The sequence below is a fragment of the Gastrolobium bilobum genome, unplaced genomic scaffold (assembly GCF_033153095.1).
Source record: "Gastrolobium bilobum isolate Gb01-03AN ecotype WA unplaced genomic scaffold, APGP_CSIRO_Gbil_v1 utg43676, whole genome shotgun sequence".
In the NCBI taxonomy this organism is placed as follows: domain Eukaryota; kingdom Viridiplantae; phylum Streptophyta; class Magnoliopsida; order Fabales; family Fabaceae; genus Gastrolobium; species Gastrolobium bilobum.
This window is the reverse complement of record NW_026899134.1, coordinates 524-72,612: the sequence shown is the minus strand read 5'-3', so window position 1 is coordinate 72,612 and position 72,089 is coordinate 524. Positions and strand designations below refer to the sequence as shown.

General features: G+C 38.7%; 3 protein-coding genes and 1 non-coding gene across 6 annotated transcripts; 3 read left to right on the top strand and 1 right to left on the bottom strand.

The window, feature by feature from the left end:
* Positions 1-30,767: 30,767 nt before the first annotated feature.
* Positions 30,768-35,951, top strand: LOC133287538 (vicianin hydrolase-like). The gene is made up of 13 exons (XM_061485169.1): positions 30,768-30,938; positions 31,066-31,135; positions 31,274-31,332; positions 31,430-31,505; positions 31,649-31,720; positions 31,809-31,896; positions 32,027-32,279; positions 32,408-32,523; positions 33,928-34,142; positions 34,256-34,287; positions 35,176-35,278; positions 35,555-35,663; positions 35,783-35,951. Exons 1-13 carry the CDS (start codon positions 30,768-30,770, stop codon positions 35,949-35,951), a joined length of 1,533 nt encoding a protein of 510 aa, XP_061341153.1.
* Positions 35,952-51,031: 15,080 nt separating this feature from the next.
* LOC133287539 (uncharacterized) lies at positions 51,032-52,909 on the top strand. The gene has a single exon (XM_061485170.1). It carries the CDS (start codon positions 51,495-51,497, stop codon positions 52,722-52,724), a length of 1,230 nt encoding a protein of 409 aa, XP_061341154.1. The 5' UTR covers positions 51,032-51,494; the 3' UTR covers positions 52,725-52,909.
* Positions 52,910-53,660: 751 nt separating this feature from the next.
* Positions 53,661-58,323, bottom strand: LOC133287537 (5-oxoprolinase 1). 3 transcript variants are annotated; one of them, XM_061485166.1, is made up of 2 exons: positions 58,235-58,323; positions 53,661-57,594 (listed from the first exon to the last, which is right to left on the bottom strand). In XM_061485166.1, exon 2 carries the CDS (start codon positions 57,567-57,569, stop codon positions 53,769-53,771), a length of 3,801 nt encoding a protein of 1,266 aa, XP_061341150.1. In that variant the 5' UTR covers positions 57,570-57,594; positions 58,235-58,323; the 3' UTR covers positions 53,661-53,768. The 3 variants fall into 3 exon arrangements, with proteins under 3 accessions (XP_061341150.1, XP_061341151.1, XP_061341152.1); XM_061485167.1 differs by having other exon boundaries at positions 58,240-58,312; XM_061485168.1 differs by lacking the exon at positions 58,235-58,323 and adding an exon at positions 58,054-58,130.
* Positions 58,324-59,557: 1,234 nt separating this feature from the next.
* TRNAH-GUG (transfer RNA histidin (anticodon GUG)) lies at positions 59,558-59,629 on the top strand. Its single transcript has one exon. It is a non-coding gene; the product is annotated as a tRNA-His (tRNA).
* The last annotated feature ends 12,460 nt before the right edge of the window (positions 59,630-72,089 follow it).

Here is a 72,089-nt window from a genome sequence, read left to right as displayed (position 1 = left end):
ATGTATATTGATATTATGATGGCCATTGAACCAGATCTTTGAGTGCATTGGATTCTAATTGTGGTGTGGACCCTTGTGATACCGAGTTCGAGTCGGAGGGGCATACGGGTACAGGTAAGCTTTCGTGTCCTCGGTTTAGCCATGTTGTGGTTCCACCATGTCCCATGGGGAGATGGTATATGCATGTTGTGTTACATGTTTTTGATGTTTTGAAAATGCTGTTGAGCTATTATATGTTAGTGTCTTGTTGATATGCATGGAGGTGTTCCACCTATACGGTAAGCCTGAGTATGTAGAACATACAAGAGGGTGAGGCTGTGGGTGAGGTGCAAGCGGTGTTCCTTGTACTACATGTAGGGAATAGACGTATTCCTACATTTCTCTGGCCAGTAGATAGTGATTACACACATGCCATAGATATCTGTTGCACTACATAGTTTTGGAACTGATAATGATATAAATGCTTTTTGAACTTATATTGCACATGTAAGTGAGCTTGGGGTGGAAGATCCTTGAGGACCCCTTGTCTTACTGAGATTTCTAGTTTAGAGATCTCACCCCACGTTTGGGGAATGCTTATTTCAGGGTCAGGTAATGTTGAGACCTCATGCTGTTTATGCTTGATTGGATGCTTTTGCAGTGTTTATGCTTATAGCTTCAGTTATGTTTATGGAGTTTTACGTTGAGACTGGTTGCTTACTATGTTTATTTGGTGAGCATGGGGATTGTCCATGACACATAGTATTGTTATGTCTTGATTATGTCTTGAGTCTTTTGGAGTTGTAATAATGTATCAGGATATTGTCCGGATTACTTGATGTAATGCCGTGATTTAGATACACACTTTATCTATATATTGAGGTATTTCAGTAGATGTCTTATTGCAATTTACATACAGGCGATATTTTATGAAATTGATTAAGTAATCAAGTTGGTAATTGATAATAACGTCATAATTGAAAAGAAAAAGAATATTCCGCAATTTTTTAATTAAGCACCGCTTAATACGATGTAATGTTAATATTCCGAGTATACACGGGGTGTTACATTTTATGGTATCAGAGCAACGGTTCAAGGGAAAAGTCTGTATGTATTGCAATGATTAGGATGTTTGGTTGTGTCTGTTTTGTGTGTTTGCTCCGTCGAGTATTATTATGATAATGCATATGTGACCACATTGCGTGGGCCTGATCAACTCATAATTTGTGTAACTTGTGCAGAGTCATGGTAAGACCCGGGAGAAACCGCGAGACTTCGGAGGATCGGCCCGATCCTATCCTGGCTGCATTGGCTGAGATGCAGGCGGCCCGACTAGCCGACCAGGAGGCCATGAGAATGGCAAACCAGGCCATGCTGGACGCCGTCAGAGAGGCGAACAGGAAGGCCACTGAGGACGTGTTGGAGGCCAACCGTCTGGCGAACATGACGATGTTTAGAGTCATGTTGGAGGAGATGAGGAATGGCCCTGATGTTGGTCATGCTCCACCACCACCGCCTCCACCGCCGCCACCGCCACCACCTCCACCCAGTCTGCAGGATGACTCTCAGAGTCAGATGGGAGATGGCAGTCATCTTACGGGGGCCATGCAGACCGTCCCTGTTTTTGTTGAGGATCGTGATGAGATCGATCGCCGGCTGAATGCTTTTCGTAAGCATAAGCCACCTGCCTTTGATGGATCCTTTGATCCTGTTGCTGCTGCACGTTGGCTTCAGGCGTTGGACAAGATATTTCGGGTCATGCAGTGCACAGATCCGCAGAAGTTGATGTTCGCTACTTACATGCTGGAGGGCGATGCCCATGAGTGGTGGACAAACCTTTCTCATGTCTATGAGATGCAGGGTCATGTGATGACTTGGCCTATGTTCGAGGATTTCTTCTTGGGTCAGTACTTTCCTTATGACGCTCAGGAGAGGCAGCAGGGAGAGTTTGACAGATTGGTTCAGGGCTCGTTGTCTGTGGACGAGTACCTGGCCAAGTTCAACCAGTTGGTGAAGTTTGCACACTTCAGGATGGCGAGGCCTACTCCTACATTTCTGGCTGCTAAGTTCCGCAGGGGACTTAGTGAGGATATTGCTGGTTACCTAGCTGGTTCTGCTTCTAGAGATTTTGGGACACTGGTTCAGCAGTGTCGTGATATTGAAGATTACTACAGCTCGAGTAAGGCCAAGAGGGCCAAGGTTGCTGAGGCGACGAAGGTTGCAGCTGGTAGTTCCACTTCTTGGCGAGACAGGAAGTTTGGGAACAAGGGCAAAGGTAAACCGTTGGCAGCTCGGCAGGCGCCGAGTCAGTTCAAGAGGACTTCTGCTCAGGGGAGTGCAGCGAGACCTCCTGCTCCCAGGTGTTCGGGATGCGGGAAGACTCATTTTGGGCCGTGTTCTACCGGCCAGTTGATTTGCTTTCAGTGTGGCAAGGAGGGCCACTTCTCCAGAGATTGTCCGTCGGCGACGACGAGGGTTACTGCAGTGCAGGCAGTGCCACTTCAGATGGTTCCCCTTCCACCTGCTTCGGCACCGGCAGTGCCACCATATTCTGGGAGAGTTTATACTCTGGATCGTCAGCAGTCGGATCGAGCTCCGAACCTTGTCAGAGGTACTGTTACGATTGGTTCATCAGCTGTTGATGTGTTGTTTGACTCTGGGGCTACGCATTCTTTTGTTGCTACCCCGATTGCTGTGGGGCTTGAGTTGCCCAGTGATGTGCTTTCTCCACCGATGCGGGTGACTACCGCCACCGGAGAGAGATGTGATGCTACCACTGTTCATCGCGATGTGGCGTTTCAGTGGGATGGCCGTGAGTTCTCGGTGGATCTGATAGGATTGCCGATGGCCAACTTGGAGGTTATTCTGGGCATGGATTGGCTGTCCAGAAATTGTGTGATGATTGACTGTTGTGCCAAGCGTGTAGTGTTGTCTCCGTGTGATTCCACAGCCAGTTCCTCGCCGTACATTTCGTTGCTGCAGGCTAGGAGAGCCTTGAGAGCAGGGGCTTTCGGTTATGTCATGTTGGGAGGTTTGGTGAGTGGTACACAGGAGGACATCACCGGCATTCCTGTGGTGAAGGAATTCCTCGAGGTGTTTCCTGAGGATATTCCTGAGTTTCCGCCACAGAGGGAGATAGAGTTCTCCATAGATCTGTTGCCTGGTGTGGGGCCGATCTCTTTAGCTCCATACCGGATGTCGCCACCGGAGTTGGCAGAGCTGAAGAAGCATATTGAGGATCTTTCAGCGAAAGACTTCATTAGACCGAGTGTGTCTCCTTGGGGAGCACCGGTTATCTTCGTGAAGAAGAAGGACAGAACAATGCGATTGTGCACCGACTACAGGCAGCTGAACAAGGTGACAATCAAGAACAAGTATCCTCTTCCTCGGATTGATGATCTGTTGGATCAGCTCAGGGGTGCTTGTGTGTATTCCAAGATTGATCTCCGGTCCAGATACCATCAGATTCGGGTGAAGCCGGAGGATGTCCCGAAGACCGCATTTCGCTCGAGATATGGTCATTTTGAGTACTTGGTGATTCCGTTCGGTCTCACCAATGCACCTGCTGTGTTCATGGATTACATGAACAGGATTTTCCAGCCGTACCTGGATCAGTTTGTGATCGTCTTCATTGACGATATTTTGATTTACTCCAAGACGGAGGAAGAGCATATGGAGCATTTGAGAACTGTTCTGCAAGTGCTGAAGGAGAAGAAGTTGTATGCAAAGCCTTCAAAGTGTGAGTTTTGGCTCAAGTCTGTGAAGTTTCTTGGGCATGTCATTTCTGCTGAGGGAGTTGCAGTGGATCCGAACAAGATTGAGGCCGTACTGGATTGGGAGAGACCCAAGACAGTTACGGAAGTGAGGAGCTTTCTAGGTTTGGCAGGTTACTATCGGAGGTTCATCAAGGGATTCTCCACCATGGTTTTGCCATTGACTCGCCTTACTCGAAAGGAGACTCCATTTGTGTGGACTCACGAGTGTGAGGTCTGTTTTCAGGAATTGAAGGAGAGACTGACTACTGCTCTTGTGTTGGTCCTTCCTGATCCTGCGCTTGAGATTGAGCTTTACACCGACGCCTCCGGGAAGGGGCTAGGTTGTGTGTTGATGCAGTTGGGCAAAGTGATTGCCTATGCTTCGAGGCAGTTGAAACCTCATGAGGAGAACTACCCTACTCATGACTTGGAGCTGGCTGCTATTGTGTTTGCTTTCAAGATTTGGAGGCATTATCTTTTTGGCTTGAGGTTTGTGGTGTTCAGTGACCACAAGAGTTTGAAGTACCTGTTCGACCAGAAGGAGTTGAACATGAGGCAGAGGAGATGGATGGAGTTCATAAAGGACTACGACTTCGAGCTAAGGTATCATCCTGGCAAGGCCAATGTGGTAGCTGATGCTTTGAGTCGGAAATCCAGTAGTTCATCCAGTTTGTTACTTGGTAACTTTGATGTGGTTGAGAAGTTCCGCAACTTGGCAGTGACCGCTCCGTGTGAGAGCGTACTTCTCGGATTGGAAGCATCTGATGTTGTGAACGAGCTGCTTGAAAAGATTAAAGAGGCACAAGTTCAGAGAGAGTGTCTGGATTATGTGAAGAACCAAGACGGTGTGTCTTGGAATGATGATGGATTGCTTTTGTTTCAGCAGAGGATTGTAGTTCCTCGAGGTCCGTTGACAGAAGAGGTTATGGCAGAAGGCCATAAGGGTCAGTTTTCTATCCACCCTGGTGCTACTAAGATGTATCAAGACTTGAAGAAGAACTTCTGGTGGCCAGGCATGAAGAAAGATGTTGCTATCTTTGTGTCCAAGTGTTTGGTTTGCCAGAAGGTGAAGATTGAGCATCAGAGACCGTCTGGTGAACTTCAACCTCTTGAAGTACCACAGTGGAAGTGGGAAGGTATTTCCATGGATTTCGTGGTGGGATTGCCGAAAACTCAGGCGGGTTGTGACTCTATTTGGGTCGTTGTGGACAGACTGACAAAGTCTGCCCATTTTCTTCCAGTGAAGGTGAGCTTCACTACGGAGCAGTTGGCCAAGCTTTATGTCCGCGAGATTGTGAGGCTTCACGGGGTGCCCGAGAGTATCATTAGTGATAGGGACCCGAAGTTCACATCTCGGTTCTGGGAGGCGCTGCAGGAGGCTTTTGGTACGCAGTTGAGACTGAGTACCGCCTATCACCCTCAGACTGATGGACAGACTGAGAGGACCATCCAGACCTTGGAGGACATGTTGCGAGCTTGCACGTTGGAGCAGGGCTCGGCATGTGATAGGTACCTTCCGTTGGTTGAGTTTTCTTACAACAACAGCTTTCATGCTAGCCTGGGCATGGCGCCCTACGAAGCACTGTATGGTAGGAGGTGTCGGACTCCTACTTGTTGGTCTGAGGTTGGGGACAAGGAGCTTTTTGGCTTGGACTTTGTCCAAGATACCACCTTGCAGATCCAGATGATCCGTGAAAAGTTGAAGCAGGCGCAGAATCGCCAGAAGAGCTACTATGATGCCAAGCATCGTCCGCTGGAGTTCAGTGAGGGTGAGCACGTGTTTGTGAGACTTTCACCTGTCACCGGTGTTGGTCGGGCACTCGGAGTGAGGAAGCTAAGCCCGCGATATATTGGGCCATACCAGATCCTTGGTAGAGTAGGACCTGTTGCCTACCGGCTTGCCTTGCCTCCGAACCTGGCTAACATCCACGACGTGTTTCACGTGTCTCAGCTTCGGAAGTACATAGCAGATCCGTCGCACGTGGTGCAACCGGATGATGTGGAGGTTCGGGAGAACCTAAAGACTCCCGTCGGACCACTCAGAATTCTCGATCGTGGCGAGAAGCAGCTGAGGAGCAAGATCATTCCGATGGTCAAGGTGCAGTGGACCGGAAGGACTCCTGAGGAGTGCACTTGGGAGCGTGAGGACGAGCTTCTCCGGCAGTACCCCAAGTTTCGTCCAGGTATGTTTCTGATTTTGAGGTCAAAATCCTAAAAAGGTGGGGTGAATGTAAGAACCCGCACCGTTAATTAAGATATTTAAATTAATTAATTATGCAAAAATAGGAAATGATTCCATAATTGACCCTAATAATTAATTATGAGGCTTAATAATCATAATAAGTGATTAAGAATGCTGAAAGTCGCTTTTCGGAAGAAAAGTGCAGATACTGGTTCTGCTAGTCGGTATAAATGCGTGCCGAAAAAGTATCCCAGAAAATTAAAGTAAGTGCATGATAATTACTAGAATAATATGTAGGACTTATAAAACGAGTTTCAAGTCCAAATAATGAGAACTGGTGCTAGAAATCGGTACTGGCTCTTAAAAGCGCGTACCGGAAAGTTGCTCAGAAAATTATAAGAAAAATATGATAAATCTCAGAAAATTATGTAGTTTCATAATCCAAAGTTTGGGATTAAAATGCTAAGCGTAGCAATTAAATCTAATACTGTGTGTTTTAACCCTTAAGTGGCCTATAAATACAATAGTTGGGCACAAAACCCTAGGTGTGTTTTTTGAAAGAAACTCAGCGGCTGAGTGTGGCTTCTCTTTAGAGTTTCTTGGAGTCCTAGCCTTCTTCTCTAAAGTTTCCATTTTTTTTTCTTCCCCTCTTCCATTGAAACACCACCCATCCATTAAAGCTTTAGTTGTGTTGAAGGAGAACCCTTTGTTGAAGATTTGGGTGCTTTCCAAACCTCTCAAGCTTTCATTTTTCTGTTCTCAAAAGAATCCTAGGTAAATTTAACTATTCCCTCTGTAAATTATTGTTATGTATTCTGTTGAAATATTATTCGTGAAATATCTGTGCGCGGTTTCCTTACATGGTCGTTGTGTTGTCATTTTTTTATGTTCCGGTTTTTGTACGGGTGATTTCAAAATGAAATCTCTGATCCACGTTGGTCCAAGTTATTACCTTGGTTTCGATATGCGTGATTTCAAAATGAAATCTTTGATTCATGATGTTCCAAATTGATATATATTATATATATAAATAAGAATCAGGAAGTCCTTGTTTGTTTCTACGTGATACATATAAGTTTTGTATCCAGGAGGTCAAACTTTTATATATTATATAATATATTATTAAGCTTCATTTTAGAAAATAATGCACAGGGAGACAAAGTCGTAAAAAGGAAACATGCTTACTTGGTATGGTCTTCGAAAACGGAACGTTATATATTTATATATAATAAATAATTATATTTTGTGGCTATATATATATATATATATATATATATATATATATAAGATAATAATTATCTAAAATTAATTAAGTTAAATGATATATCTTAGAAAAGATCTCCGGTTTGAATTAAAAAAAAAAAAATAATATCCGATTGCCTTGGAATTTTAGAATATGTATATTGATATTATGATGGCCATTGAACCAGATCTTTGAGTGCATTGGATTCTAATTGTGGTGTGGACCCTTGTGATACCGAGTTCGAGTCGGAGGGGCATACGGGTACAGGTAAGCTTTCGTGTCCTCGGTTTAGCCATGTTGTGGTTCCACCATGTCCCATGGGGAGATGGTATATGCATGTTGTGTTACATGTTTTTGATGTTTTGAAAATGCTGTTGAGCTATTATATGTTAGTGTCTTGTTGATATGCATGGAGGTGTTCCACCTATACGGTAAGCCTGAGTATGTAGAACATACAAGAGGGTGAGGCTGTGGGTGAGGTGCAAGCGGTGTTCCTTGTACTACATGTAGGGAATAGACGTATTCCTACATTTCTCTGGCCAGTAGATAGTGATTACACACATGCCATAGATATCTGTTGCACTACATAGTTTTGGAACTGATAATGATATAAATGCTTTTTGAACTTATATTGCACATGTAAGTGAGCTTGGGGTGGAAGATCCTTGAGGACCCCTTGTCTTACTGAGATTTCTAGTTTAGAGATCTCACCCCACGTTTGGGGAATGCTTATTTCAGGGTCAGGTAATGTTGAGACCTCAGGCGGCAGGAGGCCGGAGCTGAGTTAGATTGCTGTTATATTATGCTGCCATGATTGGATGCTGGATTTGCATGCTGTTTATGCTTATAGCTTCAGTTATGTTTATGGAGTTTTACGTTGAGACTGGTTGCTTACTATGTTTATTTGGTGAGCATGGGGATTGTCCATGACACATAGTATTGTTATGTCTTGATTATGTCTTGAGTCTTTTGGAGTTGTAATAATGTATCAGGATATTGTCCGGATTACTTGATGTAATGCCGTGATTTAGATACACACTTTATCTATATATTGAGGTATTTCAGTAGATGTCTTATTGCAACTTACATACAGGCGATATTTTATGAAATTGATTAAGTAATCAAGTTGGTAATTGATAATAACGTCATAATTGAAAAGAAAAAGAATATTCCGCAATTTTTTAATTAAGCACCGCTTAATACGATGTAATGTTAATATTCCGAGTATACACGGGGTGTTACATTTTATGGTATCAGAGCAACGGTTCAAGGGAAAAGTCTGTATGTATTGCAATGATTAGGATGTTTGGTTGTGTCTGTTTTGTGTGTTTGCTCCGTCGAGTATTATTATGATAATGCATATGTGACCACATTGCGTGGGCCTGATCAACTCATAATTTGTGTAACTTGTGCAGAGTCATGGTAAGACCCGGGAGAAACCGCAAGACTTCGGAGGATCGGCCCGATCCTATCCTGGCTGCATTGGCTGAGATGCAGGCGGCCCGACTAGCCGACCAGGAGGCCATGAGAATGGCAAACCAGGCCATGCTGGACGCCGTCAGAGAGGCGAACAGGAAGGCCACTGAGGACGTGTTGGAGGCCAACCGTCTGGCGAACATGACGATGTTTAGAGTCATGTTGGAGGAGATGAGGAATGGCCCTGATGTTGGTCATGCTCCACCACCACCGCCTCCACCGCCGCCACCGCCACCACCTCCACCCAGTCTGCAGGATGACTCTCAGAGTCAGATGGGAGATGGCAGTCATCTTACGGGGGCCATGCAGACCGTCCCTGTTTTTGTTGAGGATCGTGATGAGATCGATCGCCGGCTGAATGCTTTTCGTAAGCATAAGCCACCTGCCTTTGATGGATCCTTTGATCCTGTTGCTGCTGCACGTTGGCTTCAGGCGTTGGACAAGATATTTCGGGTCATGCAGTGCACAGATCCGCAGAAGTTGATGTTCGCTACTTACATGCTGGAGGGCGATGCCCATGAGTGGTGGACAAACCTTTCTCATGTCTATGAGATGCAGGGTCATGTGATGACTTGGCCTATGTTCGAGGATTTCTTCTTGGGTCAGTACTTTCCTTATGACGCTCAGGAGAGGCAGCAGGGAGAGTTTGACAGATTGGTTCAGGGCTCGTTGTCTGTGGACGAGTACCTGGCCAAGTTCAACCAGTTGGTGAAGTTTGCACACTTCAGGATGGCGAGGCCTACTCCTACATTTCTGGCTGCTAAGTTCCGCAGGGGACTTAGTGAGGATATTGCTGGTTACCTAGCTGGTTCTGCTTCTAGAGATTTTGGGACACTGGTTCAGCAGTGTCGTGATATTGAAGATTACTACAGCTCGAGTAAGGCCAAGAGGGCCAAGGTTGCTGAGGCGACGAAGGTTGCAGCTGGTAGTTCCACTTCTTGGCGAGACAGGAAGTTTGGGAACAAGGGCAAAGGTAAACCGTTGGCAGCTCGGCAGGCGCCGAGTCAGTTCAAGAGGACTTCTGCTCAGGGGAGTGCAGCGAGACCTCCTGCTCCCAGGTGTTCGGGATGCGGGAAGACTCATTTTGGGCCGTGTTCTACCGGCCAGTTGATTTGCTTTCAGTGTGGCAAGGAGGGCCACTTCTCCAGAGATTGTCCGTCGGCGACGACGAGGGTTACTGCAGTGCAGGCAGTGCCACTTCAGATGGTTCCCCTTCCACCTGCTTCGGCACCGGCAGTGCCACCATATTCTGGGAGAGTTTATACTCTGGATCGTCAGCAGTCGGATCGAGCTCCGAACCTTGTCAGAGGTACTGTTACGATTGGTTCATCAGCTGTTGATGTGTTGTTTGACTCTGGGGCTACGCATTCTTTTGTTGCTACCCCGATTGCTGTGGGGCTTGAGTTGCCCAGTGATGTGCTTTCTCCACCGATGCGGGTGACTACCGCCACCGGAGAGAGATGTGATGCTACCACTGTTCATCGCGATGTGGCGTTTCAGTGGGATGGCCGTGAGTTCTCGGTGGATCTGATAGGATTGCCGATGGCCAACTTGGAGGTTATTCTGGGCATGGATTGGCTGTCCAGAAATTGTGTGATGATTGACTGTTGTGCCAAGCGTGTAGTGTTGTCTCCGTGTGATTCCACAGCCAGTTCCTCGCCGTACATTTCGTTGCTGCAGGCTAGGAGAGCCTTGAGAGCAGGGGCTTTCGGTTATGTCATGTTGGGAGGTTTGGTGAGTGGTACACAGGAGGACATCACCGGCATTCCTGTGGTGAAGGAATTCCTCGAGGTGTTTCCTGAGGATATTCCTGAGTTTCCGCCACAGAGGGAGATAGAGTTCTCCATAGATCTGTTGCCTGGTGTGGGGCCGATCTCTTTAGCTCCATACCGGATGTCGCCACCGGAGTTGGCAGAGCTGAAGAAGCATATTGAGGATCTTTCAGCGAAAGACTTCATTAGACCGAGTGTGTCTCCTTGGGGAGCACCGGTTATCTTCGTGAAGAAGAAGGACAGAACAATGCGATTGTGCACCGACTACAGGCAGCTGAACAAGGTGACAATCAAGAACAAGTATCCTCTTCCTCGGATTGATGATCTGTTGGATCAGCTCAGGGGTGCTTGTGTGTATTCCAAGATTGATCTCCGGTCCAGATACCATCAGATTCGGGTGAAGCCGGAGGATGTCCCGAAGACCGCATTTCGCTCGAGATATGGTCATTTTGAGTACTTGGTGATTCCGTTCGGTCTCACCAATGCACCTGCTGTGTTCATGGATTACATGAACAGGATTTTCCAGCCGTACCTGGATCAGTTTGTGATCGTCTTCATTGACGATATTTTGATTTACTCCAAGACGGAGGAAGAGCATATGGAGCATTTGAGAACTGTTCTGCAAGTGCTGAAGGAGAAGAAGTTGTATGCAAAGCCTTCAAAGTGTGAGTTTTGGCTCAAGTCTGTGAAGTTTCTTGGGCATGTCATTTCTGCTGAGGGAGTTGCAGTGGATCCGAACAAGATTGAGGCCGTACTGGATTGGGAGAGACCCAAGACAGTTACGGAAGTGAGGAGCTTTCTAGGTTTGGCAGGTTACTATCGGAGGTTCATCAAGGGATTCTCCACCATGGTTTTGCCATTGACTCGCCTTACTCGAAAGGAGACTCCATTTGTGTGGACTCACGAGTGTGAGGTCTGTTTTCAGGAATTGAAGGAGAGACTGACTACTGCTCTTGTGTTGGTCCTTCCTGATCCTGCGCTTGAGATTGAGCTTTACACCGACGCCTCCGGGAAGGGGCTAGGTTGTGTGTTGATGCAGTTGGGCAAAGTGATTGCCTATGCTTCGAGGCAGTTGAAACCTCATGAGGAGAACTACCCTACTCATGACTTGGAGCTGGCTGCTATTGTGTTTGCTTTCAAGATTTGGAGGCATTATCTTTTTGGCTTGAGGTTTGTGGTGTTCAGTGACCACAAGAGTTTGAAGTACCTGTTCGACCAGAAGGAGTTGAACATGAGGCAGAGGAGATGGATGGAGTTCATAAAGGACTACGACTTCGAGCTAAGGTATCATCCTGGCAAGGCCAATGTGGTAGCTGATGCTTTGAGTCGGAAATCCAGTAGTTCATCCAGTTTGTTACTTGGTAACTTTGATGTGGTTGAGAAGTTCCGCAACTTGGCAGTGACCGCTCCGTGTGAGAGCGTACTTCTCGGATTGGAAGCATCTGATGTTGTGAACGAGCTGCTTGAAAAGATTAAAGAGGCACAAGTTCAGAGAGAGTGTCTGGATTATGTGAAGAACCAAGACGGTGTGTCTTGGAATGATGATGGATTGCTTTTGTTTCAGCAGAGGATTGTAGTTCCTCGAGGTCCTTTGACAGAAGAGGTTATGGCAGAAGGCCATAAGGGTCAGTTTTCTATCCACCCTGGTGCTACTAAGATGTATCAAGACTTTAAGAAGAACTTCTGGTGGCCAGGCATGAAGAAAGATGTTGCTATCTTTGTGTCCAAGTGTTTGGTGAAGATTGAGCATCAGAGACCGTCTGGTGAACTTCAACCTCTTGAAGTACCACAGTGGAAGTGGGAAGGTATTTCCATGGATTTCGTGGTGGGATTGCCGAAGACTCAGGCGGGTTGTGACTCTATTTGGGTCGTTGTGGACAGACTGACAAAGTCTGCCCATTTTCTTCCAGTGAAGGTGAGCTTCACTACGGAGCAGTTGGCCAAGCTTTATGTCCGCGAGATTGTGAGGCTTCACGGGGTGCCCGAGAGTATCATTAGTGATAGGGACCCGAAGTTCACATCTCGGTTCTGGGAGGCGCTGCAGGAGGCTTTTGGTACGCAGTTGAGACTGAGTACCGCCTATCACCCTCAGACTGATGGACAGACTGAGAGGACCATCCAGACCTTGGAGGACATGTTGCGAGCTTGCACGTTGGAGCAGGGCTCGGCATGGGATAGGTACCTTCCGTTGGTTGAGTTTTCTTACAACAACAGCTTTCATGCTAGCCTGGGCATGGCGCCCTACGAAGCACTGTATGGTAGGAGGTGTCGGACTCCTACTTGTTGGTCTGAGGTTGGGGACAAGGAGCTTTTTGGCTTGGACTTTGTCCAAGATACCACCTTGCAGATCCAGATGATCCGTGAAAAGTTGAAGCAGGCGCAGAATCGCCAGAAGAGCTACTATGATGCCAAGCATCGTCCGCTGGAGTTCAGTGAGGGTGAGCACGTGTTTGTGAGACTTTCACCTGTCACCGGTGTTGGTCGGGCACTCGGAGTGAGGAAGCTGAGCCCGCGATATATTGGGCCATACCAGATCCTTGGTAGAGTAGGACCTGTTGCCTACCGGCTTGCCTTGCCTCCGAACATGGCTAACATCCACGACGTGTTTCACGTGTCTCAGCTTCGGAAGTACATAGCAGATCCGTCGCACGTGGTGCAACCGGATGATGTGGAGGTTCGGGAGAACCTAAAGACTCCCGTCGGACCACTCAGAATTCTCGATCGTGGCGAGAACTGAGGAGCAAGATCATTCCGATGGTCAAGGTGCAGTGGACCGGAAGGACTCCTGAGGAGTGCACTTGGGAGCGTGAGGACGAGCTTCTCCGGCAGTACCCCAAGTTTCGTCCAGGTATGTTTCTGATTTTGAGGTCAAAATCCTAAAAAGGTGGGGTGAATGTAAGAACCCGCACCGTTAATTAAGATATTTAAATTAATTAATTATGCAAAAATAGGAAATGATTCCATAATTGACCCTAATAATTAATTATGAGGCTTAATAATCATAATAAGTGATTAAGAATGCTGAAAGTCGCTTTTCGGAAGAAAAGTGCAGATACTGGTTCTGCTAGTCGGTATAAATGCGTGCCGAAAAAGTATCCCAGAAAATTAAAGTAAGTGCATGATAATTACTAGAATAATATGTAGGACTTATAAAACGAGTTTCAAGTCCAAATAATGAGAACTGGTGCTAGAAATCGGTACTGGCTCTTAAAAGCGCGTACCGGAAAGTTGCTCAGAAAATTATAAGAAAAATATGATAAATCTCAGAAAATTATGTAGTTTCATAATCCAAAGTTTGGGATTAAAATGCTAAGCGTAGCAATTAAATCTAATACTGTGTGTTTTAACCCTTAAGTGGCCTATAAATACAATAGTTGGGCACAAAACCCTAGGTGTGTTTTTTGAAAGAAACTCAGCGGCTGAGTGTGGCTTCTCTTTAGAGTTTCTTGGAGTCCTAGCCTTCTTCTCTAAAGTTTCCATTTTTTTTTCTTCCCCTCTTCCATTGAAACACCACCCATCCATTAAAGCTTTAGTTGTGTTGAAGGAGAACCCTTTGTTGAAGATTTGGGTGCTTTCCAAACCTCTCAAGCTTTCATTTTTCTGTTCTCAAAAGAATCCTAGGTAAATTTAACTATTCCCTCTGTAAATTATTGTTATGTATTCTGTTGAAATATTATTCGTGAAATATCTGTGCGCGGTTTCCTTACATGGCCGTTGTGTTGTCATTTTTTATGTTCCGGTTTTTGTACGGGTGATTTCAAAATGAAATCTCTGATCCACGTTGGTCCAAGTTATTACCTTGGTTTCGATATGCGTGATTTCAAAATGAAATCTTTGATTCATGATGTTCCAAATTGATATATATTATATATATAAATAAGAATCAGGAAGTCCTTGTTTGTTTCTACGTGATACATATAAGTTTTGTACCCTGGAGGTTATCATTAGAAAGGAAGGCTTAAGGCTTATCTATATAAATTTGTATCCAGGAGGTCAAACTTTTATATATTATATAATATATTATTAAGCTTCATTTTAGAAAATAATGCACAGGGAGACAAAGTCGTAAAAAGGAAACATGCTTACTTGGTATGGTCTTCGAAAACAGAACGTTATATATTTATATATAATAAATAATTATATTTTGTGGCTATATATATATATATATATATTTATAAGATAATAATTATCTAAAATTAATTAAGTTAAGTGATATATCTTAGAAAGGATCTCCGGTTTGAATTAAAAAAAAAAGAAAATAATATCCGATTGCCTTGGAATTTTAGAATATGTATATTGATATTATGATGGCCATTGAACCAGATCTTTGAGTGCATTGGATTCTAATTGTGGTGTGGACCCTTGTGATACCGAGTTCGAGTCGGAGGGGCATACGGGTACAGGTAAGCTTTCGTGTCCTCGGTTTAGCCATGTTGTGGTTCCACCATGTCCCATGGGGAGATGGTATATGCATGTTGTGTTACATGTTTTTGATGTTTTGAAAATGCTGTTGAGCTATTATATGTTAGTGTCTTGTTGATATGCATGGAGGTGTTCCACCTATACGGTAAGCCTGAGTATGTAGAACATACAAGAGGGTGAGGCTGTGGGTGAGGTGCAAGCGGTGTTCCTTGTACTACATGTAGGGAATAGACGTATTCCTACATTTCTCTGGCCAGTAGATAGTGATTACACACATGCCATAGATATCTGTTGCACTACATAGTTTTGGAACTGATAATGATATAAATGCTTTTTGAACTTATATTGCACATGTAAGTGAGCTTGGGGTGGAAGATCCTTGAGGACCCCTTGTCTTACTGAGATTTCTAGTTTAGAGATCTCACCCCACGTTTGGGGAATGCTTATTTCAGGGTCAGGTAATGTTGAGACCTCAGGCGGCAGGAGGCCGGAGCTGAGTTAGATTGCTGTTATATTATGCTGCCATGATTGGATGCTGGATTTGCATGTTGTTTATGCTTATAGCTTCAGTTATGTTTATGGAGTTTTACGTTGAGACTGGTTGCTTACTATGTTTATTTGGTGAGCATGGGGATTGTCCATGACACATAGTATTGTTATGTCTTGATTATGTCTTGAGTCTTTTGAAGTTGTAATAATGTATCAGGATATTGTCCGGATTACTTGATGTAATGCCGTGATTTAGATACACACTTTATCTATATATTGAGGTATTTCAGTAGATGTCTTATTGCAATTTACATACAGGCGATATTTTATGAAATTGATTAAGTAATCAAGTTGGTAATTGATAATGACGTCATAATTGAAAAGAAAAAGAATATTCCGCAATTTTTTTATTAAGCACCGCTTAATACGATGTAATGTTAATATTCCGAGTATACACGGGGTGTTACATCATATATCCACAAAAAAATATCATAGTCATGTTAGGATCAGTCTCAATATACATCCCATGTCAACATGCACTACTAACAGTCAACACATCAAAATAAGAAAAATGAACAAAACATAAAGTCTGAAAATTGATAAGAGGGTCAATCCTCCTCCATATCAGTGGTGGGTGTGTCCTCATCCCCTGCATCCTCCTGGTCGTCTCTAACTGTGGCCTCAGCAGCAGTAGCATGATCAATGTGTACTGTATCGACTTCAGCAACAGCCATCTCGGTGTCAGCAGCAGTAGCATCATCAGCAACATGTGTAGATGTCGTGCCGGTAGCCTCCTCATCAGATCCAGAATATGCTGGGTACTCGAAGGGTAGTGCCTGTATCTCCTGCTATCGGCATAACTCTACCATCTGTGCACTCATGTAGTCCTAGAATGCTATCTTCCTGCTCTAAGAGTATCTAGCTCTCCTCCGCATATATCCCTGCTGGCGTTGCAGTGATTTCACTGCTTCCCATATAGCAGGGAGATCTGGCTGTCGTGCCCGTCGGGCTGGTGCTGCTGGTGGTACTGGAGGTGCTGGAGATGATGGGGGAGTAGATGGGACACCCATGTTTGTTCGAATGAGAGCAGCATCAATAGGGGGCACACTTCCACTAGCTTGGGCTCAGTGGGTATCTTTACTCTGGCCCGATGACACAGGGTCTGGATAAGAGAGCTATGTGCAATGGCGGCTTTTGCAGATGTCTGGTGTGCAAAGTCGTAGATACCATCTGCTAAGATCCCTAGAAGATCAACTGTGACCCCAGTCATGATGGTGTGTATAAGTGCTGCTCTCTTTACCTGCACCTCAGATGTGTGGGTGGTAGGCAAGATGTTATTAATGATGAACTGGAACCATACTTTAGCCATTGGCTTGAGCTGGTTGAGATGCAATAATTTGGGACGAATGTTGTTTTTCATCATCTCCCAGTTTTCTCCTGGAAGGGCAATGGTTTCCAGTATAGGTTCAGCTTCCTCCATAGGGTCCCAAGTGTCAAACTCTGGGTCACTCCTAGCATGTCCATACTCAACCTCCTTGAGTAGCTTTTTGTAATCACATCTTGTTCCAGGTTTGTGGTGGCCTGTCTTTAAAAGATCCTGTAGGTTGTCAGCATCATAGGCTATCTCCTTGCCTCTAACATAGTTGAGGTATACTCTGTTGGCTCCCTGCTTAAAGTTGTAGGCATTTGCATAAAATTCTCTGCAAATTGTACCTGAGCTGTCAGTAAGTAAGTTGGAATAAGATTTCCATCTTCTTCGGACCTTGTTGTTGTAAATGTCTGGATATTCTCCCTGCTGCAGTAGCATCTTCCTCTCCCTAATTATAGGCTTGGCAGCCACTTTCTTGTTATACCTCTCCTCATGCTCAGTTGATCTAAACCTATGTGAATCAAAGGCTGGAGGGGTGGAGGAACTAAATGCACCGCCATGGGCGTTGGTCTTTCGGCCTCTTTTTCCCAAAGTTTTATCCTTTGGTGCCATGCCTGAAAATCAGAAAAACTTCTCAAGTGAGTGAACAATCCACAAAACAATTCTCAGATTTCATTCAGATTATATTCTGAAAATAATAAGCAGCATGGGATCAAGTAATAATATCAGTAGTCAGTAGGGTAGTTCCAATCAATCATAATTAACAGATTAAGACATAAAACAATGAACTTCCTTCATGCTGTGAAAACTAGAATTCCCATATTTGCATTGGGAAAAATTCTGTTTTATTCTCTAATCAAGCTATAAATTCAGAATTCATAGTCATGAGGTCATACATATATGGTTAATTGCAATTGCAATGCAGAATCTATAATCAGAAATTTATGGCATGTTCAATGTAAGAATATGGATATTCAGGACAATGGCATTCCTGGAGTAAGATTCCCAAATTTATTTGCAGGAGTTATGCACTAATTGACACTCCATGTAATTCCAACTTAACCATTACAATAAGGAATTTCAGCTTATGAATTGTGGAGTCCTAAGTGTACATCAGAATGTGAATTCATTACGATTCATGCATGCTACCTTAGTCGTTGATTTTTCAATTACACCAGTTACTTCTCATCATAATTCGAACATTTGAAATGAAGCATTCATATATCAGTTTAGGGATGTGAATTAGGTAAGTGTTCTACCCTTGATACATGGTAATCAAAATTCATCATGCTGAATTGATCCTTACACATTTGGTCACACAACCATGTTAACTTGAATTTGTTCATGTAAATAGCTGAGGTATGGTGTACATAAAAGTTGTAAGCTACTCATTTCAATGCATGATATTAGCATTATGTGCTCCCATTCGGTATGTGTATTATAAGTTACTTGCACTCTTTATGATCATCATGATATACCAAACAAACTTCCATATCTCAGTGTGTGCATGTGATGGAGGTGCTTGTACTTGGCTCAAATGATTCCCTTTCATTACAATATGCAACTCTCCAATGGATATAATCGTGTAACAATGGCAACAATGTCACAACAATTAATAGGGAACTCAATGTACCATATCAAGATGTCAAGACAATTTCCATGTATTCAATTTCCTAACTGGATTTTTCCTCTTATATGTACTCATACCCTATCTAAATTGTCTTATGGATATCTTGTCTTTCCATTATGTAGTAAACTTCGTTCTCTTTTCCATTTGGTTATTTTGTCAAACACCTAGCATGCCTGTTCTTTAGGCACTTCTCATGGTTTTATTAGTACTCTGAATTGTACCCAATTTAAAAGAATTCAGCAATCTATTTAACAGGTGCAAGATTCAAATAAATTTTTTTTCCAAGATCCTCTAAAATCAAAAACCAAAAATACTCAAACCCGCAACAATTATATTATAATGAGACTCAAACCAAAAATTTGTATCCACATGCAAGAACCTTATGTTCGGTTAAAAGAATTCATCAAGAAATAAAATTCCCAATTCACGAACCCTAACTCACTGAATTGATGTCTTATGCTTTTCATCAAATTCGATTAATGCATTCTCCATAGCATACAGCCATAAAATCAATGAAGAAGAGGTGGGTACTTACCGTTGAAGGAGAAGGAACGTGTGGGTCGGATTGGAAGAATTTAAATGCTTCTTATGAGTAACCTGAATGGTTGTCAGAGTATGAGTAAGGTGGTTTTTATGAGTGTGAGTGTAGAGGCTTTAGGGCGTGAGGAACTGGGTTCTGAGAGAGGAGAGTTTAGAGATTGAGAGAGTTTGTAAGTGTGAGGGGAAAAAGGGGGAAAAGAAATGGGCTTTTTTAAAAATTGGGCTGATGGGGGCGCGCTTACGCGCGGTTATGGGCGCTTAAGCACCTTCCTCGAGTTGGCCCTTCATTATTTGGATCGCGCTAAAGCTTCCTGACTCGCGCTTAAGCGCGGAGAGGCAGAGGCAAATGGCTGATTTTCTTAATTGAGCGCACTTTCAAAGTTTAAGAACTTGACAGCCCACAAAGCCTTGTGTTCCATCTCCACTGGAAAATGACAAGCTTTTCCGAACAACATTTGAAATGGTGACATACCAATTGGTGTCTTGAATGCAGTCCGGTATGCCCATAAATCATCATCTAGCTTGCGGGCCCAATCTTTCCGGGAGCTTCCCACTGTTTTCTCAAAGCTACGTTTCAGTTCCCGGTTTGATATTTCCACTTGCCCACTGGTTTGTGGATGATATGGTGTGGCAATGCGGTGTCTAACGCTGTATTTTGCGAGCACATATTCAACTTGTCTGTTGCAGAAATGTGTGCCTCCGTCACTGATCATTGCTCTTGGTACTCCATACCTCACGAAGATATTTTTCTTGATGAAGTTGATCACGACTCTAGAATCATTGGTAGGCAAAGCAACTGCTTCCACCCATTTAGAGACGTAATCTACTGCCACCGATATATATTTATTTTCGTATGAAGTGGGGAAAGGCCCCATGAAATCAATGCCCCAAATGTTGAAGATTTCAACTTCCATGATGTTGTTCAGTGGCATTTCATGTCTCTTTGATATGTTCCCCGTTCTTTGGCAACGATCACAAGATTCCACGAATTTTCTGGCATCTTTATACAAAGTAGGCCAATAGAACCCATTCATAAGAACTTTTGCAGCCGTCCTTTCTCCCGTGAAGTGGCCTCCGTAGTCTGAACCGTGACAGTGCCATAGAACATCTTTCATCTCTTCTTCAGGGATGCATCTTCTAATTACTCCATCAGAACATGTGTAGAATAAGAATTGTTCATCCCACAAGTATCTTTTCACATCACGCAGAAACTTTTTCCGTTGTTGCCATGAAAAATCTATAGGAATCGTCCCAGCCGCTTTGAAATTTGCAAAATCTGCAAACCATGGTGGAGTGTCCACTGCAAGAACTTGCTCGTTTAAAAACCATGGCAGTGTGCTGACTGAGAGGACTTGCTCATCTGGAAACTCATCTCTGATTATCAACTCTGAACTGTCTTGGAGTTCTTTCTCTTGAAGTCTAGAGAGATGATCAGCTACCCGGTTCTTTACTCCCTTTTTGTCTCTGATTTCTATCTCATATTATTGGAGTAGAAGCATCCACCTAAGTAATCTCGGTTTAGCATCCTATTTAGTCAATAAGTATTTCAAGGCAACATGATCAGTATACACAATAACTTTAGATCCTAGCAAATAGGTTCTAAATTTATCAAAAGCATATATAACAGCTAGCAATTCTTTCTCAGTAGTAGTGTAATTCATCTGGGCTTCATTCAGAACTTTACTAGCATAATATATAACATGCAAAAGTTTATCTTTTCTTTGACCTAAGACTGCACCTATAGCATAATCACTAGCATCACACATCAATTCAAAAGGCAATTCAAAATTAGGTGAAGTGATAATAGGTGCTGTAATTAATTTTTCTTTCAAAAGATTAAAAGAAATCAAACAGTCATTATCGAAGTTGAACTCTTCTTCTTTGGCCAATAGCTTGCAGAGAAGTTTGGCAATCTTTGAGAAACCTTTTATGAAGTGTCGATAGAAACCTGCATGTCCAAGGAAACTACGCACATTAGAGGGAGGGGGAAGTTTTTCTATAAGTAATATCTTTGCTCTATGTACTTCAATTCCCTTCTCATAAATCTTATGGCCTAAGACAATTCCATCTCTTACCATAAAGTGGCATTTCTCCCAGTTGAGTACTAAATTACTCTCTTGGCATCTCTGCAAAACACAAGCTAAGTTAGTCAAGCAATTATCAAAAGATGAACTAAAGACAGAAAAATCATCCATAAATATTTCAATAAAGTTTTCAATCATATCAGAAAATATGGACAGCATACACCTTTGAAAAGTGGCAGGTGCATTGCACAACCCAAAGGGCATACGTCTGTAAGCAAACACACCATAAGGACAGGTGAAAGCTTTCTTCTCTTGATCTTCCGGAGCAACTGCTATCTGATTATATCCGGAATAGCCGTCAAGGAAACAATAAAATGAATGCCCCGCCAACCTCTCCAACATTTGATCTAAGAATGGTAGAGGAAAATGATCTTTTCTTGTAGCGGTATTAAGTCTCCTGTAGTCGACGCACATTCTCCAACCGGTAATAGTCCTTGTAGGAATCAATTCATTGTTTTCATTACGTACCACTGTAATCCCTCCTTTCTTTGGAACTGTTTGTACCGGACTCACCCATGCACTGTCAGAAATTGGATAGATCATACCAGCATCCAAGAGCTTCACGACTTCTTTTCTCACAACGTCTTTCATAGTTGGATTCAATCTTCTCTGTGGTTGTTTGACTGGCTTCACATCATTCTCCATTAATATTTTATGAGTGCAAAAAGATGGGTTTATTCCTTTCAAGCCTGTAATAGACCATCCTATAGCTGTTTTGTGCTCTCTTAACACTTTCAACAATTTTTCTTCTTCAGTGATTGACAAATTTATATTAATGATCACCGGGTATATTTTGCTTTCTCCAAGAAATGCATATTTCAAAGTAGGAGGAAGCTCTTTCAATTCAACCTTTGGTGCTCCTTTAGTAACATCATCAACCTTCTTTTCTAGCTTTTCAATCTCTTGTTCTCCTTCTGTTGCTTTAGTTGCATTTTACAGTAGATCTTCTTCTAATGACTCCAATTCCATCAGTGGTTGGAGTATTTCACTGACTGTATCTAACACTGCATCATTGATTATATCAACCTTGAAGCAATCTCCTCCGTCGGAAAGATGTTTCATATATTCAAGAACATCAATCGTTATGGTCTCATCATTAACCCGTAACATCAACTTGCCTTGCTCTACATCAATCATAGCCCTTGCAGTGGCTAAGAAGGGTCTTCCCAAAAGTAAGGGAATTTCAGCATCCTCTTCCATGTCTAAGATGACGAAATCCGCAGGGAAAATAAATTTATCAATCTTTACCAATACATCTTCAATGACTCCATCTGGCCTCCTGGTAGATCTGTCAGCTAACTGTAGTGAAACTTTAGTCGGCTTCAATTCATGAATTTCCAGAGCCTTGTAGATGGATAGTGGCATAAGACTAAGTGCCTGTTTGGATCCTCTTTTTTTTAAGCTACAAGCTACTTATAAGCATAAGCTAGGCCAAACAGGTTTTGGGAAAAGCTCTTATAACGAAAAGCTCTTTTTTTTATAATGAAGAAAAAAGCTGAAAATTAAAAGCTCCTAGGAGGAGCTTTTTTTTAAGCTCTTATCTGTTTTTCTTGAATTGTGTGCTTTTTTTTAAAATAAAGAGTGATAAAGATAGAAAGAGATAATTTTCTTGAAATATGTGCTTTTAAGTAATTTTTAAGCTAAAACTTTTATGTAATTTCCAAACAGCTTTTAGCTTATTTTTTTAAGCTCTTTTTTTTAGCTTTAGCTTATAAGTAGCTTCTAGCTTAAAAATAAGAGCATCCAAACAGGCTCTAATACTAGCTCCCAAGTCACATAGTGCCTTTCCCACATCAGTGTTGCCAATTTCTATGGGAATGCTAAAACTTCCAGATCTTGGAGTTTCAGAGGTAACTTCTTCTGAATTATAGCACTGCACTCTTCTGTCAAAGTCACTGTCTCACATTCTTTCAGTTTACGCTTTCTTGATAAGAGATCTTTCATAAAATTTGCGTAATTTGGCATACTCTCTAAGGCTTCAGCAAATGGAATATTGATTTGCAACTTCTTGAAAATGTCAAGAAACTTGGAATACTGCTGCTTTTTGATTTCCTCTCTAAACCTCTGCGAATATTGAATCTTTGCATATGGTGAGAGTTCCAATGGCTTTTCTTGTCTTTCTTTTGCTAACTTTCTGTTTCTTTTTGCTATTTTCTCTATCTCTGGGTCGAATTGCAAGGAATCAGTGTCAATGGCACCTCGCATAAACCAGAAAATAGATTATAAAATAGAAATAAAAAAACCTGAATTTAAATAAGAAAAATTAAATTGCAGAATATAAGGTCCAATCTAAAGAATTAATAGCTACTCTTAATGTTGAAGTATTAATCCCCGGCAACGGCGCCGAAAACTTGTTGCTACTCATGGCAAGTGCACCGATCGTATAAGTAATATAATGTGTTAAGTAAGAGATCGTTCCCACGAGGATTATACTCAAGCACTAATTCACTATCGCGATTTAAGTTGGACAATCAATGTTGTAGTTGGAAATAAGATTTGAATTTAAAATATTAAATAGCAAAACTAATTAATCGCAATAATTAAAAGAAAACAAGAAAGTAAAAATTTCAATTAACTAACGTAAATAAAAACGTAGCCAGAGTTTCGATTTCCTTCAATCTCTTTATTACATTTGAATTCCTTCTTCACGTTAATCGTCCTTAGTATCAATCTAATCAATTCTTTCGCATGTTATTAGAGCTCAATTCCTTGTTACCCTAAAATTTACAAACTTGAAAGAACCCTAGTTCCCAGGTTATTCCCCAAGCATGCAAGCATTACGTTCAAGAATCTTCACGATTACGCAAACTCTATGTCTATTCCTAGAATCATAACGTTTACGATGAAGTTATCAGATATGGATCACACACCAACATCGCTATTGTCATGCATTTACCTATGATCAATATATAAGATTCAAGCCTATATAAAGCATTAAAAACAGATAACTTCATTCATGATATAAAGGAAACTTAACATAACGAATTGTTCAAAGCATAATAAATTGATTGAATTTCATCTAACCCTAACTACTTAAAGAACTAGCCATACATAACAATATCAAGGGCAAAAGAAACTAGAAAAGCTCCCCCAAACTCCATGGATGATTGGTGAATCTTCAATATCTCCAGTGAAAACTTGACGTTGATCCGTCTCCGCCGCTCACGAACATGAACCGATGAATCTTCCGCGTTCCCTCTGCCTCCAAGCACCAAGAATTGTTTTGCAATGTAAAGTTATGTATTTCTGGTTCCCAATGGTCCTTTTATTGGCCAAGAGTTCGTATCCCAATAGAACACGTTGAATGGGCCTAAGTTGGATCTGTCGGGGCGCTTAAGCATGTTGTAGCGCGCTTAAGCGCCCTAGGACGGTGATTGCAGATTCACGTTTTCGCGCTTAAGCGCGCTGGAGGGCGCTTAAGCGCGCTCCTCGACTTGAAAATTCCTTCTGGCTGCGCGCTTAAGCCCTGAGTTGGGGGCTTAAGCGCCCAGGGGTAGTGGCAATTGCGTTTTTAGGGAGCTTAAGCTTCTGAATGAGGGCTTAAGCTCCCTCTTCTAACAACTTGATAAGGTCTTGATCTTCTTGTTTCCACCTTGTTCCATCACCTTTGCTGATTTGATTTCTCTTTATCTAGCTCTTGATATTTGAATTTATTTTGTCAACAAATCCCTTAAAATTAGCAAAGTTAATTCTTTTAATTAATAATTCATCAAATTCATGATTGTCTTATTAAAATCTTAGTTTTTGACTTGTTCAACTAGATAACTTATATTATTTTAGTCCATAAAACAAGATAAACTAAAGATTTATCATTAACTCTTACAATATTAAAATCATAATCCATGTTTGAAGTATCTCACGCTTGTATATATTTTAAATTAAATATATAATACTTAATTATATCATGATAAATGTTAATTTAACAAAAGTAATGTAATTATTGGTAGTGCTGGATGGAATGGGACCCGCGTCCCGCCTCGCAACTAACTAAAGTTTAAAAACCAGATGGCCCATGCATAATAAAGGGCGTTGAGTATGTGGTGTTTATTTTATTGTTATCATTTGTACGTCTGCATCAATCCTTTTCAAAATGGATCCTTATTTGATTTCGTTGAACTATATATTACTCACATTCACACGAGAACACCACATCCAATTTTTGTAATAGATATTATTAGATAGATATAATATATTCAGATAGTTTGGAAAGAACAAAAGAAACATCTTGTTCTTTCTTTAACAATTTCTGATCTCTAGTGGATCTCTCATTAAGATTCAACCCCAATGACATTTTAAGTTTTATTATTTATCAGCTTAAGTTTTAGGTGAAATAATTATTTTACATTGTATCAGATAGTGATTAAATAGTCACGAGTTCTCACGCCCTCCCGCCTTGCCCTCCCTCATTTTATTAAAAAAATTAAATATTATGAAGTTTTTAAACATATATAGGCGAGGCTTATGCATTATACACCATTCAAACCAAATGGATTATTGTGTGATGGGGCATGTTAGAGAGATTAATATAAAACCATGGGCTTTTAAATTGAGTTAATTCTTTACACACACACAAACACATATGGCTTTAATGTTTCTACAATGAATGTAGATAAGTTATCTACATTTACTCTCAAAAGATGTCGTTTTAAGTTGAAAAATTATAATGAAAAAGACTATTGCAACCCTGAAATAAATTATAATTACAAAAATACCTTGATTTTCGCCTCAAAACGACGTCGTTTTGGGCTCAATGTGGATAAGTTATCTATATTGATGGTATAAAAAGTGAACCCTATATATATATATATATATATATATATATATATATATGGTAATAATTATTTTACACCAGTGTAAGTTACACTCTCAATCTTGTTGGTTGCTAAGGGATCAAATCTTTAGTAATCTGAGCCATTGGATATAAGTAGATCAATGATCAAGATTGAGTGTAAAACTTCTAACTCTTACACTGGTGTAAAAATATCCTGCTCCATATATATAGGGTTAGGATCATTTTACACCAGTGTAAGTTACACTCTCAATCTTGACCGTTGATCCCACTTATATTTAAGGGTTTAATTTTTTTAGTAATGTGAGCCATTGGATACAAGTGGATCAATGCTCAAGATTGAGTGTAAAACTTCTAACTCTTACACCAGTGTAAGAATATCCTTTCCCATATGTAAGAATATCTTTTTCCATATATATATATATATATTACTTTTGGAGTTCACTACGGCAAACAAAGGATTTAACGTCGGTTATGTTTATGCTTAAAGGCGGTTTAAAACCACGCAACAAGATTCTGAGGCCTTTTGGAAACTGACATTGAATTTGGGGCCACTAAATATTTCCACGTCAGTTTCGATCAACCGACAAAATAACCGTCGTTAAATAATAAATGGCGCTATGCTCTCATAAACGGCCATGAAATAAAGTGAGTAGATTACCAAAAAAAAAAAGTGAGTAGATAAACTTATATCCGCTATTTCTAAACCCCGCAAAATTTTAAATTTCACCTATATATTACAATTTGGATGAAATGTTTGCCTCTGTTTTATATTATATTCATTAATATATACCATTATTTGAAACACATTATTAATTGATAATATTCAAGCCTATCAATATAATATCATCAAATTTATATAAAATTAAATATAATTCTAAAATATACATAAAATAGCAATAATAAATTCAAAATGTCTTGCATTAAAAATTCATAGAATCACATATATGATTAAAAAAATTAAATATGTTTTACAAATTAAACAAAAATAAAATCAGAGTACCAATAAAACAAAAAATATTTAAACCTAAATATCTACTATTGCTGATGACTTGCAATCTTGCACAGTAAGAAGGCTGGTCACAATGATTTAGCAAAAGAAAAAAAGAAATTCGGTGAACAATGGGAGGCTAGCAAAAATTAGGAAATGAATTTAGGGTCGGTTTCTAAAACAGCCACCAAGAGACTGCCTCTATATCTCGGTTTTCTTGTAGTTTCCAATAGGTGCGAATAAAGATAAAAAAATCTTTTCAATAAACTCTGGAGGTTATCCCAAGTGATAATGTAAACTCGAATATGGGATAAATTGCCAAAATAGAAGGGGTTCAAATCCAAGAGATAATTTTTTGGGCCAAAGTTGAATAATTAGGGAAAATGGTTCAAATATTTAAAAAATCTGACTTGCTTCAAAAGAATAATTGAGATAATTAAATTAAAAAAATATTTCTAATAATAATTATTAAAGTTGAACTTTCAACTTTTACAATTTAAATAACCATTTTTAACCATTACGATGACCACCCATTGAGTTAAGTCAATCTTTTAATAGAGTCAGGTCAAATGTTAAAACAATAACTATTAATATGGGCTTTATTTTTCTGCTGCAGAAATCAAAAATCTGCCACAAATACAAAGAACATGGGATCTTCTATTTAAAAAAAAAATAGCACGAAAAACAATATGAGAACAATTGCAGAAAGCTTTTATGCAATTAATTAATATGTGCCACATCTAAGTTTATACTTGGCATTCAAGGAACAGGTGAGAAAGTACACTTTGATCCATTTTCGTCGCGGGGTAGAAGGGTTTATAATAAATTAATAACTAGGACATATCCTCGTGCTAAGCGAGGGTTCATAATAATTGGAGGCAGACGTGGCAAAAGCATGCAGCTTTTGACATATAGTCAAAATTATATAATTTTGACATAAAAGAACGAAAAAAGAAATCATTGCTGTGGTGCCATGCATGTATTAAGTACTACATAACAGGACAGCAGCGAAGTTAGTGTGGTTTGGGAGCAGATAGCAACAATTCCAAAACTATAAGATCTGCTTTCTCGGTCAAATAGCCATACATGGCATATTCAGGAGCCATAATTGAAATACATCATTGCAGCAACTTCAAATTAGATAAGAGATAAGGAAGAAAAAAAAAGTGGTGCAGGTGTCAATTTTTTAGTGGAAGCATCGTGGTAGTCCTGGATCATATTCAAAATTCCACGGGACAGACCATCATAATTCATAGTGGTGTTTTAAAATCCGTCTCCACTGTTGGATCGACCCGGATCAATCCTAATATCCATTTTTTAAGGTTTGGTTAGTAGTTAGACCTTGCATGTATATTGACCTCTCCAACTCCCGAAAATTCACATGAAATGATATTGTTTTGTGAAAAAAGAATCGTTGCTAACCTAAATAACGGACATCTTCACTTTGGTAGTTTCTCCTCTCCTCCTCCGCGGCTCCGCCTCTTTAGTCTTCCCTCTCCATCACGTTGTTGCCTCTCCTCCACTATGATGGTTCTTCTCTTTATTAATCCATTCTTTGTCTTTGTCGATTTATCTGCTCTTAACATGTTTGGTATTATTGTATTATTTAAAACTTTTTCTGACTGTAATGTATTTACTCTCATATGAGAAGACAATAGATAAAAAATAATGCAAATTAAGACCTTTTAACTGTATCGCAACAATAGTGAATTGGAAAATAGACAAGAAGGACCTGAGTTTAATGATATAATTTTTCATTAAATTTATTGAAATATGTGTTTTGTACTTTGATATTTTGATACTTTAATTAACTTGTTATGGATGTAATTTGTTAAATTATGTTAAGTATATCTTGAATATTTGATGATTGACGGTTTGATTTTTTTGAATTTTTGCATATAAAGTAATAAAATTAGGTCAACAAAATGATCTTATGACCTTGCAATTAAACCCATCATCCCTAACCTCGGCCAATGAAATGCTGCATCGTGTTTTTAAATATTAATTCATAGGATACCATGAAGTTTGGGCAGTATCTTTTTAAATCCGATTTCAATCATAACCCATCATAATAAAAAACAATTATTTAATTTCAATGTTAGAATAGAAATAAAAAATTTCATTCTAATCGTTTATCTTCGTGTATATAATTATAATTTGTTAAATTATTAATTTTTAATCAATTATAAATGTCAAATACAAGAAAATTAACAATTAAGACGAAAGCGAGATTTTTTTTTATTTTTATATTAAAATAAAAACTCTTCCCCTAAAAAATAAAAAATTTGTTATTATCTGTGCCTCTTATTCTTCTGAAAATATGAGTCATTACTTGATTTGTTCACGAGAGCACGACACCTAATTATTTTTAAATCTTCTGTACAAAAGGATACTCTTCATTTGACCGCGGCAATAGGGGATCTCGATTTAAGAAATTATTTAGTGTGTAATGGAAGTACCAAGTATTGGATATATTATATCAGGGGAATTGTTTTCTGCATAACATAACAAAAAATAATTTAAGGAAATATTAATCTCATGTCATATGACAATAACTCTCTCTTACACACTCAAAAAGATATGGGTCTGACTTTAATTTTTCCCGTGCAATAAGACGCTCATAAAATTATGAGTACAACATAAGATAAATATCTCCTGTTGCGTAAGAAAATATAATTCCAATAATTTATCTGCACACATAAATAAAGAGATGAGATTCATTTATGTTTTTTCTCTCTCTTATCTTATCTCTTCTCTCCTTTATATGTTTTTGTAGGAAAATTGTTTTATTGTATGTTACACAAATTTTTTTTTCCATTATATTATAGTAAAATGTAATTTATTTATACTATATTATTTTAATATTCTTTTTTTTTTCTATTATCAATAAAGATATAGTACCGAAAATATTGCCTAGACGAAAATGGCGATAGATACGTCCATTGGACAAAAGGTTGTCTAGAGAGTATTTTTGATATCACCGTTGTAGTGACTGTTTAATGTGATAGTCATATTTGTACTATGTATTTTCAAGAATACATAATATAAATATTAAAATTATTTTTTTTCTTTCTCTCACTGTCAGCCGATAATTTCTGAGAAAAAAAAAGTAATTTTAATATTTATACTATATATTTCCGAAAATACATAATGCAAATATGATTATCACACTGAATACTCAGTGCGATGGTAGTATACTAGAAGAGTGGTATGTGACGAGTTCCTCCATTCACTAGCTGGAACTTTGATGAAGATAAAAGGTTGATGAGATGTTGTGAACTGTACCCTCTAATGTTTATATAGAAGGATGAGGAAGGATCCATTTACAAATTTGTTTTACAAATTACATTGTCTTCTCCTGAGAAAAGGTAGTGTAACATAGTGTCTTTTTCTGGAAAAAGATAGTGTAACATAGTGTTAAGATAGTGTAGTTTGTAAATAAAAAAATTTGTAAATATAAATTGCCCCTAAAAAGATAAGGATGAGAATCCGAATAATATCATATTGAATATATAGGAGACAATAGTATCATATTAGGTATGGCAAATACCCCACTGTATAAATGAGTAGCATTTGCCAGAGTTTTGGATAGCCTTTTATCTTTACCACCATATTGGCTGGTGACGTAAAAAGTTTTGTTGCGGCCAAACTAACAATTGCTCGAATATGAATTAAAGTAATTAATACAAATAATAAAGCAATTGCGACAAGTTGTCTACTGCAGGGCCAAATTCCCGTTTCAATGTAGGCAAAGGCGAAACGTGTTATTAGAAAATACCATTGGCAATCCCAGTCTCAACGAAGAAGAGTGGTTTGTTGGCGTGTTCCTCAATCCACGAGCTGATACTTTAATGAAGATAAAAGAGTGGACCCTCTCCTGTTTCTAGAGAAGGCTCAGGATCAAACTAATATCACATTGAATAAGAGACAATGGTTGAATATATGGAAAAAAATAAAGGATATGTTATTATCATATTATGTACGCAAATATCCCACTCTATATAAAAATTGCATTTGCCAGGGTTTTAGAAATCAAAGGCAGAGTCATGAGAGCTAAAAGTCCTTCCCTTCTCTGCCTCTTATCTCTGGCCACCCTATTGGTTGGTGGCACTGAAAGTGCAACGCCAAGTGTGCAGCCAAGTCACATTACCACACCATTCAATAGGAGCCTTTTTCCTTCCGATTTTGTATTTGGAATAGGTTCTTCTGCTTACCAGGTTCTGAAAACCCCATAACAATGCATTTCATTAGTATTTTCCTTTTACTTTTTTTGTTGGTTAGTACATAACACAACAGATTAAGCATGATTCGTCTCTAATTTCTGTTGTTATATTAATTACTCAGGCAGAAGGAGCAGCACATATAGATGGCAAGGGACCAAGTATATGGGACACCTTCACTAAACAGCATCCGGGTTACTCTCTCTTACTCTGACTCTATCCGTTTATATTGGAATAGAGTGTAGATGAATGTAAATGCTATGTTGATTTTGTGTCATTAAGGTCCTACCTTCCTAACAATAGTTCAATTTTATTTTATTTTTAATGTCCAGAAAAGATTTGGGACCATAGCACCGGTGATGTAGCAGTTGATTTTTATCATCGTTATAAGGTACACATACAGACAAATCTCATCAATTTTGTCCATTTAAGGAAACTAAACTATATATATTGAATTAGAGAATTAAACTGCCAATGCAATTTTGCAGAGTGACATAAAGGTGGTGAAAGAGATGGGGCTAGACTCATTCAGATTCTCCATCTCATGGTCCAGAATATTCCCAAGTAAGATACTCCTAACTTGAAACTAGTGTTGACTTTCCCATTGATTTTAAATTCTACATACTCTGTATCCATAGTAAAAAGTCCTAGATATGTTATGTTAATGTGGAAAGTGATTTTGTAAAGTATTAAATAATTTCCTGTAGAGGGCAAAGGAGCGGTCAATGCCTTGGGGGTTAAATTCTACAACAATCTCATTGATGAGATCCTATCAAATGGTAAACATTTTTTAATAGTTTATTTATTCATTGATTCATTCTCCAACTTTGCCTTGGCAACTCATATTTTGGCTTATTTGGGGTTCAGGCTTAACTCCTTATGTGACTCTCTTCCATTGGGACCTCCCTCAAGCTCTTGAAGATGAATATATGGGATTTCTTAGTCCTAAAGTAGTGTAAGTAAAACTCAATTGCCGAAAAAAAAAAAAAAAAACTCAATTGCCAAATTACCCATTAATTTCCTATTAACTTTCTTTCTTAATAAAACAAAAAAGTATATTAATTTTTAATTTGATGGACAAATAGGACGGATCTTCAATACTATGCTGACTTTTGCTTCAAGACCTTTGGCGACCGGGTCAAGCATTGGGTAACTTTGAATGAACCCTTATCCTATAGCCTCAATGGGTACCATGGTGGCACCTTTGCACCAGGTAGATGTTCTAAATACGTTGGAAATTGCACTGCCGGTGACTCATCCACCGAGCCTTACATCGTTGGGCACCACTTATTACTTGCTCACGCGGCGGCTGCAAGATTGTACAAGAAAATATATCAGGTTAGCTTAAAAAAAAGTTGTCGTATCTATACATGGCAAAAAATTAAATGAGGGAGAAAAAAAAAATGTCACTTCTATTTTGCTTTGTGTATTGTATACTATTGACAAATTTTATTATGGTACCATAGGCTCATCAAAAAGGACAAATTGGAATCACCATAGTGACTCACTACTTTGAACCAAAATCAAATAAACCTGCTGATCGCAAAGCTGCTGGTCGAGCTCTGGAATTTTTATTCGGATGGTATGTATTTTCATATCAAAACAAAGTGAAAAAATCTAAGAAAATTGAACTTTAATATATTTGGCCACACAGATCACCATGCTTTATTTATTAAAATAAGACAATATAGTAATCTCAACAAGGTTCATGCATTAAATGTACTCTATCACCTATTAAATGTACCCCATCATCTAAAATGGTGATTCCAATACCAAATATGCGAAAAATCTGATATTCTACGAGTAGGCACCTCCAATGAATAGGAGTGTACCACGTCAAGCTGCAATTGTTTTGGAGAGAGAAAAAAAAAATATCTTTTATACTTTATACTATGTATTACGAGTAATACATAATATAAAATCGATGTTGCACCTAGTTTTTGGTGCTACCGTAATACCCAAGATACACTCCCAAACATGGCATCCCTAGTCTCCTTATACTCTTTATTAAGGAGATTCCCTACACGCGTTATTCAAGCACCCATTATTTAAGACACCTTAAATGCACATCTAAAATGTTGAACACTATTTACCTAAAATCTTTACATGAATGTTAGAGAATAATATAAATAATTAAAAAGACTCTCATACAATACCTTAAGGTTTTGGATTGAAGTGATTCTTTACATGATATCAGAGCTTCAATGATCACAAGATCATAAGTTCGATTCTCACCTCCCCCACTTTCAAATGAAATTAAATAAGTACAAGGTAAATCAAAAATTGGATTTATGCAATATTCACGCTTCAAGTCCGAAAGGCTCTTGCTTGAGGGGGTGTGTTAGGAGTGAAAATGTAGCGCTCCCGGCCCATTGGTCCTTCAAGATAGAAAAAAGTAGAGAGAGAAAGAGGAGACAGGAGAGAGAGAGAGGGAGAAGAAAAAAAAAACGGACCATGGAATAAAATTCTGTGTGTTAGAGAATAATATAAACCACAAAAAATGTCTTCATCCAACACCTTAAGGTTTTGGGTTGAAGTAGTTCTTTACATGGTATCAGAACTTCCTTGACCACAAGGTCCCGAGTTCAATACTCACCTCCCCCACTTTAAAGTGGAATTAAACAAGCACAAGATAAATCAATTTTTCAAGCCCAAAAGGCTCTTGGGTGATGAGATGCATTAGAAAATAATATAAACTGTTAAAAAGACCCTTACCCACCACCTTAAGCATTAGAAAATAATTTTTTACAAGAAACCTACATTTTTCCTTCTTTCTCACCAAGATCAACCTCTTAAATACTGATACTTATCTCCTTACAAGGCATTGATCTTCCATATTAGAATCTTTAAACTGATATATAAAGCAATAAGCAATGCGATCGTTAAATTGTACATTTGGGTCGTTATTAGTACAGTTGAGAACAATAGCTTATCCTAAGAAATTTTAATTCGTGAACATGGTGATTGAGCTGATTCAATTTTTCAGGTTTGCTCATCCGATTACCTATGGTGAGTATCCTCAGAGTATGAGATCTTCGGTGGGTGATAGACTCCCCAAATTCACAAAAGCTCAATCCGATAGTCTCAAAGGTTCCTATGATTTTCTTGGGGTGAATTATTACACCACATATTATGCACAAAATGCTCCACCGATAAACACCAACAGGACCTTCTACACAGATATGCTAGCCACGCTCACAAGTAAGTACATATGGCAAAGTTCAAGTAAATTAATCAGACATGATAAACAGCTGTCTACTACATTTTATTAGTGAACTAACAAACACAAGTAACCAATTTTCTCTTCATCACAGCGGCGAAGAATGGTGTAGCTATTGGCACGCCGGTATAAACTTTTTTCTGTCGACTGCTAGTGCTTATGCTTCTTTGTTTTTCATTGGTTTACAATGAAGTATATATATATATTGAATTTTTAAATGACACAACTTATATCCTTTCACTCTACCAATCAAAGAGATGAGACTCACACCTTTATATTTTTTGGTCCACTCTTTCTCCTCTTTTATCTATCGCTTTTTCTCACTTAAAATGACACAACTTTACATCTTTTAAAATAACACACACTTTTCCATATATATATATATATATATATATAAGAGTATATATATATATATATATATAAGAGCTTATTGTTTCTCAAGTTGCTTGAGATAATTTTATTTTCGGTTACTAAATCATAACTGTAAAAATATGGATCAAAGATGATAAAGGAAGAGAAAAAAAAATGAATTATAATTATTCAAAGATGAATCAATTAATATAATGAAATAAATAAATAAAATGACGTAATTTTGGGTTAGCCGGAGATAAACTTATATCAAACTGCTTGAGAAATATTTTTTCTATATACATTACTGAAAACTAATGATGCAATTGGTGAGGAGTTTGTTCCTCACCAATTGATTTACCGTAATTTTTTCGAGTAAATCAATTGAATTGGCTTAACAGGTAAGGAGTAAGGAGTTTGTTCCATATTAATTACTGAAAGCTATATCATTGAATTGATTTACCGTAAGAATGATGTATCAATGATGAAAAAATTACTGAAAACTAATGATGCAACAGGTTGTTCCATATTTTTTCCACACCATATGGATAGTATTTTCTATATCAAATATAGTGTAAACCAGATGTTAGCTAAGTGAACAGTACAATGGGTGGAGAACATGCCTTTCTACTAAAACTAATGATGCAAAATTTTGTTGTTTTGCAGACTGCTTTGAACTGGCTTTTTATCTACCCAAAGGGAATTCATCAGCTTATGACATACGTAAAGAATACCTACAAGAATCCAGCAATATACATTACTGAAAATGGTAAACACTATAAAGTTTATTTATTTTTCTTTTCGTTATTTTACTACTGAGAGAGGAGTTAGATTACAACCATCCTTGCATGAAACGTCTCACCGTATTAATTAATTAATCAAACTACTTAAGAACATAATCCTCATTCTCCATGGTTAATGTTTCTTAGTGTCCATGATAAATTGATGCAATACGTGATTTGATGCATTATTGAAGTCACACTACCTTAAATGCAATTGAAGGTGTTATTTATAAATTAGTATTATTTTGTTCTCAATTTTTCAGGAGTTGCTCAAGCAAGGAATGATTCAATACCAATAAACGAAGCCCGCAAGGACGGAATCAGGATTAGATACCATGATAGCCATCTCAAATCCCTTCTTCAAGCGATCAAGTGAGAATTAAATTGTTTATTTTTTATTTAATATAGAATTTAAGCATAACTACATATATAACTGGCTCCTAATGAATTGTTTAATTATGGGTCATGTTTGTTTTTCATTTTCATTTCAGAGATGGTGTTAACGTGAAGGGGTACTATGCATGGTCATTTTCTGACAGCTTTGAATGGGATGCTGGTTACACAGTTCGATTTGGCCTCATATACGTTGATTACAAGGATAATTTGAAAAGATATCCCAAGTACTCGGCTTTTTGGCTACAAAAGTTCCTTCTCAAGTGAACTAAATTAATCGTTGTTTTCCCATGCTTTGGATTTTCCTTTCTTGTCAGTTCCCTTTAGATATCACCATGTATCCACTTGCTTCGGATGTAATGAAGTAACGGTTGATATCAAATAAATAAAGCCTAACGGTATGCCCAAGCATTGCAATGGTTTAATATCACAAAATATAAAAATTTTAAATTTTCGGACCATTCAATATTTTTACGTACATTGGTTATTAAACATTAAATATAAAATTATATGAGATCTTAAGAAAGATAAAAAGAAAATTTGATTCGTAAATTGGGGAACCGTGACCCACCATCCCCTTGCTCCGCCGGATGCGCGCATTACTATACTAGCTAATTTCATATGATGAACGGGTGATGCCAGTGTAGTGCAAAATTGTTGCCCTACACAAAATCTGGTGTGAGTAATGCGAAAAGCAAATGTAATTTGACAAGAGAGAAAATTTAATTCAACTAGTAATTATCTTAAATTAATCTGAGTGACCAACATATTGAACAACTCATTAAAAAAAAAAAAGATAACGGGAGAAAATTAATGCTGAGATATTTTCTTATACAATTTTTGTTTTATTATAGGGGATTCGTATTTGTCCTTTTAAATTATTTATAATTGTGTCATTTTAATAAAAACTACTGTTTTATGTTGAGAAAAACAGAAATCATGATTGAAAAAAGGAGAGATTTTTTTAATTTACATATTAAATAAAAAATAATAATTTTAAATAAAATAACTGTTCTTTAGAAAGACAAATATTTTTCTCTTATTGTAAATGAGGTAAAGTGACTCAAGAAAAAAAAACCAACAACAACCAGAAAAAAAAAAAAACCATTTTGGGATTAAGCATTTTTTTTTTTTTTGTAACAAGAAATGGCTTAACGCCAGACAACAAGAACAAAACTCATAGGAAATTAACTAGTTTTTTTCAGCCTACTGGTGCAAGGTCTGCAAGAAAAAGGAGACTAAGATCCGAAGGAGGGGAACCAAAGAACTTATGGTCCTCTTGAGAAAAATTAAGCTTCTTACTTAACTTTATTGAACAAGTTAAATTATTATTTGTCCGTAATGTTACAAATAAAATTGATATGTTATAAATGAGTACAAAATATTTTTTAATTTATTTAAAAATTTGATATAGTTATATATATATTTCATCTATTTATCATTAACATATGTAAAAGTATTTCTCACTAAGCTTGAAATGATGCAAAATGTATCATTTGCTTCAAATGGTGATTTTTTTTCTCCTTTATTATAATTAAATTGACTAAAAAAACTTTTCGACTTTATTTGGGATGAGAATATGTTAAATTTTCTTAAAATGAAATTATAACATAAAATTAAGACTTCATTTAAAATTTGTCTAACGAGGATACAATTTGAAACATGGAAAGCAGTGCTAACTGTATCCGCCCAAAAATATTTGGGGACATTGCTATCATGGAGCGTTGTACTTGCTAGTTCTTTAATGTCCTATTCTTTCCTTACACGACCACATTTTGTTGTGGGGTCCTTGGAACAGAAAAATTGTAACTAATACTGTTATTTTTCATAAAAATTTTCAAAACCATGATTTTTAAATTTTCCACCATGCTCACTCCTAATGGAAGCTATATTCTCACTTTTCTTATTCATAAGTACTTTTACTAGTTTTTCAAAAGATTTAAAAGCACCATTTTTATGCATAAAAAACAAATTCTATATGAATCGAGAGTAATCATCCTAAATCATAAATGCATAGTAGTTTCCACCATAGCTCTTAGTTCTAGTTGGACCAAAGAGATCTATATGCAAAAGTTGCAAGAGGCGTGTGGTAGTGACCACATGTTTTCACTTACTTTCCTTTTGTACATTCATCACCCATTCTATCTTTCTCGAACTTAAGCTTGGGTAGACCTATCACTAGGTCTTTAGCTATTACCTTATTTAGTTGAGTCATGTTGATATTTCCTACTTGTCTATGCCACAACCAAGCATAATTGTCCTTAGAGACTAAACATTTAGGTTCAAGAGAAGACACGTTATCAAAGTCAATCATATACATATTATAACATTTATGTCCAATGAGTCTAATATTTTTGTCATCCTTAGATTCAACTATGCATATGGAAGTATTAAATTTTATATCAAAACCTTTATCACATAGTTGACTAATGCTAAGGAGATTATGTCTCAATCCGTCAACATACAACACATTTCTACAAGAAAAAAGTTTATTTGTGACAAAAAATTTCGTCACAAATGACAATTTTCGACACAAATAATCAAATTTTGTCACAAATAAATTTGCGACTCAGGAATTTGTGACGAAATTTCATACGTAGTGACGAAATTTGCGACACTAATAAGATTTTTTCTTGTAGAGTTGGAGAGTTACTTACATTCCAGTAGCCAATAATTTTTCCTTTATTGTTGTCACCGTAGGACACATGCTCGTGTTCCCGTCTATGAAATATCGAGAAATTTGAAAGGTCGCTGGTCATGTGTCTAGAGCAGCTCATATCAAATTACTACTTTGTGATCTTTGCTCTAAGATGGACCTACAACATAAGGAAATTAGAATGATTGGTTGTATAATATCCCTCACCATGAAACTTAATTGATTACATGTAATTAGGTAATTAATCTTGTATTAGTGGGTAAAATTAAGTATAAGGCCTAATTATATAAATTAAGGTCACTTTTGAGGTAAAAAGTGTTGTCAGTGAAAAATATAGGGTAAAAATGGATGTAGACAAAAGTACCCAAAATATAAAAGTAAAGTTAAAAATATTACTAAAAAAATATCCTAGACCCTTTGGTTAAGTTTGGTGGTGAATGGAGGTGAATAGATAAATGAGCTTATACCCAGTTGAAATAACTAAGTTATACTAAGTGGTAAAACACCACAACCCACTTCATTCTTCTTCGACAAAATTGAGAGTGAGAGGGAGAGAACCCATTTTCATGCCCAAAACCCTAGCTCACTCATCTCTCACCCAAACCAATCCATTCCAAAGATAAACTTGCATCAAATTCCTTCCTCTTCACAACCCACCACTCATTGTTAGTTGGGAACCATTATGGGTGGAGATCTTGGCTTGTTTGGGGGACGAGAATCTTGATTGGAGGTGTTTAGAGGCATTTCCTTCAAGGGGAGCTTTGGAGATCAACATTCCATGGTTGTGTGATCTCTTGGGGTAAGTTTCCACTCCTTAAACTTAGTTTTTATGGAGATTGTAAGATTGAGGAAGATGATGAATAGTGTTTTTGGATTGCAAGAGTTTGAGTTTGATTTAAGCTTAAATTCTTTGTAAAAGTTGTTAGAAATGATAAATAAACGGTAGAAATGAACTTAGATAGTCATTTGATTATGCTTTGAAAATTGCAAGATTATATACTTGGTTTGTGGATTTTCTTGCATTGGTAAACAATGGTTTGGTTGGATGTCAATTGTGTCCAAGTGATGGCTAGGATTGAGCCTTGTGGACCAACATTGAAGGACCAACCATTGGAGGAGGCAATGGAGCTTGATTAGCTCACTTGAATTGGTAAGTACATGCCATTGTGGTGTGAATATGTTTGGTTGGTTGATGACAATATTGGTATTCACTGGATTGCCTTGATAGATTGTCAAGTACCTTGATGTAGGTATTGATTGTTGGTATTGTTGTAAAGCTTGGTTGCTTGAGTTGGTGAAGAACAAAGGTTGAGATTGGAAGCAATTGAGGTAAGCCTTCGTACCTTGGAAATTGATCCATTTATTGTTCCACCAAGCCCGGAATGGGTAGTGGTTATTGATAGTGTTGTATACGCAATAAGGTAGTTTAATGCTTTGTTATACGTATGTGTATGCATTTTGTGTGGCATAGGATGGTGTTTCCCTATGTTTTGTATGTTGCATGACGATGCGTAATTCATACTTGGTAGTTTAGCTGGCCAGTAGGACTATTTTGCATCTGAGTATCCTTAGGACTGCATGAGAGCTCGAGGATGTCTCCTGGAGATGTCTTTACACACTGCATGGATATGTATTTATTGCATTATTTACTGATTATTTCTATTATACTGTGAGTGAACTATGGGTTGGAGAAATTCTCCCAGGACCCATGGTTTACTGAGATGTATTCGTATATCTCACCCCGTGTTGTGGGGACCCCCTTTCAGGTACAGATGCTGCGGGAGCCTTTGGTGGCAAGTGGTCATACTTGGACTAGATTGATACATGAGGATATTGCACTATTTTGGTTATGCATGTCATTAGTAGTACCTATGTATAGGACTTGTAATTGAAAGCTATTTGTTATATGTATGTCATGCTTTATTTTGGTGGACTTAGCCTATGTTCACCTTCTTTGGTGTCTCTTTTGTTGATGGGAGTCAAGGAATTGATCATAGTGTTTTGTAACTAAGTCTCATGGTTATGTATTGAAGACATTTAGAGATTGTGTAATATTGTGCTTATTGTATATATATGATGGAAGGGCATGGATGCTTCTTTTGATAAATGTGTACCTTGAAAGAACTATGAATCATGTATTGAAGTGGTTGTATGATGTCAATTAGGTGAAAGAAGACCTTTAGGTTGAAAATCCATGTAAAAATAAAGATCTCATGTATTTTTGCCCATTTTTCATATCCTATATGATAGATTCAGACCCTTGTGTCTTGATGGAAGTGTTAGATCTTTTTCTTATCTTTCCAACGAGACCAAAATTGTGTCAATCGGATAAGGATAACTCCAGTTAGGGGTAAAATACTAAGGATAAGTGTAATCTCTCGAACTTTGGCGCTATTAGCGCCGTGGTGGCCCTAACCACGCCAAGATACAGTGGAAAAACGTATTCCCAGCGCTAATCGCGTCATGTTGGCGTTGTTTGTGCCATAAACCTTGGAACATTCTTTTTCGTGGCGCTATTCGCGCCGGTTTGGCTCTATTCTCGCTGGGCCTAGCGGGTTCAGCATTCATTTCTTAGAAAATTCATAACTTGAGCTACGGTGCTTCGAATTGAGCGCGGTTTGAACCCACGCGTAGCTAACAAAGAGATATATAACATATTGGAAGATAAGGACCATATAAATAGTATAAAATTTCTTAGGTAACTAAAAAGTGGAGGTGTTTAGTGTTGAATATCAATACAAATGAGTTTTTAAGCCTTGGTGGTCTAAGGGGACTACTTGGCACACTATGGTAGCAACGTATAGTCTAAATAAAACTTACAATAGGTGTTACATATATATTTTAAGTTATAATCACATTATGGGAATTGTTTTAATTACGAAATTAATTTTAAACAAAAACGTTTACAAATAAAAAGGAAAAAGTTTATCCGTACTTTAATTCAATTGTTGTGATTGTAACTGCGCTTAATAACGTACGTAATGTTAACAAACCAGTTCTAGAACAGAGTATTACATTTTATGGTATCAGAGTAGTTTCTTAGGAAATTTAGGGATTATTGTTATATCTGCTTGGTGTTTAATGCTTTATATGTTTTTTGGTACTCTTTATGATTATTGCATTTGTGATCACTGAGTATGATCCTGATCAACTCATTTCTTTGTGTAACATTTATAGTGTCTTGACGAGGAACCGAAATAACCCTGGGCCATCGAATGCCAATGCTCAGCCAGATCCTGTTTTGGCTGCTTTAGTTCGGCTTCGAAGTGGTCGTGGGGCAACAGGTGGACAGTCTGATCTCGTGGCTGAAACTCTGGCAGCTGTGCAAAGGGAGTTGACTGCTAGTCGTCTTGCTAATGAGAATTTGATGACGACGAATAAAGATACGCGGAATGCTATAACCGCAATGATGAATGAGTTGAGGACGCTGAGGGGTGCTATACATGATAATCGACCACCCACTCCTCCTCCTCACACTGCCACTCCTACTACACATACTCTCCATGTAGAGGGTGGAGCGGGTAACAATGAAGAAGGGGCTAGTCACCATGATGATGGCTCTAGTCATCATATTGTGGTTCATCAACCACATGTAGAAAATGTTGGTGAGCCAAACGAGGATGAAAGGCGATTGACTGCTTTGCGGAAACACAAACCTCCGTCCTTCACTGGAGGCTATGATCAATTGATTGCTGCAAAATGGCTTCAGGTCATGGAGAAGATTTTCAGGGTGATGAGATGCCCTGATGCACTGAAGTTGGTTTACTCGGTGTATATGCTTGAAGGTGAAGCCGAGGATTGGTGGACGAACACCGTGCAACTGTTGGAGTTTGAAGGCCAGGAAATCACCTGACAGTTGTTTGAGACTTTGTTCTTGAATAATTACTTTCCTAGGGAGACTAGGGAAATGAAGCAAAATGAGTATAATTATTTGAAGCAAGGGTCGATGACCATTGATCAATATTTTGCCAAGTTCAATGAATTGGTGAAGTATGCTAACTACGGGAGAGCTCTACCTACTTCAGTCGAGATGACCTCCAAGTTTCAATGAGATCTAAATGAGAAAATGTCTCGAAAAATATCTAATTGCGATATCCGTGAGTTAGCAGGTTTGTGAACCAATGTCGAAAAGTGGAAGAAGTTTATAGTGTGACTAAGAACAAGAACCCTTCTGAGGCATAGGCATCTAATGCAAGTAGAGCAATTGGCTCAAATTATTGGAAAAATAAGAAAATGAAGGGTAAGAAGCTGAGTGTGAATAATCCACTCGATATATTCAAGAAGCCCGGAAACCAAAAGAGTTTTGTTGATAGAGGACCTCTTTCAAAGTGTAGAGGATGCGAAAAAGAGCATCGAGGTCCGTGAGCTATGGGTGAAATTATTTGTTATAAGTGTGGAAGATCCGGCCATTACTCTAGGAAGTCCCCTCAAAATGAAGTGAGGACTATGACAATTCAGGCTGCTGGTGTTCCTGTTTTGGTTGTTTCACCTATGATAGAGTCTCAGACTGTTGGTAGAGTATACACCATGGACCGTCAACAATCAGAAAAGGCTCCAAACCTTGTGAAAGGTACAATTTATATTGATATTATGGATATTGAAATCTTATTTGACTCAGGAGCTACACACTCCTGTATGTATGATTTTATGGCCGTTGGGCTAAATTTACATATGTGCAAAATTTCTCCTCCTGAAAGTGGTGACTGCTACTAGAGAGAAGTGTTATACATCAGTTTTATGCAAGGATGTGGAATTTAAATATGAAGACCGAGACTACGTGTTGGATTTTATTTGTCTGCCTATGATCAGTCTTCGAGATATCTTGGGAATGAACTTGTTATCGAAGAACTGTGCTATGATAGACTGCTGTGGAAAAAGGATTGTGCTTTATGCTGATGATTCTGATACTAGTTCTTCCCCATATCTATCTGTGTTGAGGTTAGAAAGGCTTTAAGGGCCGGGGCATTGGGATATGTCCTTGTGGGGGGTTTAGTGGGTGGAAGTCATAAGGAGATCGACACTATTCCCATGGTGAAGGAGTTTGTGGATGTGTTTCCGGATGAGTTTTCGCAACTCCCACCTCCTAGAGAGATTGAGTTCACGATTGATTTGTTGTCTGGTGTAGGGCCTATTTCTTTGGCTCTATATCGGATGTCACCACCGGAATTAGCCGAGTTAAAGAGTCATATTGAAGAGCTTTCGGCTAAGCAGTTTATCAGGCCAAGTGTGTCCCCGTGGGTAGCACAAGTTATATTTGTCAAAAAGAAAGACGGTAGCATGAGATTGTGCACTGATTACCGTTAGTTGAATAAGGTTACTATTAAGAACAAGTATCCTCTCCCTCGCATAGACGATCTACTTGATCAGTTGATGGGTGCTTGTGTCTTTTCAAAAATAGATCTGAGGTCGGGTTATCATCAGATCCGAATTAAGCAGGAAGATATTTCGAAGACTGCTTTCCGATCTAGGTACGGACATTATGTGTACCAGGTAATTCCATTTGGACTCACTGATGCTCCAGCGGTGTTTATGGATTATATGAATCGTATTTTTAAGCCATTTCTGGATCAATTCGAGATTGTGTTTATTGATGATATCCTGATATATTCCAAGAGTAAAGAAGAGCATGCAGATCACTTGAGAACTGTGTTGCAAATTCTTAGAGAGAAACAATTGTATGCAAAGCCTTCAAAATGTGAATTTTGGCTTTCTCAAGTGCAATTCTTGGGTCACGTTATTTCAGCTGATGGAGTGGCGGTTGATCCTAGCAAGATAGAGGCGATTATTGATTGAGAGAGACCCAAGACTGTAACTGAAGTAAGGAGTTTCTTGGGATTGGTCGGTTATTGCCGGAGATTTATCAAAGAGTTTTCTGCAATGGTTTTGCCATTGACCCGTTTGACTCGGAAGGATACTCCATTTATTTGGACGCATGAATGCGAGGAATGTTTCCAGAATCTTAAGAAGAAATTGATGACTGCTATGGTGTTAGAACTTCCTGATCCGGAAGGAGAATTTGAATTATACAGCGATGCTTCTAAAAAGGGATTGGGATGTGTGCTGATGCAAGATAAGCGAGTAGTGGTGTATGCATCAAGACAGCTGAAACCGCATGAAGAAAACTATCTGACTCACGACTTGGAGCTTGTTGTGATCATTTTTGGGTTGAAACAATGGAGGCATTTCTTGTATAGAATGAAGTTTGCCGTATTTAGTGACCACAAGAGCTTGAAGTACTTGTTTGATCAAAAGGAGTTGAATATGAGACAACGACGGTGGACTGAGTTCTTAAAGGACTACGACTTCGAATTGAAATATCATCCCGACAAGGCTAATGTTGTAGCTGATGCATTAAGCCGTAAATCTGTGAGCGTAGCAAGCATGATGATGAGAGATTATGATGTGATTGAGAGGTTCAGAGATATGAAGTTATCTGAAGTCTTTCCAGGTAGAATTTGTGACATCAAAATTACAAAATTGAACATGAAATGCTGACCAGAATTAAAGAAGCTCAACTGCAAAATGAAAGTGCTAAACGACTGAAAGGTCAAAGTGGTGTATCTTGCAATGATCAGGGTATACTATTATATCAAGGTCGTATTGTTGTACCTAGGAAGTTGGCGAAGGAAGTGATGACAGAGGCCCATAAGGGTCAATTCACTGTCCATCCAGGAGCTACAAAGATGTATCAGGACCTAAGGATTAATTTCAGGTGGCTTGGTATAAAGAAAGACATTGCTGAATTCGTCTCTAAGTGTCTCGTATGTCAGAAGGTCAAGATTGAGCATCAAAATCCTTCTGGTATCTTGCAACCTTTGGATGTTCCTTAATGGAAATGGGAGAGTATCTCCACGGATTTCGTAGTGGGTTTGCCACAAACACAGGATAGTTATGATTCTATATGGGTAATTATGGATAGATTGACAAAGTCCGTACACTTTTTGCCAGTACGAGTAGATTTCTCTGCTGAGAGATAAGCTAGGCTCTATGTGAAGGAGATTGTCAAGCTTCGTGGGGTGCCTGAGAGCATTATTAGTGATCAGAAATTAGAATGATCGGTTGTATAATATCCCTCACCATGAAATTTAATTGATTGCATGTAATTAGGCAATTAGTCTTGTATTAGTGGGTAAAATTAAGTATAAGGCATAATTATATAAATTAGGGTCACTTTTGAGGTAAAAAGTGTTGTCAGTGAAAATTATGGATAAAAATGGAAGTAGGCAAAAGTACCCAAAATATAAAAGTAAAGATAAAAATATTACTAGGAAAATATCCTAGACCCTTTGGTTAAGTTTGGTGGTGAATGGAGGTGAATAGATAAATGAACTTACACCAGTTGAAATAACTAAGCTATATTAAGTGGTAAAACACCACAACCCACTCCATTCTTCTTCTTCTTCTTCGACAAAATTGAGAGTGAGAGGGAGAGAACCCATTTTCATGCCCAAAACCCTAGCTCACTCATCTCTCACCCAAACAAATCCATTCCAAAGGCAAACTTGCATCAAATTCCTTCCTCTTTACAACCCACCACTCATTGTTAGGTTGGAACCATTATGGGTGGAGATCTTGGCTTGTTTGGGGGACGAAAATCTTGAAGATTGGAGGTGTTTATAGGCATTTTCTTCAAGGGGAGCTTAAGAGATCAACATTCCATGGTTGTGTGATCTCTTGGGGTAAGTTTCCACTCCTTAAACTTAGTTTTCATGGAGATTGTAAGATTGAGGAAGATGATGAATAATGTTTTTGGATTGCATGAGTTTGAGTTTGATTTAAGCTTAAATCCTTTGTAAAAGTTGTTAGAAATGATAAATAAACGGTAGAAATGAACTTAGATAATCATTTGATTATGCTTTGAAAATTGCAAGATTATATACTTGGTTTGTGGATTTTCTTGCATTGGTTAACAATGGTTTGGTTGGATGTGAATTGTGTCCATGTGATGGCTAGGATTGAGCCTTGTGGACCAACATTGAAGGACCAACCACTGGAGGAAGCAATGGAGCTTGATTAGCTCACTTGAATTGGTAAGTACATGCCATTGTGGTGTGAATATGTTTGGTTGGTTGATGACAATATTGGTATTCACTGGATTGCCTTGATAGATTGTCAAGTACCTTGATGTAGGTATTGATTGTTGGTATTGTTGTAAAGCTTGGTTGCTTGAGTTGGTGAAGAACAAAGGTTGAGATTGGAAGCAATTGAGGTAAGCCTTCGTACCTTGGAAATTGATCCATTTATTGTTCCACCAAGCCCGGAATGGGTAGTGGTTATTGATAGTGTTGTATACGCAATAAGATAGTTTAATGCTTTGTTATACGTATGTGTATGCATTTTGTGTGGCATAGGATGGTGTTTCCCTATGTTTTGTATGTTGCATGACGATGCGTAATTCATACTTGGTAGTTTAGCTGGCCAGTAGGACTATTTTGCATCTGAGTATCCTTAGGACTGCATGAGAGCTTGAGGGATGTCTCCTGAAGATGTCTTTACACACTGCATGGATATGTATTTACTGCATTATTTACTGATTATTGCTATTATACTGTGAGTGAAATATGGGGTGGAGAAATGCTCCAAGGTCCCATGGTTTACAGAGATGTATTTGCATATCTCACACCGTGTTGTGGGGACCCCCTTTAAGGTATAGATGCTGCAGGAGCCTCTGGTGGCAAGTGGCCATACTTGGACTAGATTGATACATGAGGATATTGCACTATTTTGGTTATGCATGTCATTAGTAGTTCCTATGTATAGGACTTATAATTTTACATAGGAGTTGTAATTGAAAGCTATTTGTTATATGTATGTCATACTTTATTTAGGTGGACTTAGCCTATGCTCACCTCCTTTGGTATCTCTTTTGTTGATGGGAGCCAAGGAATTGATCATAGTATTTTGTAGCTAAGTCTCATGGTTATGTTTTGAAGACGTTTAAAGATTGTGTAATATTGTGCTTATTGTATATATATGATGGAAGGGCATGGATGCTTCTTTTGATAAATGTGTACCTTGAAAAAACTAAGAATCATGTATTGAAGTGGTTGTATGATGTCAATTAGGTGAAACAAGACCTTTAGGTTGAAAATCCATGTAAAAATAAAGATCTCATGTCTTGTTTCCCATTTTTCATATCCTATATGATAGATTCGTACCATTGTGTCTTGATGGAAGTTGTAGATCTTTTTCTTAGCTTTCCAACGAGACCAAGATTGCGTCAATCAGATAAGTATAACTCCAGTTAGGGATAAAATACTGAGGATATGTGTAATCTCCAAAACTTTGACGCTATTAGCGTCGTGGTGGCGCTATTAGCGCCAAGATACATTGGAAAAATGTATTCCCAGTGCTAATCGCGCCATCTTGGCACTGTTCACGCCATCAACCTGGCAACCCTCTGTTTCGTTGCGTTATTCGCGCCGGTTTGGCGCTATTCGCGTCGGGCCCAGTGGGTTCATCACTTGTTTTTTAGAAAATTCATAACTTGAGCTACGGTGCTCCGAATTGAGCGCGATTTGAACCCACACGTAGATAACAAAGAGATATATAACATATTGGATGATAAGGACCATATAAGTAGTATAAAATTTCTTAGGTAACTAAAAAGTAGAGGTGCTTAGTGTTGAATAACAATAAAAATGAGTTTTTAAGCTTTGGTGGTCTAAGGGACTCCTTGGCATACTATGGTAGCAACATATGATCTAAATAAAACTTATAATAGGTGTTCCACATATAGTTTAAGTTGTAATCATATTATGGGAAATGTTTTATTTACGGAATTGATTTTAAACAAAAACGTTTATAAATAAAAAGGAAAAAGTTTATCCTTACTTTAATTCAATTGTTGTGATTGTAACTGCGCTTAATGCCGTTCGTAATGTTAACAAGCCGATTCTAGAACGGGTGTTACAGGTTGGTACCTTTTATACTTTTGTATTCATGTATGTTAGTATAAGTACATACATTAAAGCACAATAATCACATGTTCAAGTTTTTCAATATTAAGCACAAATGAACATTATTCATTGGGGAAATATCACACGACTGACTGTCGTCCAAGTTGGACAGAATTGAAAATAGAGATTTTATAACTTTATAGACATTATATGTGATATAGGAGCATAGTACAATCCAATGCAACATTTATATTTAGCATGTATATCAAAAGTAGTTCAAAATAGTCCATACAATTTTTTATTTTATTTTTTGGTTTCATTTAGTGACTAAACATCATCTGCAAAAAGATATAACAATAAAACAGTCCATTACACATGATGGATACATGTTCACCAAATCTTCTTCGGAGCATATATCATGTTCTTAACCTTCGGGTCAAAGAACATTCTAGATGCACTAGCCATCTACCATGCCGACTTTTGTTGGTCGAAACTGAATTTTTAAACTATTAGAAAAATAAAAAAAAATGTAAATTTAATATATCTGGTTATAAAAAACTTTTAGTTTTTAGGTGTCTATTGAAATAGTTATATGAAACTTGGAAATTTACGGGCATTAATGTTCCAGCCAATCTGTATTTTTTATTTTATGTATACGTAGTTAGAAATATTTAATATTAAATTATAATAAATGGAATTTTTTTATATTTTTGAAATAAAAAAAAGTAAGTAAGTAAAAAGATAAGTAACTTCCAATCTCATAAATAGAGTAATTATTTTATCAATAAATTATAAATATAATCAAAGAGTTTATCGTTTCTCCCTATACTAAAGTTGTTGATCCCAAACCACGTGGGTGGGTGTGATGGTTCAACATCTCGTCCCTTAAGCAAGTGGTTGGGGGTTCGAACCCCAACTCTTGTGAATGAAAATCATTTTGTGGCCAGCTCTTTATCACTTTGTGCGCTGACCCGGGACAAGGGATTAGTCTTATAGCTATCGACTGTGGGATACCCGGATGTAATCCAAAAAAAAGTTGTTGATCCCAAACTACGTTATTTTGAGAATTGAGTGAATTAATTAAGGGTGTTTTGGTAATTTTATTTATTTATTTATTAAATAAATTTTATCAAAATACACTGAATTCATTGCCCTAACTCTGAAAATGACCTAATTTGGGATTACATGAGATGACTTTATCTCTTGTGACAATGGAGACACACTTTTCACCTGATGAGTGTAGCTTAGTTCGCGACATGGGCTGAATATATGAGAAAAAACCTGGATTCGATTTCCACCAAATGCATAGATTAAGCCTCGACTTTAAAAAGGTAATTAGATACGATATATAATAAATAACAAGGTTATATTTATAAAATTTTTGTTTACAAACTACAGTATGTACTATGAGTAGTATATATACTATTTGAACACGTAATATCCATAGTATATAATATAGTTTATAAAAGTTGTAAATAAAAAATTTATAAATATAACTCATTTCTGTAATAAAAACAAAAACAAATTATAATAATACAAAAACATGACCATAATAATCAAAAGGAGCAATCCCCTTTATAATCTTGTATAAAGTAATGAAACACAAGTCGTATTGGTGTTAAAACACATACGAAACCCCTTTTTTATTTAATAATTTAAATTGAAGAATAATGGATACTGTTAGAGGTGGCAATATGGGTTGAGCCCGGCGGGTCATCCCGCCAACCCGCCAAAACAGGGCGGGTTGGGTTGAGATTTTCAACCCACCAACCCACCTCAACCCGCCCCGCCTAGAAGCGGGTCAAAACGGGTTCAACCCGCCGGGTTTTAAATTTTTATTTTATTTTTTATTTTTTTACAATTAGGTAGTATTTCATTAGTACTTAAATTTTTGTGATATTCAATTTTTTTTTTATCTTAGTACTTTCTAGAAAAAATAAAGAATAACAAATATTTGACAAATATTAGTATACATTTAAGATTGAGACTAACAAAAATATAGAGAAGTGTGAAATAAAATAAAATAATATTAAAAAAATTCATAAAATATAATTTATTTTTGAATTTTAATTAAATTTTTTTAATTGGCGGGTTGGGGGGTTGACCCGCCAACCCACCATAAAACGGGGTGGGTTCATTTTTACAACCCATATTTTTTAGCGGGTCAACCCGCCTCGCCCATTTTTGGCGGGTTGGTGGCGGGGCGGGGCGGATCGGGGCGGGTCAACCCAAATTACCACCCCTAGATACTGTCTCATGCCAACCTAAGGTTGAATTATGATACTGTCCAGTTCCACTAATCTGCAGAGACTAATCCAAAAAATTTAATTAATGAAATGAACAATTGAAAACACAATTCAAATAAAGGAAAAATGTTTCTTTAGTTACTGAATATAAATTATCTGTATTTATTTCTAAAATGACGTCGTTTTAATATTAAAATCTTAAAAAATTATAAATATTAAGACTATTATAACTCTGAAATAAATTAAAATTACAAAAGCACAATGATTTCCACTCCAAAATAACGTCATATTCCAAAACGACGTCATATTGAGCTTAGCAAAAACTGTTGCGAGCCCTTCAAATAAATTAAAAAAGAAAAAGAAAACACAATTCAACGTCCAAATCTAATTATATTTTGTGGGTAAAAGAACGGAAATTTCAGCCAACCATTCAATTCCTCAACAATTAACAAATCCAATTATCCAAACCAAGGAATCCTAAACTTAACCAAAACTAACAGAGTGGATATTGTAACAGAACAACACTGCTCTCACGGGGCTTCGAAATTCAAAGTCCTAAATAAAGCACAATTCCCACAATGCACAACCCGTTTCTCTCTCCCTGAATAAATTCCCATTCATTCATCCATAGAACAAAGCTACGAATTTTGGTTTTTCTCGCATCAATTTCTCATCCTCTGCAATTTCTTCTACCTGTGGTGGTGGTGGTGTCAGAGTTTCACATTATATGGCAACAACAACTGGGTGAAGCTCTGAAACGCCACCGTTTGATAGATAGAAAACAAAAGAGCACAATGGAGGCAGAGAGGATGAGACAGTTGATGCTCCTTTATTGTAGAAAGCAAAGTAACCGTGTGGCTCTTATGGGTGGAAACCATACCGCTGCAAGGTTCTGCGCTCGCTAAAGTTCCCACCTTTTCGATTCGCTGGCTTTTTGTTACTTCGTTCTCGCAATCATCTTCAGTTTTCTGCATCTGGGTCTTCTCCGTTTTTGCTGCAAAGGTAGGAAATGGAATTGGGTCGTGGGTATAGGAGCAAGATGAATAAGCATCATTTGCATGGTGGAGGGATTAGTTTGAATTCTGATACTGTTTTTGTTATCAAGATTCCTGATGCACGGTTTCTTCGCATTGTTTCACGGTCTGTGTTTTTGGCTATGGCTCTTGCAACGTTGCCTTTTCTTGGGTCTATTCTGAAGGGATTCTCACCAAGTTTGGGTACAGTTGATTCTGGATTTGATGCTACTGCGTCTGGGAACATCAATGCTGAGGTGTTGAATTCGATTCTCCATGATTTGGGTGAGGAAGGCCTTCTCAAAAAGGAGGATAAGGCTCTCATTGTTAGCCCTCCACATGGGTTTGAGGGTGTTGCTATGTTGAACTTGAACAGTGAAGTTTATGTGGCTATGGATTCTGATTTAGAGAGACGGAGCTCTTTCCCAGATGAGTCATATGATTTTGTGTTTGCCCCTAGATTTGAAGATGCTATGTTTGCTGATCGCATTTTGAGAATTAATGGCATTCTGGCTTTCCCATTGAGCAGTAACCCATCCAATGTTGGTTTAAGAAAACAGTCTAATTATAGAGTTGTGTATCTTAGGAGATATGACTCTATCATTGTTGCAATGAGGAAAATTGGCCTGGCCAATAACTTGGTGGATTCTTCTCCAAAGAGAAAGCTTTGCCAATTTGCAACTGAGGCCAAAACAACTGCTTTAAAGGGTCTTGAAGATGTGCTCCTTGAGCCTCCAAAACAGCAGGCTTTTGCCAAATCAAACAAGAACTTGAAGATCAAGTACCTGCCTGAGGTGTTGGGTGATTCTCTTGAAGGTTACAAGCGAAGAGTCTTCATTGGTGTGGGCTTGCCTGAGGAAAACAAGGGAGCAATTGAATGGTTTGAGAGGAACTACCCAAAGAAGAGTGCAAAATTCGAGATTCAGAGTCTCCTGGATGCACCAGAAGACCCGGTTGTGTTCCATACAGATGTTTCTGATTGGGTATCAAAGCATGTGAAAGAGGAAGAGTATGTGGTAATGAAGGCAGAAGCAGATGTGGTGGAGGAGATGATGAAGAAAAGGACAATATGCTTAGTGGATGAACTCTTCCTCGAGTGCAACAATGAATGGTGGCAGGCCGGGAAGAGAAAGAAGAGTGGCAGAGCATATTGGGAGTGCGTGGCTTTGTATGGAAAGCTGAGGGATGAGGGAGTTGCAGTACACCAATGGTGGGGGTTGAATTAGACAGACATAGCATTTTAGTGCTAGCCTGCTTGGTGTTGCTGTGATATGCTCTATATAGCATTACATGTTTGGTTATTGTTAGTTTTCTTCTGGTTTGATGTTTGTGAATTTGTGCCTAGGGAGAACTGAGTGTGCCATTGATGTATCCTATTTGTATTTCTTTTACACAATTCTAACCATAATAACGATATGATTGTGATACGAATAAAGGGCTTGTTTTTTTCCTTGAGTTCTTCGCTATTCTTTTTTGTGCTGCTGTTCACTAGTTATTTCCATGAATTAATGCACAATGAGTAACTTAAGAGTTGAGATATGCCCACATTAGGGTAAAGGGTGTAATTTAACAGTTGATATATGAAGATAGCTTGGTAGTCAGGGGTATAGATCGTTTTGTACATTAGTACCTATTACCTGCACCTGCAACTGTGAATATGAGAGATCATGGGAACCTTCAAAAGTTTTCACCGATCAAGATACAACCAAGAGATCTAAGAATAGGAATAATAATATAATATTTTTACCATGTTGCTTTTAAAGAAATATTACTTTGAAGGACAATTTTTACAGCCCTTATCATGCTCAGCGAAATATCCAACTTCGTTTTGTGTTTAAGGTACTTCCAAGTTCCAAGTGGAGTTGCTTTTGTATTCTCATAAAGTAAGATTTATCTGATATTGGCAAAGACATCCAAACTTGAGTTTCAACATGGTCATATCATAATCTAACGACCAAACATTATTCCACTCAGTGAGGATTCTATCTGTCATCAAGATTCCACAAATTTTTTTGCTTGCCAAGAAACGTCTCAAAATTATAAAAAAATAAAATTTATGTTAAAAGAACTGTGATAGAAAATGTGTGCGCTCAAATTGAGTGAGTTTTGAAAATAATTGAACAAATATTATAATTATTTAAATTTTATTGATTTGCATCAAAATGTGTATTGCACATCAGTCCATAAACAACAAAGTGTTCACGCCACATCATCAGAGCATCAAACATGAAGCTGTTTCCTTGACTTTTCTCACCCTAAAGAAACAAACTTTACAATGGAGAACCCCATCCGCCACCACCAGGAGTCAAAATCTGAAGAATTTCCCCAGGAAGCACCTCAACTGAATTCTTACCACCGAGATAAATCTTTCTTTGATCTTTCTTTATAAGGTAGTTAGCACCACGAGCACCATCTTTCCCTCCCTTCAGCCCTCTTGGTGCATGGACACGTCTCTCAGAAAGAATGCTAACAATAACTGGGCGCCTAAACTCTATTTCTCTGAGAAGCCCATCACCTCCTCTGTGAATTCCATCTCCCCCACTGTTTTCTCTAAGTCCAAACTTGTGCAGAATCACTGGATATCTTTGCTCAAATATCTCCGGATCAGTCATTCTTGTATTTGTCATGTGACACTGTACCCCACTTGTCCCATCCCATGTAGGACCAGCCCCACTCCCACCACCAATGGTTTCATAGTAACCAAAAGTATCATCTCCAAATGTAAGATTATTCATACAACCCTGTGAACAAGCACAGGCCTGAAATGCAGTAAATACAACATCAGTTATCCTCTGAGATGTAAGGACATTACCTCCTACGACAGCAGCTCTATCACTAGGAGAAAGAAATGAGCCTTCTGGAATAAGAATCTTCACTGGAGCCAAACAACCTTGATTGAGAGGAATATCAACATCCACTAAACAGCGAACACAGTATATGACTGCTGCAGCTGTTACAGCTTCTGGCGCATTCCAATTACCATAAACTTCTGCACTCGTCCCACCAAAATCAAAAACTGCTTCTCCTTTATTAGAATCAATGCTCAGTTTCAAATGAATAACTGATCCATCGTCCATGTAGTCCTCTTCTTCTATAGTCACAGAGTTTTCATTTGACTCCGATAAAATTCTTCGGCCAACTGACTTCAGCATCTCTCTTACTGCTTCTTCTGCATTCATCTGTACATAATTCATGTAAGCCTGAACGGTTTCCAGACCATACTGCTCAATAAGCTCTAGGACTAGAGAAATTCCTCTTTGATTTGCTGCTACTTGTGCTCGCAGATCAGATAAGTTATCTTGAATCCTACGGGTTCCTGGGATTTTATTTCCCCGATCATCAGAGCCTGGCAACTGGAGAAGTTTAATGATCCCCTCTTCTTGGAAGACACCCTTTTCAACAAGCTTAAATGCCTTAATGACAGCTCCTTCCTCCAATATGGACTTTGAAAAAGGAGGCATGCTTCCAGGAGTAATACTCCCAATCTCTGCATGATGCCCTCTGCTTGCAACAAAAAAAACTAACTTCCCATTGAAGAAAACAGGTGTAATAACAGTTATATCAGGAAGATGGCTACCTCCAGCTGAAGGATGATTAGTAACCAAAACATCTCCTTCATTTAAATTGTCACCCCAGTAATTGAGCTGCCACCGAACTGTACTAGACATTGCTCCTAGATGGACAGGAACATGAGGTGCATTAGCAACTAGGCCGCCACTAGGATCAAATAGAGCACAAGAAAAATCAAGCCGTTCTTTGATATTTGTTGAAATGGAAGTTCTTTGGAGAGTCCTTCCCATCTGCTCAGCTATACCCATAAATCTGTGATTGAAGATGGAGAGCTGTACAACATCTGCAACTTTATCAGATATTTTAACACTGCTCAAAGGGGAATCAATTTCAATCTTGATGTTTCCATATTTAGTTATAATGGCTCTACAGTTGGGTTCAACTATCACAGTGCTATTACCATTCATGATAATTGTTGGGCCAGACATCATACGACCATACCCCAACTTTTCAAGTTTATAAAGAGGTGTTTCCTGCCAACCATTCCCAAAGTAAACCTTATAGTAGCCTTCAACTATAGGACTTCCAGAGGCAGGTTCTAAGGCCTGCGGCCTCAATATATTGGTAACTCCTATACCACGAACTCTAACATCACATATCACAATTTTTCTGTTCTGGAGTTTGAAGCCATACTCCTGCTGAAACAGTCTCAGAAACTCAGTAACATAGTCACATGATTTTCCATCCTCGGCTATTTGTCCTTTGACCATGATGGCAGTGTCTGTACCTTCATATCTCAAGTTTAAATATGTCTCCGTTGAAATATTTTCCTCTTTAAATCCTTGATTTTGCAACTTCTGCTTTACCAGTCTTAGTAATACAGCTTCTCGTTGTGAGACCTCAATTGTAGATTCCGCTCCATAGACTGCAGAATAAGGCTCCTGTGCCTCTTCTACAACATTTGCCAATCCCATGCCATATGCACTTAAGATCCCACAAAATTTGTGAATGAGAACTTCTTTCATACCTAATGACCTAGCTATAGCACAAGCATGCTGAGGTCCAGCGCCTCCAAAGCAAGCAAGTGCATGGTTCTTTGTTTCATGGCCCTTCATTTCAGTCAACTGCCTTATTGGACGACACATTGTCTCATTAGCAACATCCACAAAACCAAGTGCAATTTCTTCCACCATCATGTCTTTTGTAGATGGATCTTGGTTCTTTCGGTATGCATTTATTTGCCTGGCAAGCTTCTCAAATTCTTCTCTTGTTGACTTGACATCCAGAGGCTGGTTTTCATTTGGGCCAAATATGAATGGGAAATAATCAGGAATAATATATCCCAGAATAAGGTTGGCATCTGTAATTGCCAACTCTCCACCTTTCCGATAACATACAGGACCTGGGTGTGCTCCAACTGATTCTGGTCCAACTTGGAAAGCACCAAATTGGAACTTCAACTTCGAACCACCGCCAGCAGCCACAGTGTTTATGTCAAGCTGAGGTGCTTGAATTATGGCACCAGCAATCTGGGTTTCCAGCACTTGCTCATAACTTCCAGCATATCGACTCACATCTGTAGATGTACCTCCCATATCAAAGCCAATTAATGGCTTATCTGTTTCAAGCCCAAAAAGAGTTTGTGAGTAACCAACGACCCCACCAGCAGGGCCAGACAAAATTGCTTTGTGCCCTGAGAAGGTACTCTCTGGCGCAAGTCCTCCATCTGATTGCATAAACAAAACATTCAATTTTCCTAGCCCCTCATCAAATTTGGAGATGAATCCTGACAGGTATTCTTTAATAACTGGGGTCAGATAAGCATCTACACTAGCTGTTAGACCACGAGGAACAGCACGGACCATGGGAGTCAAAGCAGATGATATAGAAACATGTCTGAACCCCAAACTCAAAGCTAACTTCTCAACCTGTTGTTCATGCTGTGGATAAGTGTATGAGTGCATCAAAACAACAGCCAAACAACTAATTCCTTTCTCCAATAAAATTTTCAGTGCAGGCTTCAGCGCTTCTTCATTAAGAGGCTTCACAATCCTGATAAGCTCACCTGAAATTCCTTTAACCAGTGATGAAGAAGCACCCTGATTTTCTTCTTCTTCCTTATCCTGAACAAGCTGAACTCTCTCTTCCACGTCTACAACTTCTTCATAGAGATTTGATGGCTTTGACACAGTAAGATCAAATATGCTGGGGCGAGCCTGGTTACCGATCTGGAGCAAATCGCGAAAGCCTTGAGTCACACACACAGCAATCCTTTCTCCCTTTCTCTCTAGAAGTGCATTTGTTGCCACAGTTGTACCCATCCTTATCCACTCAATCTTCTCAGTAGGAATTTTCAAGTTGCGTGGAATTTTCTCACCTGTGAATTCTTCAAGGATCCTCCGTATCCCTTCAACCGGTGCATCATCATAGTTTGAAGGGTCAACTGACAGAAGCTTCAAAACTCGCCCATCAGGCTGACCCGGGATTTCTGCATAAACATCAGTAAATGTGCCCCCTCTGTCGATACAAAACCTCAACTTCCCTTCAGTAACACTCCCCATCCTATTAGAGCACAACTATAATGCCCTGCAAACGCATATAGATTGCAATCCAATGATCACATCAAGTAAAATAAAAAAATATATATATAAATACATCAAGAATTGCATTCCACTATATAGGTTAGAAGAATCAGTTATTCTAAAGTGCACTAGAATTGCCAAAGCTAGGTATCTTTCACTATAGGGTAAAGACTATAGTCAAGGATTCAGTTTCCTTTGAAACTGCATGAACTAGTTGCACAGATCCATCCAACAAGACCCAAAATTTCATTTTCCCTGACTGAGATAGAGTGTATCAGTTACATAGGAACATGAAATTCTTTAATATTGTATATATTTCTCAATAAAGCTAAAAGAAGCAGATGGTCAGTCAACATGCAAACATCAATAACTAAAATTCTAACAACTCTTATTGGCAATCGATTAGTAAGAACAAAACTTTAAATGAATTACATATATCTCTGAAGGGGGTTTTTGTTTTTACTTTTTTATTTTCTTCTTTGAAAAGAAAAGGCACCATTTTTATTCTATTAAAGCAGCAAGAACAACACTGCATCATTCAAATTTCTTAGTTCAAGAGAACAAAAACATGGGTTAAAAAAGGGAAACAAAGAAATGAAAATGAATTGGAAGAAGCCCAAGAGTCAGAATAAAAGGTAGCAAACCTTACAGAGAAGGATTAAGCAGTTAGAGAAAATGTTAAGAAGTTGCGTTGCGTCGCGTTGCGTCGCTTCGTTAATGGGAATGCTTGTGCTTATGTTGAGCATTTGTGGTTGGTGAGTTCCCTACTATATAATACATGGAATTTAGAGCAATGACGTGCGTACAACTCATTTTCTTTCAAGAATTATAGTATTATCATTCATTAATTCGCGATATTGATCGTGGATTCAAAGGTGTATGCCTGTATCTTATTGGGCCCCATGATTAACTGCATCATAAATGTTTGGTGGTACTGTTACACCAAAGATTCAGTACATCTCACTAATAGAAATATTACATGTCAGCTAAATTTTTTTTTCTGCCAAATTTTTTCTCTCTCCTGTGATGTGTAATACTCTCATTGATGAGATGCACTGAATCTTGGTGCAACAGTAGCACCAAAGATTTATTCTCTATATACAAGTCATCGGAGATTTGAGCCTGATTTTACATCTTTGGAGAATAGCCAGATTGCCACCTCAGCTATTGGCTTTGGCTCAGAATTTTGAAAGGTCTAATAGGTTATAGATTGTTACGTAGCACCGATACGACACGCGACACGTGACACGACACGACACTCTGACATGTCAATCCTAAAAAATTATGAATTTTGACACGTTGGGACACGTTTTAATATTACATAATATTTTTAATTTATATAGTGTATATTTTATTTAATATTTAATAATTTAACAAAAAAATGAAACTAAATTAATAATACCCATCAACACATTATAAAGATGGAAGCTTTAATAAAAAAAAATAAGAACTGGGATGAGAGATACATAATATCAGATAGAGAGATCTAATCATATTAGAGAGAGATCAGATAGAAGGAGATACAACAAGAGCATAATAGGAATTGACAACAATGATGCTGAAATGATATCTTATCTACTTAAGGGAAAAAAGACAAAAAAATAAAATTGATATGATCAGATGGAAGCTTTATTAATATATTTTGATTTTTTTTAAAAAAAATTAAAAAAAAATTACGAAAATGCCATTTGACCGTGTCAGACACAGTCAAATTCGCGTGTCGAAATGGTCAACGTGTCGAAAAAAGCCAACCGCGTGTCCAACACCGTGTCGGCGTGTCGAACACAACTCTCCCTATTTTTATAAGTGTCCGTGCTTCCTTGGTAAATTGTGATTGTTATTTGTTAGGTTATGGAGGCCACACTCTTATAAATAATAAAGAAAAAGGAAATTGTATAACCTGGGGGTAATTAATGAGCATTAAGTTAATAGTATGTAATAACATTTTATTAGCATAGAGCGCGCAAGTGGCTGTAGTTTAGTGGTAAGAATTCCACGTTGTGGCCGTGGAGACCTGGGCTCGAATCCCAGCAGCCACACTTTTTCTTCTTCGGTTGACGAGGGTATCTAGTTTATTTTGTGGATTTTGTTTTAGCAACAAAAGGAATTTGACGATCACGTGATCGGCTCTTTCATTTTTCACACCCTACCGACAGACCAAAAGTAAAAAGCCAGGTTTACTTTGAATTTTCTCATGTATTCAAGACATTACATTAGATAAGTTTATGGGATTTATAATTCTCATTTAACATATGAGAATTCAAATTTTCCTACACACCCTTCGATTTTCATGCTGACATGGGTCCTACATATAATTTTTTCTAACACCTGGGTCCCACATACTTTTTATCTCTACAACATGAGAATCATTTAACATGAGAAAATCAAACCCCTAAGTTTATTTATTTATTTTTGTTTGTATGCGAAAGTTTACGTGATATTTTATCAGGGTCAGAGTAGACTCTTCAACCTCTTTGATGATTTCTGAGAGAAATTACAAATCGTTTACCAACAAAATTCTCATATCAGTTAGCGAGATTCGAATTCATACCCTTATAGAGTACGAGTTTAATCCTCAATCAAATATGCTCAGCCTTGTTGGCAAACAAGTTTATTTTTTTGTAATTATTTTGTTGCAACTTGACAACACAAGTGTGATCCATTATATTTTGTTAATTGATCTATTAGGTCAACATGTATATGAGGAGATCATGGAATGGATGAGAATAGTTTTAAGTGGCCTGCGGGTCTATGACCTTAATCGCAATATGTTTTGGTTAATTTAAATATATTTATTAAGAGAAAATCATTTCTGCAGTTGTAGTATAAATAATTTTTTCTATCTCAAACACAAAAATGAAAGAGGGAGAAATGAGAGAGAAAGAAATGATTCAATCTCAAATTTTGTGTCTGTTATAGAATAATCATTTTTTTTTTGTGGATTAGTTATTAAATAAGTTACAAAAACCATTCTAAAAATCTTTAATGTTTAAGGCCCAACCTATTTAAAAGTAAATATAAATAAAATTTTAATATTATTGTTGTTTTAGGATTGAATTTATATTATAACATATTGTAATCATATTATTTGAAGTATTAATATCTCCTTTAAATATAGGTGCAAAGTATTGATTGCCTCTTGCTATTTGGATTAACGAAAGAATGCAGACTTTTGATTGTCTAACATTCCTTTCCATGGTTGCTACCAGCCAATTAATATAGGAATACCATGCAAAAACCACTTAATAGCTTCTTCTTCTTCTTTTTTTGGAAGCACACATGATATTTCTAGTAATTTAAAAAAGTAGTAGATTTTTCATTCATACACCCAACATTGTACATAAAACAAGGAGAAACATATCATGGGATCAACAAGTCTCTGCATGGTTAACAATGCAAGTTCACCTAATCTAAGTAAAGCAAACTAGAATTTTAACATGGTGAGAAGGCTTGTGCATGGCCATGATCAGCCTTTATTTTACTGCTACCGAATTGTTCTCAAGGATTAGTAGTTGTGGCAGGTGGGGAGAAAAAAGATGGAACTGAGCCTGATGGGATATTTGGAATTGTGAAAATTGGTGGAGGCAACCTGTATTCTGGCCACTCAGTCACTGGTGGGAAAGGAGGAAATTTCAGGTCAGGAATGTTTCCCAAATCAGGCAATGTTGGTGCCAAAAGTTTTCTACTGGCTTGAACCTTGCCAATGCTGGAAAGTGACAAGGCAATGAAAAAGGCTAAGAAAAACAAACGGATAGAGGCCATTTGAGTATGTTGTTGAAGCCAAGAATTGGAGCAACCAAGAACGGTAAACAAAAGGCTAAGTTAGAGGATATGTGGTGGTGACACAAGGGTCTCCCTTGGGCTTTTATAGTCCAACTTAGACAAGGTTGGTCCATGAGTTTAGAGACATTTGATTATTGGCCAAAGAATGAGGCTTCATAAATGGAGTTTACACCTCCTCATCTGTATTTGATTTTAAATGCCGTCAAATGTTGGTGTGCTTTACTCTTTTCAGTACAATATGCCCTTTTGGTGGTCCTCTATGTTTGCGGTTAGCCTTCTTTTTCTTAATGCGGATATTTCGTTAAGATAGTATTTTTTCCTAAAACAACAATTGTAAAGAATTAATTCAATTCAAACGTTTAAGTCACTGAGTGAAATTATATTAATGATTTTTATATATCTCTAACACGTCTCCTCATATAGTACAATAAAGGAACCGGCGGATCACGGGACCCGAAAAAAGCCGGGCAGGTCGAATGGTCTTTAGAGGCTGAATGCATATTCAATTCGAATGGTGATCCTAACCGATCACCCCATCAGGTCATCAGAATCCTGGTCGACCCGATCGGGTCGGTCCGGGTTTAATTACAGTTATTAGGATAACTAGAACATCTTCCTCTACGATTTACTACTTTTAAATATATTTCAACGCACTGCCTTGTAAATATGTTGTGTTCATACAGTTCAATCAAATAATCCAAAAGCAAATTATAGAGGGTCAACAATGCAACTTGAATATAGCTTAGGAGGTTGGACAGGTCATTTTGTTATTAAAAAAAATTGATTTATTCATAAAGTTATAAAATAGGAATACACTAATGACTAAACTGACCCTTCGAGAAGGCTATTTCTGCACAAGTTGAAGCATGGTTAGAATGAAAAGGAAATATTTGGCCCAGTTCTAGGCAGAAACTAAATGCTGCCCGACAACCTAAACTAAATGCATAGGCCAAGAGTTTCCATATAGCTTTAAAAAAAAAACCACTCCTCATTGAATTTTAAAAGACTAGCTAGGATAACAACGAGGACATACAATCTCACAAAGAAACAATTTTACCACTCCAAGCTCGCCCTCTTTCCATATAACCTTAAAAGACTTACATGATCCATATATTTCATTATGTAATGTGAGTACTGGTGGTAGCAAACTAGGGTTTTTTCATGACATGCATTGCTTTTGTAAGGTTATTTCAAACAGCAAATTTCGTGTGATGCACGTAAGAACTTGGTAAACTTTCTTCACTAAGGAACGCATTTAAAGTTGGCAAAGTTGATAGATTGGCAGCTTGACATTAATGTTAGGTGTAGCAATACGCTATCCCTCTTACAGATGACATAATCTTTTTCTTTTTTCTTTTTTCTTTTTCCTACTAGAAGTGTCTACAGTATACAACCAGCTTTAGGCTTTAAGCCATTATTCACTTGGTCCCTTAATCTGTTAGGTAGGTGGCATTGAGTTAATTACACTTAGGCTAGCTAAAGATACGGCCTAAATATTTAATGTATATGCATGATTATTGTTATGGAGTGCATTTTAAACAAGGTAAGATGTACCTATCTACTGCTTCTTATACATTTTCATAGATTTATATGCAGTATGCCTTTCTCGTTTAGCTGAAAAGTTAGATTTAGGCTTGGCTAAAATTTGCCATTTTTTGAAACTCATTACTCTCAATTTTGTAATGGGCAAGTGTATTGGTGTTGATGTTCTCAAAGTTGCCCAAACACTTATTACTCTGAATTGCTTTACTTGTGCTGAGGAAATTCAAAGTTGTGGTAGTTAATAACATATTCTTCACTTTTTTCTGATTCCTAATTCAAAACTTTGTGAAGATATCATATATTTTAAAAAATAAAATAAAATAAAATAAAATAAAATAAAATAAAAACTTCTATCATCTATTTTGGGGGGATTCAGGTGTAATGGTGTATGTTTTCAGGTTATGGCACTAGATGTTCGGTTACCAGGTACAAGTGCTGCAACATGTTATAAGAATGCTTCCTATGACATAGTACCAAAATTCATACAACAATTTAGTTGGAAAATGTTACACGTTGCTTAATTGTAATCAGTGATTGATAGAATTGAGTAAGGTTTTAAATCAACTACTCTAGCTGCGGGATTAATGTTGTCATAATTAGATGGCTAGTTAGGTAGTTATACTAGTTAAAAAAGGAGAGGACATTGTAGTTTCATGAATAATAACGTATGCAGAAAAAGGTACAAAACACAATTAAAAACTTATTCAGAGAGGGAGGGGGGATAGAAACGAATACATTGTTTTTCACCTCAATCAACTAAGATACAGTGATAACTCCATACAACTTTCTCTCACTTGTTCAAAAACTAATGTCTCTTTACTATTACAAACTGCTGAATCCATTATGCTGCTAAACTATGTCCATGTATATAACACCATATATGATATCAAGTACAGTTACAATTATAACAATTGAATTAAAATACGGCTAATTTTTTCCTTTTTCAATGTTAAATGTTTTCCGCTACAAAACCATTATCGTATTGAAACAAATTCAAAACTGTAATTATATCTCAATTACATTGAGGAATAATTAAATTTGGGGAAGGATCCGTTTACAAACTTTTTTTACAAATTACACTAAGTCTGGCCGGTCATATACTCTTGATTAAAGTATGACCTGTCAGACATAATGTAGTTTGTAAGAGTTTGTAAACAAAGAGTTTGTAAATATAATATTCCCCATTAAATTTAGCTTAAATATATCATACTAGTCTTACACGACCCTACCATGAAGATCCCATAATCCTCATGGTCTTAATCTTTATTTTTCAGCAATCTGGGCAGCTCGTTGAGTACCTTGCTTAAGCCAGCCTCTTAGTGAGCAAATCGCATTTCCTCGTTGAGTACCTCGCTCAAGCGAGCAATTAATTTCACAAACAGAAGCTACTACGTCATGCTTTGTTTCCTTGCTGAAGCGAGCACTCCAGTGAGCAGTCCCTGTCTTGACAGTGGCTACAGTCTCAAATTTAAACAACTCGTAGGCCTACTCGCTAAAGCGAGCATGCCATCAAGCAGAGCCTGAAATGTGAAATATCACATTTGTTTCATGGCTCAACTCTCACATGATTGGTACACATCTTGGGTACCTAATACACATGGAATGACCTCCTAATGCCCAACAAACATGGGGACACTTTCATCCAATTTCTGACATAAAATTATATTTCTTTCTTATTTCTCAAGTTACCACATTCCTAACTTAGCATAATTTACTAATTCTATTCCATGCAACTCAATTACACCATTTCTCCAAGTATGCATAAGATGCTCATAATCAAGGTCTCACACTAGGCTTGAGAGCCCTTCCGTCATATAATTCCATATAGTGTCCACAACATTACATCAATATCCCTAATATACAATTACATCAATTGAGACTTAACTAATCAAAATACATTATCAAGGTCCTTACATCAAACATAAACATGAATATACAAGAATAGTGATCATGGGCTAAGTCCCCAAATGCTAATACATCATCTTACAAGGTTATCAAAGTAATAAGGTTATAACCAAATAATTACATCATATCATTAAAATCCTATTCAATTCATAAATAATTATGCATATCCAAAATGTACAAGCTCTACAACCTTATTCGGGTTTCTTGCCCCTGGAGGCTTCAGTAACATCAGTGGTGTAACACCCCGTGTATACCCAGAATATTTACATTACATCGTATTAAGCGGTGCTTAATTAAAAATGCGGAATATTCTTTCTCTTTTCAATTATGACGTCATTATCAATTACCAACTTGATTACTTAATCAATTTCATAAAATATCGCCTGTATGTAAATTGCAATAAGACATCTACTGAAATACCTCAATATATAGATAAAGTGTGTATCTAAATCACGGCATTACATCAAGTAATCCGGACAATATCCTGATACATTATTACAACTCCAAAAGACTCAAGACATAATCAAGGCATAATAATACTATGTGTCATGGACAATCCCCATGCTCACCAAATAAACATAGTAAACAACCAGTCTCAACATAAAACTCCAAAACATAAACATATAAACCGCATGTAAATCCAACATCCAATCAAGGCAGCATAATATAACAGCAATCTAACTCAGCTCCGGCCTCCTGCCGCCTGAGGTCTCAACATTACCTGACCCTGAAATAAGCATTCCCCAAACGTGGGGTGAGATCTCTAAACTAGAAATCTCAGTAAGACAAGGGGTCCTCAAGGATCTTCCACCCCAAGCTCACTTACATGTGCAATATAAGTTCAAAAAGCATTTATATCATTATCAGTTCCAAAACTATGTAGTGCAACAGATATCTATGGCATGTGTGTAATCACTATCTACTGGCCAGAGAAATGTAGGAATACGTCTATTCCCTACATGTAGTACAAGGAACACCGCTTGCACCTCACCCACAGCCTCACCCTCTTGTATGTTCTACATACTCAGGCTTACCGTATAGGTGGAACACCTCCATGCATATCAACAAGGCACTAACATATAATAGCTCAACAGCATTTCCAAAACATCAAAAGCATGTAACACAGCATGCATATACCATATCCCCATGGGACATGTGGAACCACAACATGGCTAAACCGAGGACACGAAAGCTTACCTCTAAGCTAGCTATCCAATGCCACAAGCTCAAAGTCCAATCACAGCAGATCACAATCTGATATGGACCAAATATAAATCAATAACATGTACCACATGCATACAAATTAAAGACAACGCCTTTTCATTACGCTTTATGTCTTAAGGCTTCTCACCAAGCCATAAGCCCTTAATCACTTGATTCTGACTTAGTTTAATTAAAACAGAAGTTCAACCTCATCAATCTAGGGTCCACAAACCCCCAATAGCCTACTGTCCTCACAGCACAGCTACTGTCCTTCGAAATCCCAGAATATCCGGATATATGTCGGGGGCATATCCGGATATCCATATCCGGATATCTCCAAGCCCATATCCGGATATCAATATCCGGATATCATATCCGAATATTTTGCGACAGAATGCAGTTTCTACATTTCGCGAGATATCGCTCCCAAGGTTCCATTTTATTAAAACTGAAGTAGTAATTCTTTCCCAAAAATTCTGAGATTTTAATATGTTAAACTAGACATCACAAGCTTTCCAACAAAATATCTTATGTCTCAATCGGAGTTGTATAGCTTCGGTTATGATTTTCGCAAAGTGACTGCTGCCAACTGAAATTCCAGCAACCAAGACGCAACTTTAAACTAACACTGAGTTCAAACCGCTTATCCAATGGCTACGAAATTTTACAGGGTTGTAGCCCTATGTGTTAGCTTTACATAGGTTCAAACGGAACTCGATTTGGAGCTCTGTAGCTCAAGATATTGAATTTTTACCAAGACAGGTTCGTTGCTGTCCCGAAATCCGGATATCCATATCCGGATATGCATATCGGGATATCCATATCCGGATATTTCGCGAAAGAATGCAGTTTTTTTGCATTTCGCGAAGATATCCAACGAAGGTGGTTCATTTCAAGCATACAGAAGCTTAAACATGCGATTTAAGGTGTGTTCAACATTACCCAACAACAAGTTATCATCTTTAAGCCTTAACATGCATCAAGCTTTCATTTTTAAGCATAAAAACTCAAGATCAAGGTTGGTACAACATACCCAAGCTTCAAACTCAGAACAAAGAGGCTCTTGGAGCTCACTTGACACTCCCAAGGTTCTGACTTTACCCAAGAACGAAAATGGCAACATAAGTTATGTCCTTTCTTCACAAAGAAGGCTTCTTGAAGCTTCACAAGCCAAGAACAAGTGCTCTCACCCAAAGGGACACCAACTCAGCCCCTCAACACCTCACCAACAACCTCTCCAACTCAGAAAGGAACACACACTTCCTTCACAAGGCTCACACACCCTCAACCAAGTGTTTAGATGGTGAAACAAAGAAGAAAAGGTGAAGACTTGGAGGTTTCTCATGCAAAGGTGACCAAGGAGAAGGGTGGCAGCAGCCAAGCTCTCAAAATGTCACGTACGAGGCACCATTTCTGACCTAGAAATGTGTGCCATGGCCTTATATAGGCCCACTTAAGAATGAACGCGCAGTATTAACTTTAATTGCTACGCTTAGCATTTTAATCCCAAGCTTTGTATTCTGAAACTACATAATTTTCTAAGATTTATCATATTTTTCTTATATTTTTCTGAGCATCTTTCCGGTACGCGCTTTTCAAAGCCAGTACCGGTTTCTAGCACCAGTTCTCATTATTTGGACTTGAAACTCGTTTTACAAGTCCTACATGTTATTCTAGTAATTATCATGCACTTACTTTAATTTTCCGGGATACTTTTTTGGTACACATTTATACGGACTAGCAGAACCGGTATCTGCACTTTTCTTCCGAAAAGCGACTTTCAGCATTCTTAATCACTTATTATGATTATTAAGCCTCATAAATAATTATTAGGGTCAATTATGAAATCATTTCCTATTTTCTCATAATTAATTAATTAAATACCTTAATTAACGGTGCGGGTTCTTACATTCACCCCACCTTTTTAGGATTTTGACCTCAAAATCAGAAAACATACTTGTCCCGAAGCGCGGGATACTGCCAGAGAAACTCGTCCTCTCTCTTCCAGAATTACCCTTCAGGAATTCTCCCCGTTCAACGTTCTCTGACCATCGAAATGATCTTGCTCCTCAGCTGTTTCTCGCCACGATCGAGAATCTTAGTGATCCGACGGGAGTTTTCAAGTTCTCCCGAACCTCCACAACATCCGGTTGCACCACGTGCGAAGGATCCGCTACAAACTTGCGAAGTTGAGACACGAAAAACGCGTCTTGGGTGCTGTCCAAGCTCGAAGTCAAGGAAAACTGGTAGGAAAAGATCCTACTCTACCACGTAACTGGTATGGCCCAAAGAACCGCGGGCTCAGTTTCCTCACTCCAAGTTCCCGAACAACACCAGTGACAGTGAAAGCTTCACAAACACGTGCTCACCCTTACCGAACTTCAGTGAACGATGCTCAACATCAACGTAGTCCTCCTGACGACTAAGCGCCTGTATCAGCTTTCCTCTGATCATCTAACCCGACAGATGGTAAATCGGACAAGGTCCAATCCAAACAACTCTTTTTATCTCCAATCTCAGACCAACAGGTAGGAGTTCTACACCTCCTACCAAACAGTGCCTCGTAGGGTCCCATGCCCAGGCTAGCAAGGAACACACAATCACAAAACTCTACCAATGACAGGTACATATCCCATGCAGGGCCCTGCTCCAACGTGCACGCCCTCGACATGTCCTCCAAGATCCGAAGGGTCCGCTCAGTCTGTTCCACAGTCTGAGGGTGATAGGTTGTACTCAGTCTCAACTGAGTTCCAAAAGCTCTCAGCAGCGCCTCCCAGAACCGAGATGTGAACTTCGGGTCCCTATCACTGATGATACTCACGGGCACCCCGTGAAGCCTCACGATCTGGCGCACATACAGTTTGGCCAACTGCTCTGACGAGAAGCTCACCTTTACTGGAAGAAAGTGGGCAGACTTAGACAATCTGTCCACAATGACCCAAGAGAGTCATTAACAGCCTGGGTCTTAGGCCGACCCAACACGAAGTTCATGGACTTACCTTCCCATGTTCACTGCGGTACCTCAAGAGATTGAAGTTCACCAGACGGCTTCTGGTGTTCAATCTTCACTTTCAGGCAATTCCAACACTTGGACACATACACCGCTATGTCCTTCTTCAATCAACGACACACCATCTTGGTTCTCCTCAAAAGCTCATTCCTGACTTTCACAGTCTCAATCTCGAGAAGTGCACCCTCAAACATAGAGGTCATCATCAGAACTCGAAGTTTCACAATGACGTCACGGCGTCATCTGATTTTCTGGGATCATCAGTCATTCTCTCAATAAGGGTGACCTAACCCCACAAACTCTAATCTACACAACACTCGAGTGAGTTGGGTCCTATTCCATGACTCTAACTTCAACAAGACTAGCAATTTATAATCCATATCCTCAAAATAAATTCATATTCATTTCAAAGTACTAAATCATAATCATGTTCAATTCCACCAATACATGTTAGTTAACCAACTCTTTTACATAGTAACGTACCTTATTTCACGTACACCTGCAAAATTTTAAATTTTAATAACATAATAGTAAAAACTCTATGTAACGGTATACCTCACTCTCCATGGTATCTGCAAAATTGAGAGTTAGTCAAAGGTAAAATAACATTGATTTATTATCACAGTTCATGGTACTCATTTCATGCTTAACACTACCCCTGGTGTTAACATGCCAACAACTTACGAAGCATAACAAACTCAACATAAAATCCTAGAGTCATGGAGACCACTCAACTCACAAGCTACTTGTACATGCACTGCCTCGCATATACAAGATCACACGTGGCTTTGCCACCAATTCTAAGTGTTACACACTTGGTTTCCCTGAAGAAGATTTCACATCCTCAAACAGAGCACCATCACGCTTAAGTAATGGCGTAAGGCCTCTTACCTTACCACAAAAATGACCGGTGCTCCCAAGGAGACACGCTCAGTCGAAGAAGTCTTTTGCTGAAAGACCCTCAATATGCTTCTTCAGCTCTGCCAACTCCGATGGTGACACCCGGTATGGAGCTAAAGAAATCGACCCCACACCAGGCAACAGATCTATGGAGAACTCTATCTCCCTCTGTGGCGGAAACTCAGGAATCTCCTCAAGAAACACCTCGAGGAATTCCCTCACCATAGGAATGCCAGTGAGATCCTCCTGTGTCCCACTCACCAAACCTCCCAACAAGACATATCTGAATGCCCCTGCTCGCCAAGCTCTCCTGGCCTGTAGCAATAAAAGGCGAGGAACTGGCTGTGGAATCACACGGAGACATCACCACTCGCTAGGCACAACAATCAATCAATCAATCAACTATTGGACAATCCATCCACGCCAAGGATGATTTCCAAAATAGCCATCGGCAACCCTATCAGATCTACCGAGAAGACACAGCCCTCCCACTGAAACACGACATCTCGATATACAGTGGTAGCATCACATATTTCTCCGGTGGCGGTAGTCACCCGCAACGGTGGAGAAAGCACAGACATGGGCAACTCAAGCCCCAAAGCAATCGGGGTAGCAACAAACGAATGCGTAGCCCCGGAGTCAAACAATGCATCAACAACAATACCACCGATAGACACATTACCCCTAACAAGGTTCGGAGCGCGGTCCTACTGCTGCCTATCCAAGGTGTAAACACGCTCAACAGACGGTGGCACTGTAGGTGCCGAAGTAGAAGCCATCGGAACCATCTGCAAAGGAACTGCCTGAACAGCTGCAGCTCTCGCCGTCGACGACAGACAGTCTCTAGAGAAGTGGCCCTCCTTGCCACACTGGAAACAAATCAACTGACCCGAAGCACAACGGCCAGCATGCTCCTTTCTGCACCCCGCACATCTCGGAGTGGAAGGAGGCCTAGCAAAACTCCCTTGCTGTGAAACAGCCCTCTTGAACTGACCAGGCGCCTGCCTAGTCGCCAACTGTTTACCCTTGCCCTTCCCAGCAAACCTCTTGTCCTTCCAGGAAGTAGAAACAGGAGTGGAACTAACAGTTCCCTTGGTCTCGTCGACCTTGGCCCTCTTGGCCTTACTCGCTATGCAGACATCCTCAATGTCCTTACACTGCTGAACCAATGTACCAAAGTCTCTCGAAGCAGCACCAGCAAGATGCTCAGCAATCACCTCACTAAGTCCCCTGCGGAACTTAGCTGCCAGAAATAACGGAGTAGGAGGAACCATCCGGAAGTGTGCAAACTTCACTAGCTCATTAAACTTAGCCAGGTACTCATCAACAGACATCGAGCCCTGTACCAAACGATCAAACTCTCCCTGCTTCCTCTCCTGCGCATCATAGGGAAAGTATCGGCCCAGAAAGCACTCCTCAAAGAATGGCCACGTCATAACACAACCCTGCCTCTCAAAAGCACGAGAGGTGTGCGTCCACCACTCATGGGCATCGCCCTCCAGCATGTAGGTCGAGAACATCAGCTTCTGTGGGTCTGTACACTGCATGACCCGAAATATCTTGTCCAGCGACTCCTGCCATCTCGCAGCAGCAATAGGATCCAAAGACCCCTCAAACACAGGTGGCTTATGCTTCCTGAAAGCATTCAGCCGGCGATCTATCACATCACGATCCTCAGCAGGCTCTACCAAAGTCTCCCTCGCCTCGGCGACATGAGCAGCACTGCCAATGTGACTCAGGCTCTCATCCTGAACACTAGGTGGAAGCGGCGGCGGCGGCGGCAGTGGCGGTGGTGCCTGGCCTACAGCAGGACCAGCCCTCATCTCCTCCAACATGACTCTCATCATCGTCATGCTCGCCATCCTGTTCGCCTCGAGGACATCCTCAGTGGTCCTCCGGTTCGCTTCACGAACCTCAGCTGCGGCTATCTGGTTCGCGTCGCGAACAGCTTCCATCATTGCCGCGTTGGCCACTCTAGCGGCCTCCTGATCGGCTAACCTAGCCGCCTGCATCTCAGCCAATGCAGTCAGGATAGGATCGGGTTGATCCTCAGAAGTCTCTCGTGTTCTCCCGGATCTTACCATGACTTCGCACAAGTTACACAAATTGTGAGTTGATCAGGCCCACGCAATGTGATCATGTATGCATCTTCATAA

Bases quoted from the DNA above. Each gene is read 5' to 3' on its own strand.
- LOC133287538 (XM_061485169.1), top strand. From the start codon at position 30,768: ATGAGAGCTAAAAGTCCTTCCCTTCTCTGCCTCTTATCTCTGGCCACC. The intron at 32,524-33,927 runs GTATGTATTTTC...TCAATTTTTCAG, and splicing joins CTGGAATTTTTATTCGGATG to GTTTGCTCATCCGATTACCT. The intron at 34,143-34,255 runs GTAAGTACATAT...TCTTCATCACAG, and splicing joins TATGCTAGCCACGCTCACAA to CGGCGAAGAATGGTGTAGCT.
- LOC133287537 (XM_061485166.1), bottom strand. From the start codon at position 57,569: ATGGGGAGTGTTACTGAAGGGAAGTTGAGGTTTTGTATCGACAGAGGG.
- LOC133287539 (XM_061485170.1), top strand. From the start codon at position 51,495: ATGGAATTGGGTCGTGGGTATAGGAGCAAGATGAATAAGCATCATTTG.